General features: G+C 37.9%; 4 protein-coding genes and 2 pseudogenes across 4 annotated transcripts; 2 read left to right on the top strand and 4 right to left on the bottom strand.

Annotated features, from left to right (window-relative positions):
* Positions 1-14,153: 14,153 nt before the first annotated feature.
* On the bottom strand, positions 14,154-15,101 carry LOC146401435 (olfactory receptor 12D1-like). Its single transcript, XM_084966874.1, has one exon. It carries the CDS (start codon positions 15,078-15,080, stop codon positions 14,154-14,156), a length of 927 nt encoding a protein of 308 aa, XP_084823000.1. The 5' UTR covers positions 15,081-15,101.
* Positions 15,102-22,700: 7,599 nt separating this feature from the next.
* Positions 22,701-23,863, bottom strand: LOC146401434 (olfactory receptor 1G1-like; annotated as a pseudogene).
* Positions 23,864-35,215: 11,352 nt separating this feature from the next.
* Positions 35,216-36,154, bottom strand: LOC146401433 (olfactory receptor 14J1-like). The gene has a single exon (XM_084970517.1). The coding sequence runs from the start codon at positions 36,152-36,154 to the stop codon at positions 35,216-35,218; it is 939 nt and encodes a 312-aa protein (XP_084826643.1).
* Positions 36,155-47,662: 11,508 nt separating this feature from the next.
* On the bottom strand, positions 47,663-48,589 carry LOC146401432 (olfactory receptor 12D1-like). The gene has a single exon (XM_084970386.1). It carries the CDS (start codon positions 48,587-48,589, stop codon positions 47,663-47,665), a length of 927 nt encoding a protein of 308 aa, XP_084826512.1.
* Positions 48,590-59,477: 10,888 nt separating this feature from the next.
* Positions 59,478-60,425, top strand: LOC146401431 (olfactory receptor 5V1-like). The gene has a single exon (XM_084970516.1). The coding sequence runs from the start codon at positions 59,478-59,480 to the stop codon at positions 60,423-60,425; it is 948 nt and encodes a 315-aa protein (XP_084826642.1).
* A 7,933-nt stretch (positions 60,426-68,358) lies between these two features.
* Positions 68,359-69,309, top strand: LOC110258930 (olfactory receptor 12D3-like; annotated as a pseudogene).
* Positions 69,310-72,089: the final 2,780 nt, after the last annotated feature.

The raw sequence follows: 72,089 nt of genomic DNA, 5'->3' as shown, positions 1-72,089 counted from the left end.
AGCAAGGGCAGGGACCAAACCCGCAACCTCATGGTTCTAGTCGGATTTGTTAACCACTGTGCCAGGACAGGAACTCCATCTTTCCATTTCTTTACATCTTCTTTGATTTCTTTGATTAAAGTTTTATACTTCTCGGCATATAGGTCCTTTACCTCCTTGGTCAGGTGTATTCCGAGGTATTTGATTTTGTGAGGTGCAATTTTAAAAAGAATTCTTTAAAACACAGATCTTCAGGTTTGAGAAGCACAAAAAACTGGTCAGTGTGTGTAAAATGAATGCAAATGTATTTATATCATCCTGAAACTATAGAATAATTAAAATGGAAATTAAAAAAAAATCAAAACAGAAAAAGTGATTTTAAAATCATACCGATGTTACTTCCCATGAGCTTTATTGTTTTACCTTTCATGTTTAGTTCTATAATTCATTGGAAAGTAATTATTGTGATGGTATAAGGTAAGTGTTATTGGTCATTATACTCACTGTTATCCAATTAACTACAATACTTAATGGGAAACAAACTTTTCCCTAAAGAATTGCAATTGCTGCATTTGGAATAAATTTAGGAATTGTATGTGTGTGAGAGTCTTTCATCTGTTCAGTTGATCTATGTATTCATGCTTATATCACGCTCCATTAATTACTTCAGCTACACAGTCATTGTCATATGGATGGTGTAAGTTTTCTAATTCTGTTCTTCCAGATTTTTTATCTACTCCAGATCTTTTGCTTATCCATGTCTTAAAATCAGGTTTTTGATTTTAAAAAGATACTTACGAAGATGTTGACTGAAATACATTGAATCCATAAATCAAACTGAACTGTCTTCTTACCCCCACTGGACTCACCAGAGGGTTTTTTTTTTTATCATTTATTTATACACATATTTTTTAATCTACTGTACAGCATTGTGACCCAGTTACACTTACATGTATATATTCTTTTTTCTCACATTACATGTTCCATCATAAGTGGATAGACAGAGTTCCCAGTGCTACACAGTGGGATCTCATTGCTAATCCATCCCGAAGGCAAAGTAAATGCATCTATTTACCCAAAGCTCCCAGTCCCTCCCACTCCCTCCCCCCGACCTCCTTGGCAACCACAAGTCTGCTCTCCAGGTCCATGATTTTCTTTGCTGTGGAAAGGTTCATTTGTGCCGTATATTAGATGCCATATAAGTGATATCATATGGTATTTGTCTTTCTCTTTCTGACTTACTTCACTCAGGATGAGAGGCTCTAGTTCCATCCACGTTGCTGCAAATGGCATTATGTCGTTCTTTTTTATGGATGAGTAGTATTCCATTGTGTATATGTACCACATCTTCCTAATCCAATCATCTATCAATGGACTTTTGGGTTGTTTCCATGTCTCGGCTATCGTGAATAGTGCTGAAATGAACCTGCGGGTGCATGTGTCTTTTTCAAGGAAAGTTTTGTCCAGGTCTATGCCCAAGAATGGCATTGCGGGGTCATATGATAGTTGCATCTATAGTTTTCCAAGGTACCTCCATACTGTTTTCCATAGTGTACCAGCTTACACTGCTACCAACAGTGCAGGAGGGATCTTTTCTCCACACCCCCTCCAGCATTTGGTATCTGTGGACTTATTAATGATGGCCATTCTGACTGGTGCCAGGTGGTATCCCAGGGCAGTTTTTTTTTTTTTTTTTTTTTTCCCACTGTACAGCAAGGGGGTCAGGTTATCCTTAGATGTATACATTGCAGTTACAGTTTTTTCCCCCACCCTTTCTTCTGTTGCGACATGAGTATCTAAGTTTTGATTTGCATTTCTCTAATAGTCAGGGATGTTGAGCATCTTTTCATGTGCTTGTTGGCCATCTGTCTATCTTCCTTGGAAAAATGTCTCTTCAGGTCCTTTGCCCATTTTTCTATTGGGTTGTTGGCTTTTTTGCTGTCAAGGTGTGTAAGTTGTTTGTATATTTTAGAGATTAGGCCCTTGTCAGTTGCATCATTTGACACTGTTTTCTCTCATTCTGTAAGCTGTCTTTTTGTTTTCTTTTTGGTTTTCTTTGCTGTGCAAAAGCTTGTCAGATGGCTTAGGTCCCACTGGTTTATTTTTGCTCTTATTTCTGTTGCTTTGGGAGACTGACCTGGGAAAATACTCATAAGGTTGAGGTCAGAGAATGTCTTGCCCATGTTCTCTTCCAGGAGTTTGAGGATGTCTTGTCGTATATTGAAGTCTTTCAGCCATTTTGAGTTTATCTTTGTGCATGGTGTGAGGGTGTGCTCTAGTTTCATTGCTTTGCATGCAGCTGTCCAGGTTTCCCAGCAATACTTGCTGAAAAGACTGTCTTTTCCCCATTTTATGTTCTTGCCTCCTTTGTCAAGATTAATTGACCAGAGGTGTCTGAGTTTATTTCTGGGTTCTCTGTTCCGTTCCATTGGTCTGTCTGTCTGTTTTGGTACCAGTACTACACTGTCTTGATGACCGTGGCTTTGCAATATTGCCTGAAGTCTGGGAGAGTTATGCCTCCTGCTTGGTTTTTGTTCCTCAGGATTGCTTTGGCAGTTCTCGGTGTTTTGTGGTTCCATATAAATGTTTGGATTGTTTTGTCTAGTTCTGTGAAAAATGTCCTGGGTAATTTGATAGCGATTGCATTGAATCTGTAGATTGCTCTGGGTAGTATGGCCATTTTTACAATATTAATTTTTCCAACCCAGGAGCATGGACTATCTTTCCATTTCTTTACATCCTCTTTAATTTCCTTGATTAATGTTTTATAGTTCTCAACATATAAGTCTTTTTACCTCCTGGTCAGGTGTGTTCCCAGGTATTTGATTTTTTGGTTTGCAATTTTAAAAGGCATTGTATTTCTGTATTCCTTTTCTAATATTTCATTGTTAGTATCCAGAAATGTGACTGATTTCTGAATGTTAATCTCATATCCTGCTACTTTGCTGAATTTTTGATCACTTCAAGTAGGTTTTGGGTTGAGTCCTCAGGTTTTTCTATATATAGTATCATGTCATCTGCATACAGTGACAGTATTTACTTATTGTCTTCCTATTTGGATATCTTTTATTTCTTCTTTTTTTTGTCTGATTTCTGTGGCTAGGACTTCCAGTACTATGTTGAATGAAAGCGGTGAGTGGCCATCCTTGTCTTGTTCCAGATTTTAGTGGGAAGGCTTTCAGCTATTCTCCACTGGGTATTATGTTTGCTGTGAATTTGTCATAAGTGGCTTTAATTATGTTAAGGCATGTTACCTCTATACCCACTTTGGGAAGAGTTTTTGTCATAAATAGATGTTCGACTTTGTCAAATGCTTTCTCTGCATCTGTTGAGATAAGCATGTGGTTTTTCACTTTCTTTTGTTAGTGTGGTGTATGATGTTGACTGATTTGCATATTTTGAACCTCCTTGTGAATCCCACCTGGTGATGTATGATCTTTTTGTATGTTGGATTTGGTTGGCTAAAATTTTTTGTTGAGCATTTTTGTGTCTATATTCATCAAAGATATTGGCCTGTGGTTTTCTTTTTTGGTGGTATCCTTGTCTGGTTTTGGAATTAGGGTGATGCTGGTGTCATAGGATGTCTTTGGGAGTGTTCCTTCTTCTTAAACCTTTTGAAAAAGTTTAAGGAGGATGGGTACCAGTTTTTCTATGTATGTTTGGGAGAATTCGCTTGTGAAGCCATCTGGTGCTGGACTTTTATTTGTAGGGAGTGTTTTTATGACATATTCAATTTCATTTCTAGTGATTGGTCTGTTCATTTTATCTATTTATTCTTGATTCAGTTTTGGCAGGCTGTAAGTCTCTAGAAAGTTGTCCATTTCTTCTAGGTTACCAAATTCGTTAGCATATAATTGTTCATAGTATTCTCTCATGGTTTTTTGTATTTCTGTAGTATCATTTGTGACTTCTCCTTTTTCATTTCCTATTTTGTTTATTTGGGTTTTTCTCTCCTCTTCTTGGTGAGTCTAGCCAGAGCTTTGACAATTTTATTTACTTTTTCAAAGAACCAGTTCTTGGTTTTATTGATTTTTTTTCTATTGTTTTTCAAATATCTATTTTATTGATTTCTTCTTTGATTTTTATGATTTCCTTCTTTTGCTGACATTAGGTTTTGTTTGTTCTTCTTTTTCTAATTCATTTAGGTGTTGGATTAATTTGTCAATTTGAGATATTTCTTCCTTTTTGAGGAAGGTCTGTTTCACTATGAATTTCCCTCTGAGGCCTGCTTTTGTGGCATCCCGTAGATTCTGAGTGGTTGTGTCTTATCATTTGTCTCAAGGTAATTTTTAATTTCCTTCCTGATTTCTTCATTAACCCATTGGTTTTTTAGCAGCATGTTGTTTAGTTTCCATGTAGTAAGTTTTTTCTCATTTCTTTTCCTGTGGTTGATTTCTAATTTCATGCCATTGTTGTCAAAGAAGTTCCTTGAAATAATGGCTATACTTTTAAATTTGTTGAGGTTAGATTTGTGCCCCAGTATGTGATCACTTCTTGAGAATGTTCCATGTGCACTTGAGAAGAATATATATTCTGATTTTTTTGGATGTAATGTCCTGAAAACGTCGATTAAGTCTAACATTTTTTATTGTGTCCTTTAGGATCTCTGTTGCTTTATTGATTTTCTGTCTAGAGGATCTGTCCATTGATGTGAGTGGGGTGTTAAAGTTTCCTACTATGATTGTATTCCCATCAATTTCTCCTTTTATGTCTGCTATTATTTGTTGTAGGTGTCTGAGTGCTCCTATATTAGGGGCATATGTATTGACAATTGTAATATCCTCTTCTTGAATGGATCCTTTAACCATTAAATAGTGTCCTTCCTTGTTTTTCTTTATGGCCTTCATTTTTTTAAAGTCTATTTTGTCTGATATGAGGATTGCAACTCCTGCTTTCCTGTCTTGTCCATTGTCATGAAATATCTTTTCCCATCCCCTCACTTTCAATCTATATGTGTCCTTTGCCCTAAGGTGAGTTTCTTGTAGGCAGCAGATTGAAGGTTTTTGCTTTTTTATCCAATCTGCCAGTCTGTGTCTTTGCTTGGAGCATTCAGTCCACTACCATTTAACGTGATTATTTTTTTCAATTGTTATTTCCCCAATGCAGTTTTTTCTTTCTACTGTACAGCATGGTGACCCAGTTACACATACATGTACACATTCTGTTTCTTACATACAAGGTGATTATTGATAGATATGTATTTATTGCCATTTTAAACCTTGTTTTTGCAGTTGATTCTGTGTTTCTCTTTGCTTCTTTTCTTTTTTGGGTTGGATGGTTTCCATTTATTTTATGCTCGAGTACTTTTCTTTCCAGTTTTGGTGAATGTAATGTTCAGTTTTCATTTGTTTTTTAACCATGTTAAACCCTTCCTATATCTGCTTTCTTTTGCCTGATAGTAATATAGGTACAAACACATCAATAAATAGAAAAAGAATCTATATTTTCTTACTTTCCTTCCCCACATTGTATGATTTTGATGTCTTTTTTTTTTTCACATCTTCATGTTTAGATCTGTATGCTGGCTTATTTAAGTGACTCCTTTCCAGTTGTGGTTTCCTCCATCTTAATTCTTCTTTTTCTCTTTTTTCTTCTCTCTCTTTTTTAATTTAGAGAAGCCCTTTCAGTATTTCTTTTAGAATGGGTTTAGTATTGCTGTACTCTTTTAGCTTTTGTTTGTTGAAGAAATTCTTTATTACCCTTCTATTTTAAATGATATTCTTGCTGGATAGAGTATTCTAGGTTGCAAATTTTTTCTTTTCAGCACTTTAAATATATCTTGCCATTCCCTCTGGCCTGTAGTGATTCTGCAGAGAAATCAGCTGATAGCTTATGGGAGTTCCTTTATAATTAACATTTTGTTTTTCTCTTGCTGCCTCTAGAATCCTCTCTTCATCTTTAACTTTTGCCATTTTTATTTTACTATGTCTTTATGTGGGCCTGTTTGGGTTCAACTTGTTTGGGGCCGTCTGTGCTTCCTTTATCTTGATATCAGTATCCTTTAGATTTGGAAAGTTTTCAGCCATAATTTCTTCAAATATATTTTCAATCCCCTTTCCTTTTTATTTTCCTTCTGGAATTCCTATTATGCATAGATTGGCCCACTTTATGTTATCCCATAGGTCTTCTATATTGCTTTCATGTTTTTTTCATTCGTTTTTCTGTCTGCTGTCCTGATTGGGTGATTTCCATTATTTAATCTTCCACATCACTAAGTCGTTCCTTTGCATTATTCATTCTGCTGTTTATTGCCTTTAGCTCCGTTTGTATCTCTGCAAATGAATTTTCTAGTTTTTCTTGCTTCCTCCATATGTTTTATAGTTCCTTTCTAAAGGAATCTGCATTACAGTTCATGTCCTCTCAGTTCCTTCAGTATTTTCACTATCTCCCTTTTGAATTCAATGTCTCTCAGACTGCAGAGGTCTGTTTCATTGTTGACTGCTTTAGGTGAATTCTCCTGTTCATTTAACTGGGAATGGTTTTTGTGCTTCTTCATTTTGCTTGTGTTTTTCTTTCACTGTGAGTTTGGGGAAGCCAAACTGAAGTCTTGTAAGGCTACTTCTATGCAAGAATTCCTCTTTGTATTTTGGGGGGATTAATATTTATTTTTGGTGTGGGAGTTTGAATATTTGCTCTCTCTTTCTTTGGTGTGAGCAGGCTGTTATTCCCAGGATGCTCAGTGTGTTTTCAGGGAGAATAAGGCAATGGTAGGGCCAGGAGTCAGTGTCTGGTCATTGGGCTCTCAACAGCAGCAAGGACCTGCAGGAAGGTGGCACAGGCTACTTCTAGTTACAGGACCCTGGGAAATGGTAATAATCTGTAGGCAGACCTTCAGGGTGACCAGAGCATTTGGCAGTAGCAACAGCAGGGGGTGTGAGTTCCCAGGGAAGTGAGAGCAAGAACTGCTTGTGTTTGATTGCGTGCAATCCTCTGAGATTATTGGAACCGTAGGTGGTGCCTGTTCAGGGACCCCTATTGGAAGCAGGCCATGACCATCTCTAGAGTCAGTGATAACTGTGGTGGTTTGCCCCTGCCACCAGTAGACCATGCATGAAGCAACCCATCTCACTTAGCCCACGTATGAGATGTTGTAAAGGGTGCTCCTAGTTGCAGGATCCTGGAAAGTGACAGAGATCAGGCATGTGGGTACTGCCCAGAATGTTTGGCAGTGGCAGCAGCAGGGCAGGTATGTTCCTGGGTTGCAAGAGCACCGACAGGTGGTGTTCGGTCACAATGCCCACCTCTGTGGTGCCCTTCAGGTGAATGGGGCTGCAAGTGGTTTTTGTTCAGGTAACTCCAATGGCAGTGTGCCACACCCACCTCTGCAATCAGGGATAATTGAGGTGGTTTGCCCCTGCCAGCAGCAGACCACGCAGGAAGCACCCTGTCCCACATAGCCCACGCAGCAGGTGCTGCAACAGCTCCTCCTAGTTGTAGGATCTTGGGAAGGGACAGTGACCAAGTGTCTGGCCGCCACCCAGAGCATTTGGCAATGGCAGCTGCAAGGTGGGTGTGTTCCCAGAGGAGTGAGGCAACAGTGTATGGTGCTTGATTGCAGTGCCCTCTTTTTTTCTTTTTTGACAACCCCTGAGGTGACTGAGGTCGCAGGTGGAGCCCACTTGCAGGCCCCCAGTGGTGGCAAGTCTCGCCTCCCTCTGGCCTCTGACACGACTGCCATGGTCTGTGCCTGCCACCTGTAGATCGTGTAAGAGGCACCACATCGCACTGAGTTCCCTTATGCCCTTAACCCACACAATAGATGCCTGACCACCAGTAGCCTGCACAAGAAGTGCCTAATCTCTCCTAAAGGAGCAAGAGGCTTCTCATCTCACCATAGCCTCTGCAGAGCTGCCCCACCCTCTAAGCTTAAGGGCATGCACATGCTGCAGAGAAGGGAGTCTCCTATGATACCCATACTTCTTAAACTTTTCCAAAAGGTTGAAGAAGAAGGCACACTCCCAAATATAGTCTATGAAACTGCCATCACCTAGTCCCAAAACTTGAAGATACTACCACAAAAGAAAACTATAGGCCAATATCTTTGACGAATAAACATGTGAAAATTCTCAACAAAATTTTGAAAACTGAATCCATTAATATATAAGTAGATCATAAACTACAACCAAGTGGGATTCATCCCAGGGTCACAAGGATGATTCAACATACCCAAATCAATCAGTGTCATACACTACATTACCAAAAGAAAAACTGAAATCCACATGATTGGAGTTCCTGTCATGGCTCAGTAGTTAATGAACCCAACTAGAATCCATGAGTATAAGGGTTCAATCCCTGGCCTTGCTCAGTGATTTAAGGAGCTGGCATTGCTGTTCATGGTGGTGTAGGTTGCAGGTGAGGCTTGGATCCCATGTTGCTGTGGCTGTGGTGTAGGCCCACAACTGTAGCTTAAATTTGACCCCTAGCCTGGGAATCTGCGTATGCCATGGGTGCAGCCCTAAAAAGACAAAACAAAAACAATAAAACATAGGATCATCTCAATAGATGCAGAAAAAGCATTTGACAAAGTCCAAAATCCATTCATGATAAGAACTCTTACCAAAGTGGGTGTGGAGGGAACATACCTTAACATAGTAAAAGCGATTTATGACAAACCCACAGCCAGTATAATACTCAATGGAGAAAAGCTGAAAACCTTCCCACTAAAATCTGGAACAAGACAAGGATGCCCACTCTCACCACTTTTATATAACATAGTATTGGAAGTCCTAACCACAACTATCAAACAGGAGAAATAAAAGGTATCCAAACTGGAAGAGAAGAAGTAAAATTGTCACTCTATGCAGATGAGATGATACTATATATAGAAAACCCTAAGGACTCCACACAAAAACTACTTGAACTGAGCAATAAATTCAGCAAAGTAGCAGCATACAAGATTAGCATTCAGAAATCGGATGCATTTCTGTATACTAACAATGAAATATTAGAAAAGGAATACAGAAATACAATGCCTTTTAAAATCTCACCCCAGAAAATTAAATACCTAGGAATCAACCTGACCAAGAAGGTGACAGACTTATATGCTGAGAACTATAAAAGCTTAATCAAGGAAATTAAAGAGCATCCAAAGAAATGGAAAGATATCCCATGTTCCTGGATTGGAAAAATTAATATTGTAAAAATGGCCATACTACCCAAAGCAATCTACAGATTTCAATGCAATCCCTATCAAATTACCCATGACATTTTTCACAGAACTAGACAAAACAATCCAAAAATTTATATGGAACCACAAAACACCCAGAATTGCCAATGCAATCCTGAGGAACAGAAGCCAAGCAAGGGGCATGACTCTCCCAGTCTTCAGGCAATATTACAAAGCCACAGTCATCAAAACAGTGTGGTACTGGTATCAAAACAGACAGACCAATGGGATGGAATAGAGAACCCCGAAATAAACCCTGACACCAATGGTCAATTAATCTTTGACAAGAGAGGCAAGAATATAAAATGGGAAAAAGAAAGTCTATTCAACAAGCACTTCTGGGAAACCTGGACAGCTGCATGCAAAGCAATGAAATTAGAACACACCCTCACACCATGCACAAAAATAAACTCAAAATGGCTGAAAGACTTAAATATAAGAAAAGACACCATCAAACTCCTAGAAGAGAACATAGGCAAAACACTTTCTGACATCAACTTCGTGAATATTTTCTGAGGTCAGTCTCTCAAAGCAACAGAAATAAGAACAAAAATAAACCAATGGGACCTCATCAAACTGAAAAGTTTTTGCACAGCAAAGAAAACCAAAACCAAAAACAAAAAGATATCTTACAGAATGAGAGAAAATAATTGCAAATGATGCAACTGACAAGGGCTTAATCTCTAAAATATACAAACAGCTTATACAACTCAACAGCAAAAAGCCAACAACCCAATTAACAAATGGGTAAAAGACCTGAATAGACATTTCTCCAAAGAAGATATACAGATGGCCGACAAGCACATGAAAAAATGCTCAACATCACTAATTATTACAGAATGAAAATCAAAAGTGCTATGAAATACCACCTCACATCAGTCAGAATGGCCATCATTAATTAGTCCATAAATAGCAAATGCTGGAGGGGGTATGGAGAAAAGGGAACCCTCCTACACTGTTGGTAGCAATGTAAGCTGGTACAACTACTATGGAAAACAGTATGGTGGTACCTCAGAAACATAAATATAGAACTACCATATGACCAAGAAATCCCACTCTTGGGTATTTATCTGGACAAAACTGTCCTTGAGAGACACTTGTACCCATATATCCACTGCAGCACTATCACAATAGCCAGGACATGGAAACAACCTAAATGTCCATCAACAGATGAATGGATTAAGATGTGGTATATATACACAATGGAACACTATTCAGCCATAAAAAGAACAAAATAATGCCATTTGCAGCAACATAGATGGAACTAGAAACTCTCATCCTGAGTGAAGTAAGTCAGAAAGAGAAAGATAAATACCATATGATTTCATTTACATCTGGAATCTGATGAACGTTTCCACAGAAAAGAAACTCATGGATTGGAGAACAGACTTGTAGTTGCCAAGGAAGTGGAGGAGGGTGTGAGATGGACTGGGAATCCAGGGTTAATAGATGCAAACTGTTGCCTCTGGAATTGATAAGCAGTGAGATCTGGTTGTATAGCACTGGGAACTATATCTAGTCACTTACGATGGAGCATGATGGAGGATAATGTGAGAAAAAGAATATATATATATATATATATATATATATATATATATATATATATATATATTACGTGACTGGGTCACTTTGTTTTACAGTAGAAAATTGACAAAACACAGGTTAACCAAATATGGAAAAATAAAATTCAGTAAAAAAGAAAAAAAAAAGATTTGGCAATTATAAATAAAGCTGCTATAAACATCCATATGCAGGTTTTTGTATGAATGGAAGTTTTCAACTCTTGGGTAAATCTACAGGGTTTTAAACATATTGATAATAATGTACTCATCATTATTAGAATTTTTGCCTCTTGCTTTCCTCTTCTTTTATTTACTATTATTTTCTTATTTAATTATATTGGCTGACAACTTCAATTATAATAGTAGAAATGTGATAGTGGAAAACATTTGTTTTTCTTTCAAATCTTGAAGATATATTTCTGAAGTTCTTCACAGCACATGATGTTGGCTTTAGTTTTGATAGACAACATTTTACTAAGTTTTTCAGTTGTCATTTATTAAATTTAGTTGTGTTCCTTATATTTCTAGTGTTCTGAGAGTTATTATAAAAATAATTGAAATTTGTCAAACATTTTCATCCATCTGTTGTTACAGTCATATAGATTTTGTAGTCTCCAAATCTGTGGAATAGTCAAGCAAGAAATAAATAACTTTGACAGGAAGTTTTGATTACTCAAGCTAAACAGAATTGCCTGAAAACAAAGATGAAAGCACAATAGATATAAGAAAATATCAGAAAAAATGTATCATGAATATATATTATGAGATAAATCAGTAGTTATATTAGTCATTATCCAAGATTCTTCTGATCTACTCAAATGATCTTTGTCGTTAGACATTTAAAGGGGACATTCATCTTGGCTGTCCCACTCATAATGTGATACTGTTTTTGGTTTAATATTCCAGCCAGAAGACCTATTCAAAGGCCTCCAATGGGTCTTCTCTAGTATTAAAGCTTATTTCCTACTGACTGAGGACATGCTGAAGAAGTTTCCAGGTAGTTCATTCCCAATTTTACACCTAATTGCTGGGGAATGACTATTGCATGTGTCTGCAGTACCAGGTGATACACTGTAAATAAGGATTTACTCTGACTCCATTTATTACCCATTCTCTTATGCCCCCTCTCACATAGGGCCAGGATGATGCTTTGGTTCTTGGCATGCTGATGCCAACTCAGACCAAGTGTCTGATAGTCCTTGAAATATTTTGGTATTTTCCTTTTCTCAGTGTACAGTTAAATGGAGCATAAATGGAGATAGTTCTCTTTGGGGAAGAATAGGGGTATCTTTTCAGGTAATGTTTGTTTGCCATGGTGTTGCAGTCCACTTCTTCTCTGGGGCCATGACTGAGTTTTCAGGCACTGAGGTCAAGAAACAGCACAGGTAATTGTGACCTTTTGCTGGGGAAGTTCGCTCAGTGTTCTGCTTCTCCACTCTTGCCTTTTAACTGTAGAGTTTAAGCAGCACCCTTGCTGACTGCCCTTTAATTTTGCCCCTAGAGATAGTATATTGTCTTAACCATCTCCACAACTCTCTGTGGGTCCGGGCTTCTTGGCTGCCCCTCTGACCTCACTGTTCATAGTGGAAATTTTAAGTATTCTGGGGGTTCAGTTCTACCATCTGTGTTCTATTGCTTAAGATCCCCCCTTTTCTCCATCACTTTTATTGATCCAGCTCTGTAGTTATCTCTCCAATCATCAGCCCCAGTCTACAGAGGAGAGTCACCACTGAACTTGGTAATTCTGATACTCCTCTATCAGAACATTCCTGATTATCTTGGTGAATGTTATATCTCCTCTATGCTCTCTCATGGAACATGAGATTCTGGTGTATTTTCTCACCTCACAGGATATGTCCACTCCACTTTCCTGAATCTCTTTTATCCTTCTCCTATCATCTGCCAGGGCAACTCAGGCATTTCCACACTCATCATCATGGACCACTGCCTTGTCTAAGCTTCTAAGAGCCACATCCCTTGGGTATTTCCTAAGAGTACAATGTCCCCATGGTAAGGGATTCTAACATAAAATCCAATTTTATGTTCCAGTCTCCTACACATTCTCAAAATCAAGGTCCAGTGTTACTCTGCTGGTATGTGCTAGCTGATACATGTAACTTTGCTTTTATTCTGTTTCTTCTCTAAACAACCTAGGACATCGCCTGTGTTTATTCTGTTTTTTCTCTAAACAACCTAGGACATCGCAAGTTGGTCTATGTAGAAATTTAACTCTAGGAATTAGCATGGAATCCAAAACAGCATCCACAGCTGTCCAATATGGAAGACAGAAAGGGCATCTATTGTACCCAAAATACCTTCATTATTGAAGTTTTAAAAATATTCTTTTATTTAGTTATCAGAGAAGATAGAGGTAATTTATTTGACATTACTTGTGTGATTTTTTTCTTCATTTGCTCTCTTACTTCATTCCATTTTTCTTACCTGGTTTATCAGGTTTTTTGTATACAATTCATATCACATGGGAATATTCATAAATTAGAATTCAAGACTCCAAACATCTTGGTTCTTTTTTCTTCCCTCTATGAATAATAACCTTTAGCAAGTCATTTACCTATTTTTTTTTCCTTTCCACAGAACTGAAAAATAAAACTAATAATTTAGATTGTTGAAGTAAATTTAGAAGAGGAAAACCAAACAAAAAAGTAGAAAAAATTCTGTAAGTCAACTCTTTCCATGACCAGAAGTTGAGGGGAAAAAACCCCCCACAAATAGTATAGAAGATATTCTTGAGATATTAGTTAATCCTGCCTTCACTTTTAATAACATTTCACAATAATCCTTGACAGTTGAACCATTTGACTTCTAAAACATCTCTGAAAATGATGGTTCCAGAACTCTTTAGATGAACCACTGGTTATATTATTTCTGTTAATTTATGATTACAGGGTCATTTTCCTTAATTACTTTTTTTCCTCCCCACTTGGATCACATGAAATCATGAGGTATGTCTTAAAATTCCCATTAAAGATATAGGTCAATGTTAATTTTTTTAATTGAGTAATTATGGTCCTAAAATAAAATTCTTAAAAATATTACTAAAATTACCAACTTGGAAGGATCATACAAATAAACAGATTTAAAAACTATCCATCATACACTTCATGGGAAACATAGGCATATATATATATGTAAATTTAGAGATGAACAAATCAGAATATATAACAAATCAGTTTATTCACCTGATACCTCACAAACAAATTCAGTATTAGAGTTCCATGGCTGGTGTTTCATTTGTTCAACTTCCCTTTCTACTACCTAAGAACGCATTATTTAATACAACTTGACTAGACTTACCCATTTATTTTTTTATCCAGTACCCTCTGTTATATACATGGCAAATGATTTGAGAAGCAGTATAATTTCACATATCAACTTTCTCATTGCCTTTTTTTATGCCTCAGAAGACTTCTCTAGACTCCTTCAAGTCAGAGCCTCCTTCTGATCACCCTCCTTAAGGCTCCTTTTACTTGCTTGTTCCTCAAAGTATAGATGAGTGGATTTAGTACAGGAGTGACCACACTGTACATAATGGCAATGATCCTGTCCTGGTCCATGGAGCTACCTGAGGTAGGACGAATATACGTGAAAACAACGGGAGCAAAGAAAAGAACAACTACCATGAAGTGGGAGGCACAAGTGGACAGTGCTTTATGAAGCATGCTGCAGGAATGGGTCTTGAAGGAAAGATGGGTGATAATGTAGCCATAGGAGAGAAGTGTTAGAAAGAATGGACCCATGGCAATGGTCCCTGTGACAGTGTTGAGCAGCCACTGGTTAAGCTCAATGTTCCCACAGGCCAGCTTCAGTAATGGCTTAATATCACAGAAGAAGTGATGGATATGGTTGGAACCACAGAAGTTTAAGTGAGAGGTCATTACGGAGTGCAGAAGGGCATAGAGAAAACCAGTGATCCAGACAGTGACAGCCATTTGAGCACAGACCCGAGGATTCATGATAAGAGTGTAACGAAGTGGTTTGCAGATAGCCACGAAGCGGTCAAAAGCCATCACGGCCAACAACAGGGCCGCTGTGCTGCCGAGGAAGTGGAAGAAGTGAAGCTGGCTTATGCATCCCCAGAAAGAAATTTCTTTGTGTGAGGAGAGGAAGTTCCCCAGCATCTTTGGCAGCGTCACTGTGGAGTAGCAGATATCTAGACAGGACAGGTTTCCCAGGAAGAAATACATAGGAGAATGGAGTCTTGGCTCAGAGATGACAACCATCAGGATGGCTTCATTCCCAGCCACGATGACCAGGTAAATTGTGAGGAAAAGCACGAAGAGCAAAGGCTGCAGTTCTTGGATGTCTGTCACTCCGAGGAGAAGAAATTCAGTGACTGATGTTTGATTGGGCATCACTTAAAAGCAAAGACAGAAGAGTATATGGAATACCATCTCTACTGGACATTAGAGTCCTCCAGCTGAGGATTTTCCCTCCTGGACAACAATATTTTGAGGGCAAGCCTATTGTTTTAATAGTCCCAGCACGGCGGTTTTACAATATGTGGGCCTTTAGTTTACACAATGGTAAGGTTATGTGTTGGTTATGAACTGTTACTCACCTACCTGTTTTTCTTCATTAGATTTATCATAGTATTTTTCTTTCTCCCAGGGATTCAGTGCATATTTTCATCCTACCATTTTATTTATGAATTTCTACATTCTGATACCACTTGTCCTTTAAGGTTCTAAGTCAGCTGTTAACAGAGGGTAAATTTTAAACTACTCCAGTACACCACTATCTCCTGACCTAATAAGAAACTATCTGAAAATGTTTTTACCTAAGAACATACACAGAGAGAGAAATTAGGGCTATTTGGAGATCTGAAAGTATATGCAAACATTGGTGTGCTTCATATGAAAAGGGAATCATTCAAAATTTGGGAAATCCATGAAAGGAGAAGAAAAAGATTTGATGTGAATAAAAAAGAAAAAAAGAAGTCCCCATCATGGTGCAGTGGAAACAAATCTGACTAGGAAACATGAGGTTGTGGGTTCGATCCCTGGCCTCACTCAGTGTGTTAAGGATCAGGTGTTGTGGTGAACTGTGGTATAGGTCACAGACATGTCTCGGATCTGTCGTTTCTGTTGCTCTGGCACAGGCTGGCAGCAACAGCTCTGATTTGACCCCTAGCTTGGGAACCTCCATATCCCGCCACAGGTGCGTCCCTAAAAAGACAAAATACAAAAAAATAAAAATAAATAAAAAATAAAAATGTGAACTAGGGAACATTTCTAGGGCTCTCTAGACTATATACATAGAGAAATATTTGAGAAACTATTTAAATTTTTTCCACCTGTATAAAATGCTGTCTTCAAGGAACTCAGAGTAGCTTTGTTTGATAGCCACGTATATTTTTTTATATTGTTAAAATTATTACTCCTGTTTAAGATATAAATACTTAAGATACATTTTGTTTTGTTTTGTTTTCTGACCCACAAATCAATATTATATGAAAAATTCACTTGGGGAAAATTCTTTCTTAGAATTTAAAGAAAATTGTAGTCAAATTTCCTATACTAAATGATTTATTTACCACAGTATGGATATTTAAAGATTACATATTTACTTTGCAGACTATCTAGAGAAATGGCAATAAAAATGTAGGCAGTACAGAGATTTCATAATCCACAACACAATGAGGATTCTATCCTAAGATGGAGAACCAGCTCTACATTCTGGGCATTTAACTTTAATACTAGCAAGATGACAGAGAATATGAGTAACTTACAAGCTTGTTTCCTGATTCATTTTCCTACCTGATTCAGTACTCAACTTCACAGCTATGGAATCGTTTCAGGTTTATACTCATGAAAATTAAATAGTAAAAATATATTTTAAAAGTAAATAGTATAAAACCATTTGAAGTGATAGCTTGTATTGGGGTTGCAGCATAAGCTCATCATCTTCCCCAGCCATTTCTTTCTGAAATTCTGCCTGTCTTTTATGAGCCACAGATCTCTAGACATACAAACCCTGAGAGATCGTGTCTCCTGCATTTGAGAGGATTATTGTAAGAACAAAGAGGATCCATTCCTACATCTACAATATAAGAGAATTTTCCTTAGGGAACTTTCATCTTGAGCTCCTTTATTTTCCCCACACTTTCACATTTTTTTCCCTAATATGCTTCTTTCTTTGTTTCAGAACCATGGACAGTACAAGTCTCAGTAGCCTCATGTTCTCTTAAATTACCTTTCATTTTCTGTGACAAGGGTTGAAGGATACACTTTCTCCTCTTGGGGACTTCCCCATAAAAACTCTGTGTGTAAAGTGGAAAAAATTGTGCAATGACAGTTAAGGAATGAGGGCCAATCATATACCATTGATCCATAGAGAAAGATGTTTACTATTTTTACTCATTTATTAATGTGGTCCTATGGAAAACAAAAGAAGAGGAATAGGGAGAAGTAGTATTGCTTTTGTTTCTTGCAAATCTGACTCTTCATTGTTGGTAATAACACTAAATTATTTTCTAAGTTTGGGATCCTAAAGTTCACATTTCTCTCCATGAGAATGAGGCTGGTCTCTCCAATGTGTCTCTTCACTTCTTGCTATATCTTTTATATAAAATATTTTATATGCTTGATTCCAAGGACTGTATATATGCTATCTGACATTTCTTCAAGCCTTCTAATTAGTTATAAATGCCATGTACTTCTTTCATCTTTCTACAGAGGTTCATTTTTTGGGCTTTGCAAAAGTTCATTATCTATTCATCCCATCAATAATTTCTAGCTATGGAATGTGCTATGAATATAATATAAATAATTATTGTGTGCTGACTTTGTAAATTATTGTTCTGGGTTCTTTACATGTGTTAGTTTATTGTTTCTTTCAAACACCCAGTGTAGGAAGTATTAAAATCATTCCTTCTTTACTTCAAGAAAGAAAAGTGAGGCTCAGAAAATTTAAGTATATTTTGCTCTTCCCTCCTAATTCTGTTGAGGAAGAATTGAAGAAAATAGTTGTGTATATTCAAAGTGTACAATACAATAAATTGGGTATACAATATCCTATTATTAACTCTAGTCATCATTAAATTTCCCTGTTTTTCAACAAAGTGTGAAAATAGGGTTCAAATTGGGATTTCTGGTTCTAGAGGTAATAGCAGTATTCTTGCAATACCAATCATCTCATCTACAGATTCCTCAACTATCTAGAGATCCTTCATTTTGATGACATCAGGATCAGAGATTTTCCTGTTTCCTGTTTGTTTCTTTGAGGTCTTACTCACAAATTATTTTCTTCCTCAAGTAAAAATGACATTGTCTTTAAAATGTTCTTTTATTACAAAGCATGCTTCATGGGCATGTGTTCTATGCAGTCACTCAGGGATCTGTGTTAACAGGTCCCCATGATTGATTTAATGCTTTGTTTTCAACATCTTGAAACTTTTAATAATTTTCAAAAAAGGATGCTGCATTTTCATTTTTCACTGTCCCCAATAAATTGTGTTAACTCTTCTTGTTTATTAGAGATAAGTTTTATACTTGCTATTTAGAACTACAGTTTTTTAGAGTTCATATTTAAATGCTGCTAGGGAATCAGCCAGAGGCATTAGACGGATCCCAATGAGGAGAAAGGAGGGAGTCATTTCAACTGCCTCCTTTCTTTGCAGGGGGCAAAAGAGGACATGGGTGAAGCAGGGGAGCCTTTGAGGGCTAAAGATGGAGTGCCCTCTTAACACCTCCTGCCCAACCAAGTAGCTGGCAACAGCTCAAATGACTCAACAATAGGACTGAGGTTACAGCATCTTGGAGTCCTTCACGTTCTGATGCTCTGCTACTTTATCTTTATGTAGACAGATAACCAGCAATTTTGTCTTCACAGAGGTTTGCATGGAATACCTGTTCCACCCCTTCACTTTTCATCTATGTGTTTCTTAAAGTGAGTCTCTTATATGGAGCATATACTTGGATCTCAGTTTTTAAAAATCCATTTAGATGTTCTATATCTTTTGATTAAATAATTTAATCCATTTATATTTACAGGAATTATGAATAGGTAAAGACTTACTGTTGCCATTTTGTTAATTATTTTCTGACTGTTTTGAAGTTCCTTTATCAATTTGACAACTAGAAATAACACTGTTAAGAGTTGAAGTATATATTTATGTACTTACCTAAATCTACATGTACATACCTAAATACATGTACATATATTTTTCCGATAGCATTCCTGTTTGCTCCTCAAAACTGATGTCTTCTCATGGTCTTCAATATAAAACCCACATCTCTCTAGACAGCATCCTGTCTACAGGTACACAGATTCATTTTCAAATCTTCAAAAGTACTATGCTGAATTGCATGGCACATATGCCTCTCCTGCCTGGAATCCCCTCTTTAGTCCCCTGTCCTTTGCCTGACAAATTGTTTCCTCTCCTTTAAAACCTAGCCTACCTGCTACCTTCTTTGGGAGGCTTTCTGTGACCTTGCTCTCCAAAACTTCCTCCCATCCCATCACAAGGCCAGTTAGTATTTGGTCTCTCACTTGTCTTACAGCACCTACACTCCCTTTGACTTTATTTATCATTTGTCATATTTCTACCATAAACACTTGAAAGACCTAGTCATGAAAATAGTTAAGAGAGGTTGTTTTGATAAGGTTGAGGAAACACTGGAAACTAGGAGGCTGCATACCTGGATATTGTGCTAAGATAGGCATGGTTTAGTGAGGAAGAAATATATAAAAAAATTTTCTAGGAACTCTTGATAAACTTTTACTTGATTGGGGGATTGGGAATGAAAGATGTTGTCAAAATATAGATGACTGTGATATAATAAGCTTGTATATCAGGCATAGTTTTAAAACCACTCTAGTGGAGCACAGTGTGGTTGGGGAGAGAGAAAAGATTTTGTGGTTGAACATGCTGATTTTGAGCTGATAATGGAACTGTGTTTAGCAGGCATTTGGAGATACTACCTTGGTGCTCACAAGGGAAGCTATGGCTGGTTTTATAAATTAGGCTGATGGGTGGTTCTCATGGGCCAGGGAGGAATTGCTCAGGCTTATCCCCCAAGTGTTTGGGGGCTCAGCAGCTAAATCTCCCAACCCTGAGAATCTTTCAAGGTCTTGCTGACCCTCCAGAACCCACTCTCATTTCGAGTTTCAACAGAATTAGAGGAGAAGGGAAGTCTCAGCCGCATACCTCTAGAAAGATCTGCAGACCCCAAGGCCTTCTCTTGCCTCTGCCCTCTTCTAGGCTCCATCAAACCTTACTCTCCATAACAGAGGTATTAGACGGATCCCAGTGAGGAGAAAGGAGGGTTATTTCAACTGCCTCCTTTCTTTTGCAGGAGGCAAAAGAGGACATGGGTGAAGCAGGGGAGCCTTTGAGGGCTAAAGATGGAGTGCCCTCTTAATACCTCCTGCCCAACCAAGTAGCTGGCAACAGCTCAAATGACTCGGCAATAGGAATGAGGTTCACAGAATCTTGCAACCCTTCACTTTGGTGCTCTGTTCTGCTGTGAGCCTGGGAATCTACAGGAAACTTTCCCTGCTGTTTTTCCCCCTCCCCCTTCAGTATTTTTCTTTCATGTAAAATTTATGCCTCTTATTTTTAAAAAAGCAAATACTGGAGTTCTTGTGGTGGCTCAGCAATAAGGAACCCAAGTAGTATCCAAGAGGATGCGAGTTTGATGCCAGCCCTTACCCACTGGGTTAAGGGTCTGGCATTGCTGTGAGCTGTGGTGTGGGTTGCAGATGCAGCTCAGATCCCTCATTGCTGTGGCTCAGATGCAGATGCAGCTCAGATCCCTCAACAGCTTCAGCTCTGATTTGACCCCTAGCCTGGGAACTTCCATATGCCATAGGTTGGGCCCTAAAACAACCCCCCCCCAAAAAAGTAAATCTTAAAAAAATATGGATTTGAAAATTGAAAAACACTCATCTTTACTGCTGAGATAGCTCTTTTTCCCCCTTATTTATTTGTAACATACTTAACATTAAAATATATATATATCAAATGGTCACACCACATATATTTTTGTACTGTGGACATTTTTTCATGTCATTATTTTAGAGACCCCACTTTTTTATGGAGTTCATAATATTCCACAGAGTGCGTTCTGTTTAAAATGCAGTAAATCCTTTCTCTGCATCACTTTTTGATAGTCTTTATCAGAAAGAAGAGTTAATTTTTTTGAGTGATACATGGATAATTTATTTTTTCAGAACGAAGGTCATGAATAAAACTTATTTGGGAAATATTTTTAATTCTATTAAAAAACCTAGGAATATAACTTAAAATATTCCAATTGTTGGCAGTCTTTCAATCTCAACAATGATGCATAGAATCTTTATAGACACCTTCAGATATGGGTATCCTATAATTCATTTGGTTCTCTACTGATAAAAATTTATTCTTAATGTTTATGTTAATAATGATCTTTATTTTGTTTTTATTTTAAACTACAAATACCTGCCTATTGTAAAAAAAAAAAAAAAAAAGACATTGTTAGAATTTGGTTTTGGGCTTTCTTAGCAGAATCTAGAATATGTATTACTCCAGAGTGTGATTTTACTGTAAAAGCTTGGCCATTTATTGCCTCACCTGAATGGCAGTGTTATTAATGAGGTATTAATGAGATTTCCCCCATTCAGCTGGGTCAGAAAATCATATTCTCCTGGTACTCCTCTTCCTCAAGTGCTGCTCTATTACTAGCATCCTTCTTATTTCAATTCTGTAGCAGTTTGTTCGTTGTTACATCTCAAATAGTTTTTCCCTTCACATGAACAGCCTTTCCTTCAATCACAGCTTACAGGCTCCCTATTCAAGTGTATCTTCAGAGTCCCAGAGGCACAGCTTCCTCCTTCTAATGCTTTCTACACAGCCTCCAGCTCCTTCATCCAAGTTACGCTTACTAAATTAGGGTTCTACCTAATCTATCCAGCTAGAGTTGGTTTTCTAGATAGAATTAATCATCTGTTTTCTAGTCAGACCCTACAATGCACAATGTACCATAAGATGAACTATAGGGAGTATCATAAGGCGACACAATACATATTCTCTGCTTTGATACAGTGCTTACTATATATAGAGAGAAGGTGGAGCAGTGGTAGTGACTTAGAGTTCATCCTGTTTAAAATGCAGTAAATCCTTTTTCTGAATCACTCTTTAATAGTGTTTATCAGAAAGAATAATTAATTTTTTTAGTGATACATGGATAATTTATTGTTATAGAACAAAGTTCATGAATAACAATTATATGGGAAATATTTTTAATTCTATTAAAACCCCAGGAATAAAAACTTAAAATAGGCCAATTGTTGCCAATCTTTCAATCTCAGCAAGGATATGGAGAGTCTTTACAGACAACTTAAATTTATATCAAACACACAATTAGGCAAAAGATTCTGAAAAAGTGATGCATTAAGAGGGGAAAAGTGCACGGCAGCAGTTTCCACTCTTACTCCTGATGAGACGACTGGTGATATTGATGGGAATACAATCAAAGATGGTACTCTGGTGATTCTGATGACAAAAAAAATGATATTGACTACAATAAAGCTGATGGTGAAGATATTCATTATTGAACCGGTGACAGAAATGGCAGTGATGTTCAAAATGTTGGTAATGAGGGAAATAGATGATGAAGTTTCAATAATATTAGTGTTCCAAGGCACTTCAGAGAACAGGTCATCCAATCCACCCTTCAGGATGTTATATTTACATAATACACCTATTTCTATATTATCATGCAAAATATATTCCCTTTGACATATAACTGATATAATATTTTGCAATAATGATAATATAATATATAACACATATACCTAACTCTGGAATATATACAATAAGCCTGTAGCTTGTGTGGGACTTAGAACCTAGTTTTCCTAATTTCTATTTAGTGTTATTTCCAATATACCATATACGCTCTGGGACAGCCTTGGTATTAACTGACTCTGTAAATTCAGTGAAAAGTGGAGATTTTCCCCCAAATGCTTGTTTATGGGCACTTTGTTTATTATTCCTAATCCAAAGAACTCTCTATGCCCCAAACCCTTTTTAGTGAACTCTTCACATCCTTGTTTCTCAGACTGTAAATAAAAGGATTGAGAGTGGGAGTTACCAGGGTATACATGACAGCAGCAACCAGCTCCCCAGAGGAATGAGAGGTGGATGGGGGCTTCAGGTAGGTGGCAAAGACCGTGCTGTAGAAGAGGATGACCACGGAGAGGTGGGAGCTGCATGTGGCCAAGGCTTTCTTTTTCCCCTTGTGCTGATGGAGCCTTAGCTACAGCATGTAAAATATGGACATAAGAACTTATGGTGCAGAGGAGAGGGCTGATTCCTAAAAGTCCTGCCAGAACCAGTCATTAGGTTCTCATTGAGGTGGGCATCAGAGCAAGAAAGTTGAAAGAGTGGACCAAAATCACAGGATAAGTAGGGAATTTTAAATTGTTTGTTTGTTTTTTTGTTTTTTGCTTTTTAGGGCCATACCTGGGACCTGGGGATGTTCCCAGTCTAGGGGGCGAATTAGAGCTACAGCCTACACCACAGCCACAGCAATGAAGGATTCAAGCTGAGTCTGTGATATATACCGCTACTCAGGGCAAGACTGGATCCTTAACCCACTGAGCAAGGCCATGGGTCAAACCTGCATCCTCATGGATACTAGTCAGTTTTGTTTCCAATGATCCACAAAGGGAACCCTGGGAATTTCTTATTGAGTATAGAATGATAGGGTAGCAAGAGGGCATGGACCCACCCACCAGCAGTCCACATCCGCCAGGAGTCATTAGGAGTGGATAGTGCAGAGGATGGCAGATGGCAGCATAGCAGTCAATAGCCATGGCAGTCAAAAGCAGGTTGTCTGTATCCACAAGAACCACAAAGAAATATATTTTTGCCAGACATTCAGAGAAAGTGATCGATCCACTCTTTGTCCAAAAAGCCTCCAGCATTTTGGGGGCTGTGGTGGTTGTAAAGCAGGGATCAACCAGAGAGCCAAATGAGGAAGAAGTACATGGGGGTGTGGGGGCGGATGTCAGCACCAATAGTCAGCAGAAGTAGCAAGTTTCCCAAGAGACCCAGCAAGTAGAGCACTAGGAAGAGACCAAAGAGGGACTGTCATTTGTCTGGGTCACTCAACAGCCCTGACAGGACAAAGTCAGTGTTCTTGCTGCAGTTCATTCAGGTCCTGACGTCTAGAAGAAAGGAATCAGCATGAAGAGTATTCACTACTGTGAGCTCCTGAGATGGACAGCACTTGGATCTTGTCTCCACAAGTGGGTTCCTTTATTCCGCTAATGTGAAGAATGAAGAACAGAAACTAAAATAGCAATATGAGGGACAAGATTTCTATTTTTTGGAAGATGACCTAAAATGACCTCACAAAGATGAGGGAATGAATGGAACAACAGAAGCTTCCTGGAGTTCTTTATGTGTAAAAGAGTTTTCTTCAACTTTTTATTATTGGATGATGGAACTGCTTATGAATCTGTTTTCATTACAATAGTCTTTCTAGGCTGAGATTGCATCTCAGTATTTAGCTTAGTGGTTGGCACATCATAGGAACTCAGTAAATGCTCCTACCCATCCACACAGTCGTGAGTATAGTCTCAGCTTTTGTTAACGACTAGAGTACTGTTAGCCTCCTAACTGGTTCAATATGCCGACTCTCACCCCAGTCAGTATGTTCTCCACATTGCCACCAGAGTGATCTTTTCAAAAAAGAAAATCTGATCATATATTTTACTTGTTTCAAATCAGGTATCTGAAGCACCATTTTTCTTAGGAGCGTATACAAATCCCCATCCTCTCTAACAAAGCTCAACATATTTTGATCTTGAGATGTCTCTGCAGCCTCATCTTACACTATAGTCCACTCATTCTCTGTTCCCCAGACACTCTGGCTACATTGAAACCTGCCCTGCGTCCCATATTCCTTTTCTTCATCCTGAGCCAACTCCTGCTCACCCTTTCAGTCTCAGGTCAATTGGTGACTTTCTTAGGAAAGTTTTCACTTGCCATGTTGCTTAAGTCAAACTTACCTTTTATATGTTGTCATTATACCTTTGTAGAATTACTACGCTTGTAATGTGGACCATGTAATTTATATTCATTTTGTTAAAATGTTCATTTAAGATATTTAGTTAATGTTGGACTTCTCCTCAAGGCCATGAAGTGCATTATGGGAAATATTTCAGTTAGTTTTCTCTCCCTTGCATCTCTGGTGTTTGGCATCCACTAAACAATATTTGCCACAAAATAAACAAATTAATTAATTGAGACTGAAGACAAGAGAGGGCAATATGTTGTCCTCCACATGTGAAATGTCTTCCATTCCATTTCAAAGGTTTTTTAATAAAAGTTTTTCCTCCAAATATTCTCCTAATATATGGGTTGGAAACATAGATTCATCTTTTTATCTTTTTAAAATCCAGATGGTACTGTAACACTTTTTAAAAAAACTATAAAATCATCCTCATTTTTGTCTTTTTTCACCATTTTCACAGTCATTTTCTTCGGATTTTCTTTCATCAACTCTCTCCCAGCTTATTTCATCAAGAGCTTAACTGGCTTCATTGGTTGCATTCTAATTATTAACATTCATGCTACAAGCATGTTCCAGAAAATGTACAACTTTCTCCTTTTGGCTTGATTATCCCTTGTTCAGATAACTCTAATGTCTTTATCCCTTGTTCAAGTATATCTAATATTTTCTAATGTGGCACTTATACCTATCTGTGCCTGGTTATCAAGAATTTCTACCTTCTTTCCACCTATCAATAAACATGATTTTCCACTTCTCATTGCTGTTTAGTCTGCTTTCTCCTTTGGCCAATCTCTTCATAGCTCCATGAATATGATTATTTATGCTTTCATACACTGATATACATATATATATATATATATGATAATATAGCCCTTGACTGAATATTTTCTTGAGGTGTTTTCTAATTTTTATGACATATACATTTTCTCTTGTTAATTATATTATAAATACCTTTCAGAGTAAGAATCAGATTTTCCTTTTAAAAGTCTGTTAAACTAACAGTCAAAATTTGAGCATAAGGTCTGGCCCAATCTTCTTGTCTAATGACTGCTCTCTAATTATATGGCAGTTTCCTTTCATTTTTTCATAACATCATATATATAGTACTCTTTAAATGTGGCAATGAATAATTGACTTAGAATAAAGGTAAATAATCTTTTCCACCTTCATGCAGAGCATTTGTTAATACTTGGGAAAGAACTCAAACTTTCACCTGGAGAGCTAGTTAAGTCACAGATTTCTACACTCTTTACCTGATAAAATATGTTTTAGTAGGACTTTTAAAATTGGAAGCTGGGGGCGTTTCCCTTTTCCTATAAGATTAAGGCTTCTCTTTCTTCTTTGTCTCTCATAAACTACACTTCTTTCAGCTCAGGTGTAACTGCTTCTCTCCCCTTTTTACATCTTTTGGATGTAAAATTTGATTTTTTTTCAGGTTATTATTTTATTTTATTTTTTAAATTTTATGTCCCCAATACGTTATTTTTTTTTCCCTACTGTACATCATGGTGACCCATTTACATATACATGTATACATTCTTTCTTCTCACATCTTCTTTTTTAAATTTTTTTTTACTTTTTTTCCTTTATTTTTTTATTGTTATTTCCCCACTACAATTTTTTTCTACCTTACAGCATGGTGACCCAGTTACATATACATGTATACATTCTTTTTTCTCCAATTATCATGCTCCATCGTAAGTGACTGGACATAGTTCTCAGTGCTACACAGCAGGATCCCATTGCTAATCCATCCCAAAGGCAATAGTTTGCATCCATTAATCCCAAGCTCCCAATCCACCTCACTTTCTCCTCCTCCCCCTTGGCAACCACAAGTCTATTCTCCAAGTCCTTGATTTTCTTTTCTTTGGGGAGGTTCCTTTGTGCCATATATTAGATTCCAGATATAAATGATAGCATGTGGTATTTGTCTTTCTCTTTCTGACTTACTACCCTCAGTATGAGAGTCTGTAGTTCCATCCATGTTGCTGCAAATGGCATTATTTTGTTCTTTTTAATGGCTGAGTAGTATTCCATTGTGTATGTATACCACAACTTCTTAATCCATTCATCTGTTGGTGGACATTTAGGTTGATTCCAAGTCTTGGCTATTGTGAATAGTGTTGCAATGAACACATGGGTGCATGTGTCTTTTTTAAGGAAAGTTTTGTCTGGATATATGCCCAAGAGTGGGATTACTGGGTTATATGGTAGTTCTGTGTATAGATTTCTAATGTACTTCCAGCATTGCCACAAGCTGTGGCATAGGTCACAGATGTGGCTCAGATCTGGTGTTGCTGTGGTTGTAGCATAGACCTGCAACTGCAGCTATGATTAGATCTCTAGCCTGGGGACTTCCATATGCTGCAGGCGAGGGCCCTAAAAAATAAAAAAGAAATACTTGGAAGCCATTTATGACAAACCCACAGCCAGTATAATACTCAATGGAGAAAAGCTGAAAGCCTTCCCACTAAAATCTGGAACAAGACAAGGATGCTCACTCTCATCACTTTCATTCAACATAGTATTAGAAGTCCTAGCCACAGCAATCAGACAAACAAAAGAGATAAAAGTCATAGAAATAGGAAGAGAAGAGGTAAAACAGTCACTGTGTGCAGATGACATGATACTATATATAGAAAACCCTGAGGACTCAACCTGAAAGCTACTTGAACTAATCAACAAATGAAGCAAGGTAGCAGGATATAAGATTATATTCAGAAATCAATCACATTTCTGGATACTAAAAATGAAATATTAGAAAAGGAATACGGAAATACAATACCTTTTAAAATTGCAAACCAAAAAATCAAATACCTGGGAATACACCTGACCAAGGAGGTAAAAAGACTTATATGTTGAGAACTATAAAACATTAATCAAGGAAATTAAAGAAGATGTAAAGAAATGGAAAGATAGTTCATGCTCCTGGGTTGGAAAAATTAATATTGTAAAAATGGCCATACTACCCAGAGCAATCTACAGATTCAATGCAATTGCTATCAAATTACCCATGACATTTTTCACAGAACTAGAACAAACAATCCAAAAATTTATATGGAACCACAAAACACCGAGAACTGCCAAAGCAATCCTGAGGAACAAAAACCAAGCAGGAGGCATAACTCTCCCAGACTTCAGGCAATATTACAAAGCTGCCACAGTCATCAAGAGAGTGTGATACTGGTACCAAATCAGACATACAGACCAATGCAACAGAACAGAGGACCCAGAAATAAACCCACACAGCTTTGGCCAATTAATCTTTGACAAAGGAGGCAAGAATATAAAATGGGAAAAAGACAGTGTTTTCAGCAACTGGTGCTGGGAAACCTGGACAGCTGCATGCAAATCAATGAAACTAGAACACACCCTCACACCATGCACAAAAATAAACTCCAAATGACAGAAAGACTTAAATATAAGACAAGACACCATCAGACTCCTAGAAGAGAACATAGGCAAAACGTTATCTGACCTCAACATCATGAATATTTTCTCAGGTCAGTCTCCCAAAGCAACAGAAGTAAAAGCAAAAATAAACCAATGAGACCTAATCAAACGGACAAGCTTTTGCACAGCAAAGGAAACCAAAAAGAAAACAAAAAGACAGCTTACAGAATGGGAGAAAATAGTTTCAAATGATGCAACTGACAAGGCCTTAATCTCTAGAATATACAAACAACTTATACAACTCGACAGCAAAAAAGCCAACAACCCAATTGAAAAATGGGCAAAGGACCTGAAGAGAAATTTCTCCAGGGAAGATGTATAGATGGCCAACAAACACTTGAAACAATGCTTGACATCCCTGATTATTAGAGAAATGCAAATTAAAACTACTGTGAGGTACCACCTCACACCAGTCAGAATGGCCATCATTAGTAAGTCCACAAATAACAAATGCTGAAGGGAGTGTGGAGAAAAGGGAACCCTCCTGCACTGTTGGTGGGAATGCAAGCTAGTACAACCACTATGGAGAACAGTATGGAGGTATCTTAGAAAACTATACATAGAACTATCATATGACCCAGCAATCCTACTCTTGGGCATATATCTGGACAAAACTGTCCTTGAAAAAGACACACACACCCGCATGTTCACTGCAGCTCTGTTCACAATAGCCAAGACATCGGAGTTTCCATCGTGGCTCAGTGGTTAACGAATCTAAGAACCATGAGGTTGTGGGTTCGATCCCTGACCTTGCTCACTGGGTTAAGGATCCAACCTTGCCATGAGCTGTGGTATAGGTTGCAGACGTGGCTTGGATCTTGAGTTGCTGTGGCTGTGGTGTAGGTCGGCAGCTACAGCTCCAATTAGACCCCTGGCCTAGGAATCTCCACATGCCGTGGGAGTGGCCCTAGAAAGGGCAAAAAGACAAAAAGACCAAAAAAAAAAAAAAAAAGCCAAGGCATGGAATCACCCCAAATGTCCACTGATAGATGATTGGATTAGGAAGATGTGGTATATATACACAACGGAATACTACTCAGCCATTAAAAAGAAGAAAATAAGGCCATTTGCAGCAACATGGATGGAACTACAGACTCTCATCCTGAGGGAAGTAAGTCAAAAAGAGGAAGACAAATACCATATGCTATCATTTATATCTGGAATCTAATATACGGCACAAAGGAACCTCCCCAAAGAAAAGAAAATCATGGACTTGGAGAATAGACTTGTGGTTGCCAAGGGGGAGGGGGAGGGAGTGGGAGGGACTGGGAGTTTGGGGTAAATAGATGCAGAATGTAGCCTTTGGGATGGATTAGCAATGGGATCCTGCTGTGTAGCACTGGGAACTCTGTCTAGTCACTTATGATGGAACACTTAATGTGAGAAAAAATTATGTATGCATGTGTGTGTAGCTGGGTCACCATGATTTGCAGTAGAAAAAATATATACAGAAATAAATGATAAAAAAGAAAAAAAGAAATATTGTTAAAATTCTGTCGCTCTCTAGTTTTGCTCTGCTTCAGATAATCTTGGAGAGGTGCACCTGTAGCCATAACATTTCATTACCCTTAAAGAACATGTATCTTTTTGAATTAGTGTTTTAATTTTCTTTGGGGGGATGCCTAGTAGCGAATTGCTGGATTATATGGTGGATTTATTTTTACTTTTGGGGCAAATTTTTATGCTGTTTTCATATTGGTCATACCAATTTGCATTCTACCATATGTGATGAGGGTTCCCTTTTCTTCACATTCTTACCACCATTTGTTATTTTTTTTAATTTATTTGTTGTTGTTGTTGTTGTTGTTGTTGCTATTTCTTGGGCTGCTCCCGCCACATATGGAGGTTCCCAGGCTAGGGGTTGAATCGGAGCTGCAGCCACCGGCCTACGCCAGAGCCACAGCAACGCGGGATCCGAGCCGCGTCTGCAACCTACACCACAGCTCACGGCAACGCTGGATCGTTAACCCACTGAGCAAGGGCAGGGACCGAACCCGCAACCTCATGGTTCCTAGTCGGATTCGTTAACCACTGCGCCACGACGGGAACTCCACCATTTGTTATTTGCTGTCTTTTTGATAATGCCCATTCTGACAGGGGTGAGGTGATATCTCATTGTGGTTTGAGTATGCCATTAATATTAATGTGTTTCTTGGCCATCTTGTGTCATTTTTTTAAAAAATGTATATTCAGATCTTCTGTCCCCTTTTTTGGGAACTTGCTTTTTTTTGCCCTAATTAATAGCTTTTTATTAATGATTTTTACTTTTTCCATTAGAGTTGGTTTACAATGTTCTGCCAATTTTCTACTGTACAGCAAAAGTGACCCAGTCACACACACATATTCTTTTTCTTACGCTTATCCTATATCTTGCTCCAACACAAGTGATTAGATACAGTTCCCAGTGCTATACAGCAGGATCTCACTTTTTATCTATTCTAAATCAGATAGTTTGCATCTATTAACCCCAAAATCCCAGTCCATCCCATTCCCTGCCCTTCCCCCTTCCCAACCATGACATGTTTTTAAATCAGTTTGGTATTTTAAATGTTAAGGTATGTGATTCTTTTTCTATTTTGGATATTAACCTCTTATGAAATATCTTCTCCTATTCAGTAGGCTGTCTTTCTTTTTGTTGATTATTTCCTTCCCTGTATGAAGGTTTTTTCAGTGTGATGTAGTCCCACTTATTTATTTTTCTTTTGTTGCCCTTGCCTGAGGTGACATGTTAAGAAATAATGTTAAGACCAATTCAAGGATTGTACTACCTAAGTTTTCTTCTAAGAGTGTTATGGTTTCAGGTCTTACGTTAAGTCTTTAATCCTTTTTGAGTTTACATTTATTTATAGTGTGAGAAAGTAGTCCGGTTTGATTCTTTAGCTTGTAGCTGTTCAGTTTTCCCAGCGCCATTTCTAAAAGATGCTGCGTATTCCCCATTGTATATTCTTGTCTCCTTTGTTGTAGATGAATTGACTATATGGGCAAGGGTTTATTTCTAGGCTCTCTGTTCAATTTCATTGAATCTGTACATCTGTTTTTAATGCCACTATCCCATTGCTTTGACTATGATAGTTTTGTAGTATTGTTTGAAATCAGGTAGAGTTAACATGTTTTCAGCTTAGTTATTATTTCTCAAGATTGCTTTGGCTATTTGGGGTCTTTCGTGGTTCTACACAAATTTCAGGATTATTGGTTGTAGTTCTGTGAAAAATGCCATTGGTATTTTGACAGAAACAACATTGAATCTGTAGATTGCTGGTAATTTCCTTGGGCAGTTGGGCTTGCTGTCAGGGTCTAGTTTTGCAAGAGGCTACCTCCTGACCTGTGAGGTGGCAGAGGGGAGGAGAGTGTACCCCTAGCTGAGAAATAGTAGGATAAGACTGCTGGCTTGGTTCTCTTTCCAGTGTGATGCTGTGTAGGATGGTCTCTGCTGTTGCCTGGGTTCTCTGATCAGGCTTCCTAGACAGTTGGGACTGGCTATTATACTGATCCATAGGTGAGGGTATGAATTAGCTTCTCTTCCCTGGCAGGTCAGCCAAATTGGCCCCAGGATCTTCACATCTTGTTGTTTGTGTCCTGAATGAGGCAATACCGTGCACTGAATTCCCTGCCCAAATAGGGCCACTGGTTTCGCTCTGTAGATGGGGAATGCCATGGGTTGTGTTCTTTGCTGAAGTCCACTTGAAGCACGGCTACGATATGGGCTGTGCAGCTTGTCCATAGTCTCGCTAGGTTCCCTGGTTGGGCAAGCTGAAAGCTGTATTAAATAATGGGTGGGGCTACCAATCTGTCTCCCTGCCTACATGGAGAGGGAGAACCAGCTCCAAGGCTAGCAAGGTTCTTCATGGACTTGACTGAAGCTGACCCATGTCCCGAGTTCCCATACTGATCAGAGTCCCTGGATTTCCTCTATAAACAATCAGCTCTGTCTTCCAGGCTTCCATTTGAGCATCAGTGGCACATGCAGTTGTGTAGGTGTTCTGATAAGCCTTTCTGTTCAGATAACGCTGGGAGCTCCACTCAGCAGTGGGCTGGGTTAAGAGTTGGCTCAGTGCAGAGGCAGCATCCCAGGCTGCAGGCCTGGAAAGGGTCTTCATTTGAGGGCCCCAAATAGGCAGACCTGTGCCCTGACCACGTTCCTGGTCAGACTGTGCCATGTTTTTGTCTCTGAAAAAGAGCAAAACTGCTAGCTGGGACTACTGCTGGGTGGTACGGGCAGCGACTCCACTGCTAAGATGCAAATACTAGTTATTGGAAGCCCCTTCCTCTTCTCCATCACATTCCCATTCCCAGCAGTCAAGCTCTGTAGAGCCCTCTTGCCGTCCCTGTGGGGTAAGCCTGAAGTGGGGGTCCCCAGGCAGTGACCCACAATGCTGGGGGCATGGGATGTCCACCTTGATCTTTTTTTCCCCACTGGAGGAATCATGGACTCAAGGGAGATGTCTCAGTGTGGTGCTGCACTGACCTGGAGGAAAGGCAGTGCAGGCAGCAAGGAGCTCCTCCTCCTCCCCTTCTAGTGCCATTTGTCCTGGTCTCTGTGGTGCAGGGGGCTGCTTTGGCCTCACCTCTGTGTTCTGCCAATTTCTCAGTGATGCCTTATCTATGAATAGTTGCTAGTTATTCTCCTCCTGAGGGGGATAGAAGCTGGTAATGATTTATATTGTCTTCTTGGTGATATCACTCTTCTAGAATAATTTTGAATGATTTTATCTTTTAGCTTTTATGTTAGAGTTAAGGTGATTTAATTACCACCATTACAGCATTAGAGTATTCTAAATTTTTATAGTATCTTATTTATTTGAGAAATTGCGAAGATCTGTACAACACATCTTACACATTATCTCAATTGTTTTTCAGGATAGGTGTTGTATCCATGTGTTAACATAGAAAAGTTTCAGAAAAAAATAAGCCACTTGCCCCTGATTACACTTCTGTGGAGAAGGTGAACCAAAATTTGATCTTAATCTGTACCTGACCAGGTCAAAAGCAAGGAAAGTAAATAAAAGTTTTAAGTTTTGGAAAGTAAGAGATAAAACTCTTTATTTACAGATAACGATGTGTAATAGAAATTTTAATAATATGTATAAAGATCTTTTAGAAGTTATTATTAAATATGGAAGATGAATGAATATAAAGTCAATATACAAAGTAAATTGAATTTCTATATACTGACCACAAACATTAGACAATTAAATTTTAAAAATCACTTTACAGTAACATCAGATACGTAGAAATGAATTAAAGTTGTATAAAACTACTGCATCCATAATATGTATCATTTCTGATAGAGTTCTTAAGAACCTAAAAAAAATACCAAGTATTGTATTCTTAAATTGGAAGATGCAATCTTTTAAAGCAGGAAGTTTTTTCTTTTTCTTATGCTTTTAACTGGTTTCTATTATGTAATTAAAGAAGAATGTATGTACCATACTGAAATGAGTAATAGCAATGAGCCAGCAGACTTATAAGGAAAGGTTTTAAAATCCTCTGCTAAGTCCATTGGAGGTAAGAAGACAGTTCATTTTGATCTATGGATTCAATAATGTACCTCAGTCAACATCTTAGTAGGTATCTTTTAAAAATCAAAACCTTAATTGTAAAACATGTGGATAAGCAAAAGACCCAGAGCAGATAACAAAATCTGGAAGCAGAGTTGGAAAACTTACACTATCCAGTATAAAAATGACTGTATAGCTCTAGGAATTGATAGAGGTTGGTAGAATAAGCATAAATATATAGATCAATTGAACAGATGAGAGACCCTCACAGACATACAATTCCTAAATTTATTTCAATTGCACCAACTGCAATTCTTTAGGGGGAAAATTTGTTTCTAGTTAATTATTGCAGTTAATTGGATATTGGTGAGTAAAATGACCAGTAACACTTACCTTATACCATCACGATGATTCATTTCCAATGGATTATAGAACTAAACATGAAAAGTAAAACAATAAAGCTCATGGGAAGTAACACTGGTATGGTTTTAAAATCAGTTTTTCTGTTTTAAATTTTTTTAATTTCAGCTTTTATTATTCTATAGTTTCAGAATAATTTAAATGCATTTGCATTCATTTTACACACGCTGACCAATTCTTTTGTGCTTCTCAAACCTGAAGATCTGTGTTTTTAAGAATTCTGAGGAAAAAGGCTTAAACATTATTTCTCTAGATATTACTTATCATACATTCTCTCTATACATGGACACTAGATCTTTCTGAAACTATTGTTAGACAAATATTAAACGTTTGTCCCCCATCTTTGTGACTCCTAAGTCTTTCTAATTAACAAAAAAATTTCCTTTTTTCCCCATTTTGTGGGAAATTCCTGGATCTGTCAGTGCAAAATTCTGTCTTTTTTTGCATTTTATCTACTGCTTATACTATCCATTAAATTTTAATTTTTTGGTCTATATATATAACATTCATATTAAACTTTTGTTATTTTTCAAACGTACCTTCTTAAAACATTTTAATTGTGTTTTGTTATTTCTTTTTATATTCATTCTGTGAGTCCCTGATTGTTGTACCATTCAAACTTCTCACTTACATACCATAACTGACATAGTGAGACTTCCCATGGTGACCATTGTGTATTATTAATTAAAACCCTGCAAGATGAATAGGACAGTAGTTGGATCCTTAAAAAGCCAGAGAGTATTGAACCAGGTGGTTCTTCTGTATGCTTCAATACTATATGATATTACAAATTTAATTGTAACTCAGAAAAAAAAATGAGTTATCTTTACCTTGATAGAAAGGGTCAGGAAGGAAAATTAATTTGAAGTCTTTAGAATTAAAGAAATTCACATTTTCATCAGACTTGACATTGTGGAGTGAGGTTCAAATCTATGGTATTTACTAGAGTAATTTTTGTCTAACTCCATGTCAGTGTTTTTGTTACTCAAAGATAGTCCATTCCTATGACTTTCCTCATAACGAGTTCTGTTTGAGCTTTAATTTCTTGATTGACTCTGTTATGTTTTTCCAGTAGATTGTGATTTGTCTCTTTAATGAGCAAGGGATAGACGTGACTCAGCAAAAGAGGTAGGCTTTTCTTCTTTTAACAACCCTTTGTAGAGCTGCCTTCATGGCTTTGTTTCTCAGGCTGTAGATCATCGGATTAAGTGTGGGAGGCAGAACAGTATAAAAAAGAGTAAGCAAAAAGTCTAATGCAGTTGGAGAGTCAGAATGTGGCTTCAGAAACTCAAAGGCACCAGTAGAGAGAAACAGTGTGACCACAGCTAGATGGGGGAGGCAAGTGGCAAAGACCTTGGCTTTCCCCTCGGCAGATGGGATCCTCAGCACAGTAGAGAATATGCGTGTGTAGGAGAAGCCAATGGAGAGGAAGCAAAGAAATGCCACCAAGGACAGAAAGCCTGTGACCCCAAGCTCACGGACATACTCATCAGAACAGGCGAGTTTTAGGAGCTGGGGAACCTCACAGAAGAACTGGTGGATGACATTGGCACCACAGAAGTGGATGGAGAAAGTAGCAGATGTATGCATAACTCCAGAGACGACCCCAATGATCCAGACGGCTAGGATTCCGTGAATACAGGTGTTGACATTCATGATGATTTCATAGCGCAGGGGAAGGCAGATGGCCACGTAGCGATCGTAGGACATCACTGTGAGCATGGCCAGCTCAGCAGAACCACAGAGAGTGAAAGCCAGACATTGCAGTATGCATTCCCAGAGGGAAATACTGCTAGTATGCCTGAAAGAGTTACAAATGGACCTTGGTACCGTCACAGAGATATAGCATATATCTAAGAAGGAAAGATATTTGAGGAAGAAATACATAGGGGAGTAGAGACTGTCATCCATGGAAGTTGCAGCGATAATGAGTGTGTTGCCAGTTAAAGCCACTAAGTATAAGACTAAGAACAGAGAGGCCCATAAGACTTCTAGCTCAGGCTTGGCAGAAAATCCCATGAGGAGAAACCCACTCACTGTAGTGAAATTGGCCATATTCCTTCTCAGTTTCCAAGGAGGCTGCTGGCTGCAAGACAGAATGGAGACCTATGGAAATAATGCCAGAATCAACAGTTCATCATTGTAAATGTTATGTAACTTTGTATACTAATAATCATATTGAGTAATTTTAAATAACTTTGACTGAAGCATAAGAGTTAGGTAAATTGGATTATGAATTTTAATGTCATCCTTTTCAGGCCAAGGAGAGGAAAATATATTATTTAATTATTGGGAAGTATGGTGCATCAAAATTTTATGGACTTTAAAACTTTCACTCAGTTCAAACACATACTCATATTGATATATAAGTTTTTGAGGTGACTATTCTTTCTCATTAGTTACTATATCTATTTGTAGCCCTACCACACTGCTTCTTTCATTGCAGTGTTATACTTTTATTTCATGTATGAAAGAACAAAGCCCCAATCCTTTTTCCTAAGAATTTCCTGAAAATTGCATAATAATAGAAAGTGAAAAGCACATTTTTATTGACATTACCTTATTTGCATTATGATATACAAATGATCATTACCTTTAACACAAAATGTCACATAAATTAATCCAAAAAATACCAAGATCCTAAGAAATGGCAAAAGGCCAGAAACTTTCTGGTATAATTTTTTTTTTGTCTTTTTAGGGCCACACCCACAGCATATGGAGGTTCCCAGGCTAGGATTCAAATTGGAGCAACACACCAGATCCAAGCTGCGTCTGCAACCTACACCACAGCTCAGGGCAATGCCAGATCCTTATCCCCCTGACTGAGTCCAGTGATCGAACCCACATCCTCATGGATATTAGTCGGGTTAGCTAACCGCTAAGCCACGATGGGAACTCCCCTGGTATAATATTTTAAAAGGAAATAAAATGTTCATAAACGCCTAAAAATTATTTATCTTTTATTTAATTTAATTTAATTTTACTTTTTAGGGCCACACCTGTGGCATATGGAAGTCCCCAGGCTAGGGGTCGAATCGAAACTACATCTGCTGGCCTACATCACAGCCATAGCAACTCCAGATCCATGCCACGCCTTCAATCTACAGCACAGCTCATGGCAGTGCCAGATCCTTTAGCCAATGAGCATGGCTAGGGGTTGAACCCACATCCTCATGGATAGTATTTGGGTTCATTACCACTGAGCCACAATGCAACTCCTCATCCTTTATCTTTTTTTTTATTAACTCAATGAATTTTTTATATTTATAATTGTACAACTGTCATCACAATTAATTTTACAAGATTTCTATCTCAAACCTATCCTTCATTTTTAATTAACTAAAAATTAAAGCAAGAATAAGATATAATCATCAGTGATTCAGAAATTATTACTGATAGAACAGAGTCACTTTACTGAAATGGCAAAGGTCTTGTAGCATTCTACTTTGAATGTTGATCCAGAATTTTAATTACTTTTGCTTCTTTGATCTCACTGAGTACTTTTTATCTGCAACGTAACTCTCTTAACAAATGAGGCATTCAAATCTTCATTCCTTTGCTTATTTTAAAGCAGATATTAGTGCTTTTAATACATAACAAAAGTGTATATGAATAATTTAATAATTTGTATCATTTATTTCTTGTTGTGAAATATTTTCTGCATTTCTCTCAAAATATGAACCATGGTCTTATCATTACCAAATTTTCTTATATTTCATTGACATCAGAATTTCTCCCTAAAACACAGAAGAGACTTGAAACCAGGATGACTGGTTGTGACAGGAGGCATATGCTCCCATGCTTCTCATAATCTTTGTGTCCTTATAGTCTTTCTCTTTGGGATCTTTATTGGTCCTTATTTTGTGAATATGGAAAATGTGATTGTTTTGCTGACATTATAATATTTTGATACATCCTTAGTTTTCTCATTTTTCTCTACTGTTAGACCAATATCTCTGATATAGGTAGGATCTCACATCTCTTCTAAGTCACCATTAAGGTCAATAAATAATAAGAATAGAAGAATATCTCATTGCTAATCTACTCCAAAAAAAGTATACATGTGTGTATAACTGGGTCACCATGCTGTACAGTGGAAAACTGACAGACCACTGTAAACCAGCTATAATGGGAAAAGATGAAAATCATTATATATATATATGTATATATACATATATATTTAAAAGAATAGAAGGATATCAGGTTATTTCCTCCTGTGGTTCATTTATCCCAGATTTCATTGCTAGATGAAAAAGGGAGGAATCGCTGAGAAAATGGGAATTACACTGCACAATATGTTTCTGAAACAAACAATTTAAATCTCTCCCTGGATTTGCAATTTTTATTTAAAAAATTCACAGTTGATAACTTTGTAACTTTCGCTTTTATGAAATAAATAACAAAGACTGGTTTTATCCCACCCACTCAAATCCTATTATCCATTGACTTTCTATTTTTCAGTATAAACATCCCTTTTAGACACCATGAAAACTCACCAGAGCAAATCCAGGAACTTCCTTTCTAAACTTAGGGAAAATTTCTCAGTTACTGCTTAGCAGAAGGTAATTCAGCCACTTTCAGTAAAGCATTGTCTGTGGAGAGGAAAAATAAGGATTTCCATTCTCATTATTAGAGTTTATGCTCCTCTGCATGGCTCCTGTGTCATGAGTGGAGAGATCCTCGAATGCTCTGGGTATTTGGGGCTCCTTGAAAATACCCTGGGGCCAAAACTTGCAATTACATAGAGTTTTCATGTGGAGTATTTTTCTGTTGATTTAATTTAATGATCACACCTAGTTATCTGGAATTTCTGTTTATTTGTGTCCATGGGATTAAACTGTTGAAACACATTGCAACTTGTGACTTATATTCTGGAAAACCCAACATTAAGGGTTAAACCTATTTTTCAGTTTGTTCATTGCCAAGTAAATGCTTATTCAAGGGAATCATGTTCGCTTTGTGTATCACTGTAAAGTCAAAGTAATTGGCAATAACCTATTGATATTTATGCTTTTCTCAGCTATTTTAATGATTTTTATTAGAATGTTATTTCTTTGAAACAATGACTTATTTAGTTCATCTTTTGGTACAACTACCATCTGGCACTGCACCTTATCTATAATAGATCTTCTTAATTATCTGTAAAATTGAATTTAATTAAGCTCTACCATATTTTTTTCCTCTCGTGACAGACGTACAGGATTTTTTTCTCTCCTAAGAATTTAAGTAATATAAGAACTTTAGTGATCAAATAATCTCAGCAGGAATTTTGAACTCTTACACAGTACGTCCAGGATGGAACACTTAGTGAACATCTTCTGTTTGTACATCACTGCAGAGCAAACTAACTAAGTGACTTAAAACAACAATTTATTATTTTCTCTCTAGTATGTGTGGATGAACAGTTTTTGCTTGAGGTCGCTTATTCAGTTACAGGCAGATTTCAGCAGTGTTTATCATTGCCTGATGAGCAATTGATGTTGGCTCTTGTGTGAAAACTCAATGGGGCAACTGCCCTACCTGCATGTACTCTCTCCTCGTGTGTTGACTTCTCAAACCAGTTAGGGTATATGGATTTATTTACCTCTTCTTACGCTAGTAATTGATAACTTTTTATTAATGTGGGTTCATGTGGTTGTACTGTTTTCTATTTTTACTAATCTTTTGGCTGCACCCTTGGCATGTGTAAGTTCTCAGGCTGGGGATAGACACAACGCTGCAGTTGTGACCTGTGCCAGTGCTGTAGCAATGCCAGACGCTTAAGCTGCTACACCACATTAGAACTTCCTGTTGTATTATTTTGTAGATCAAGTCCAATCAATAAAATTCTTCTAAAAAGTTATCTATTTATGAACATTTATTCTTCAGTATAAACTTTAGAATCAGGTTGTTGAATTCGTCACAAATTCTCTTGGAATTTCTTTAAAGTATATTAAATTCATTTTGGTGTATATTTCGATTACAATTTTATAATGCTTAATTATATCATCTATACGTGTGATGTATTCATATTTCAATTCAGTTTTAATTTAAATCTGGATATAATTTAAAAATTTTTTGCACATTTTCATTTTTAAAAGTGTATTTGTTTTTATTCTCATTGTATCTTATATCCGATTAAATTTTCTATGTAATTCTTGCAGCTATAGATGAATGATTGATTTGTATATGTTGGTCTTGTATGAGGCAGCATTACTTAAGATTCTAATTATGTTTCACTCTTTATGCTGTGCATTCTATGCATTTTGACAAATGTATAATGTCATGTATCCACCATTACTGTATTGTACAGAATACTTGTTACTGCCCTAAAAATCCCCTGTGCATGACCTCTTTATCTCTCCCTCTCTTCAAACCTTTGGCAACCTCTGATCTTTTTACTGGCTTCAGTTATTCCTTTCCCAGAATGCCATATTCTTGGAGTCATATAGCATGCAGCCCTTCCAACACTGGCTTCTTTCATTTGACAATATTCTTTTAAGCTGCATTTTTGTCTTTTTTTACCTTGATAGCTGTATTTTTTGAAACTGCTAAATAATTGTCCATTGTATTGATATATGAATTTACCCATTCATCTCTTGAAGAATATCTTATTTGCTTCCAAGATTTGGCAGTTATATGCAGAAATACAAAAAACCATCAGAGAATACTATGATACATTATGTGCAACAAATATGACAACCTAGAAGAAATGGACAACTTTCTAGAGACTTACAGCCTGCCAAAACTTGGTCAAGAAGAAAAAGATCAACTGAAAAGACTGATCACTTGAACTGAAATTGAATATGTAATAAAAACACTACCTACAAACAGAAGTTCAGGACCAGATGGCTTCTCAGGCAAATTCTACTAAACATACAAAGAGGAAATTATATCCATCCTTCTTAAACTTTTCCAAAAGGCTGAAGAAGAAGGAAGATTCCCAAAGACATTCTATGAAGACACCATCACCTAATTCCAAAACCAGATGAAGATACCACCAAAAAATAAAATTATAGGCCAATGTCTTTGATGAATAAACATGTGAAAATTCTCAACAAAATTTTTAGCCAACCGAATCCATCAACATATGAAAAAGATCATACGCTACAACTAAGTGGGATTCATCTCATGTTCATAAGGAAGGTTCAACATACCCAAATCAATTAATGTTATATACCACATTAACAAAAGTTGAAAACCACATTATCATCTCAATAGATGCAGAAAAAGCATTTGACAAAGTCCAACATCTATTCACGATAAATGCTCTTACCAAAGTGGGTGTAGAGGGAACATACCTTAACATAACAAAAGCCACTTTTGAAAAACTCACAGCCAATATAATATTCAACAGAAAAAAGCTGAAAGCCTTCCCACTAAAATCTGGAACAAGACAAGGATGCCCCCTCTCACCACTTTCATTAAACATATTATTGGAAGGCTTAGCCACAATAATCAGACAAAGAAGAGAAATAAAATGTATCCAGATTGGAAGAGAAGAGGTGAAATTGTGACTCTATGCAGATGACATGATGCTATATATAGAAGACCCTAAGGATGCCACCAAAAAACTACTCAAACTGATCAACAAATTCAGCAAGCAGGATACAAGATCAAAATTCAGAAATTGCTTGCATTTCTGTGTACTAACAATGAAATATTAGAAAAGGAATACAAAAATATAATACCTTTTAAAATTTCACACAAAAAAATTAAATACCTAGGAATCAACCTGACCAAGAAGATGAAAGACTTATATGCTAAGAACTATAGAGTAATCAAGGAAATGAAAGAGTATTCAAAGAAATGGAAAGTTATTCCATGCTTCTGGGTTGGACAACTTAATATCTTAAAAATGGCCATACCACCCAGAGCAATCTACAGATTCAATGCAATTGCTATCAAATTACCCATGACATTTTTCACAGAACTAGACAAAACAATCCAAAAATTTATATGGAACCACAAAACACCCAGAATTGCCAAAGCAATCCTGAGGAACAAAAACCAAGCAGGAGGCATAACTCTCCCAGACTTCAGGCAATATTACAAAGCTGCCACAGTCATCAAGAGAGTGTGATACTGGTACCAAATCAGACATACAGACCAATGCAACAGAGTAGAGGACCCAGAGATAAACCCACACAGCTTTGGCCAATTAATCTTTGACAAAGGAGGCAAGAATATAAAATGGGAAAAAGACAGTGTTTTCAGCAACTGGTGCTGGGAAACCTGGACAGCTGCATGCAAAGCAATGAAACTAGAACACACCCTCACACCATGCACAAAAATAAACTCCAAATGACAGAAAGACTTAAATATAAGAGAAGACACCATCAAACTCATAGAAGAGAACATAGGCAAAACATTATCTGACCTCAACATCATGAATATTTTCTCAGGTCAGTCTCCCAAAGCAACAGAAGTAAAAGCAAAAATAAACCAATGGGACCTAATCAAACGGACAAGCTTTTGCACAGCAAAGGAAACCAAAAAGAAAACAAAAAGACAGCTTACAGAATGGGAGAAAATAGTTTCAAATGATGCACCTGACAAGGCCTTAATCTCTAGAATATACAAACAACTTATATAACTCAAGAGCAAAAACTCAACAACCCAATTTAAAAATGGGCATAAAACCTGAATATACATTTTTCCAAAGAAGATATACAGATGGCCAACAAGCACATGAAAAAATATTCAGGAGTTCCCGTCGTGGCGCAGTGGTTAATGAATCCGACTAGGAACCATGAGGTTGCGGGTTCAGTCCCTGCCCTTGCTCAGTGGGTTAACGATCCGGCGTTGCCTTGAGCTGTGGTGTAGGTTGCAGACGCAGCTCGGATCCCACGTTGTTGTGGCTCTGGCATAGGCCGGTGGCTACAGCTCCGATTCGACCCCTAGCCTGGGAACTTCCATATGCCGTGGGAGCGGCCCAAGAAGTAGCAACAACAACAACAAAAAGACAAAAGACAAAAAAAAAAAAAAAAAAAAAAAAGAGAAAAAATGTTCAACATCACTGATTATTAGAGAGATGCAAATCACTGGTACTGTGCAGTACCATCTCACACCTGTCAAAATGACCATCATTACCATCTCACATCTGTCAAAATGACCATCGTTAATAAGTCCATAAACAACAAATGCTGGGGGGGGGGGTGTGGAGAAAAGGGAACCCTCCTGCACTGTTGGCGGGAATATAAATTGGTTTAACCAAAATGGAAAGCAGCATGGAGGTACTTCAGAAAACTAAGTACAGAACTACCTTATGTCCCAACCATCCGACTTTTGTTCAACTTTCCTTGAACAAAACCTTTCATGAAAAAGACACATGCACCCATATGTTCATTGCAGCACTATTCACAGTAGCCAAGACACGGAAGCAACCTAAATGTCCACCCACAGATACTTGGATTAAGAAAATGTGGTATACTTGCTGTACAGTGGGAAAATTAAAAAAAAAAAAAAGAAAAAGAAAACGTGGTATATATACACAATGGAATACATTTCAGCCATAAAGAAGATCAAAACAATGCCATTTGTAGCAACATGGATGGAACAGGAGACTCTCATACTAGGTGAAGTAAGTCAGAAAGAGAAAGACAAATACCATATGACATCACATATCTGGAATCTAATATGTAGCACAAACGAACCTTTCCACAGAAAATAAACTAATGGATTTGGAGAAAAAACTTGTGGTTGCCAAGGGGGAGGGGGAGGGAATGGGATGGACTGGGAATCTGGGGTTAATAGATGCAAACTATTGCCTTTGGAATGAAAAGCAATGAGATCCTGTTGTATAGCACTGAGAACAATATCTAGTCACTTATGATGGAGCATGATGGAGGATAATGTGAGAAAGGGAGTGTGTAAATATACATATTTGTGTGACTGAGTCACTTTGCTGTACAGTATAAAATTGACAGAACACTGTAAACTATAATGGAAAAATAAAAATCATTAAAATAAAAAAATTTGGCCTTTATCAGTAAAGCTGCTATAAACATCCATGTGCAGGTTTTTGTATGAATGGAAGTTTTCAACTCATTCGGGTAAATCTACAAGGTTTTAAAAATATAGATAAAAATGTACTCTTCGTTTTTAGAATTTTTGCCTCTTGCTTTCCTCTTCTTTTATCTCCTGTTTAGTTTCTATTTAATTATATTGGCTGAGAATTTCAATTATAGTAGCAGAAATGTGATAGTGGAAAACATTTATTTTTCTTTCAAATCTTGAAGGGATATTTCTAAAGTTCCTCACAGCACATGACATTGGCTGTAGTTTTGATAGACAACATTTTAGTAAGTTTTACAGATGTCTTTTATTAAATTTATTTGTGTTCCTCATATTACTAGTGTCCTGAGAGTTATTATCATAAAAATAATTGAAATTTATCAAACATTTTCATTCATCTGTTGTTACAGTCATATAGATTTTGTAGTCTACAAATCTGTGGAATAGTCAAGTGGAAATAAATAACATTGCCAGGACATTTTGATTACTCAAGCTACAACAGAATTGCACAGAAACAGGAGTTCCCATCGTGGCGCAGTGGTTAATGAATCCAACTAGGAACCATGAGGTTGCAGGTTCGGTCCCTGCCCTTGCTCAGTGGGTTAACGATCTGGCGTTGCCGTGAGCTGTGATGTAGGTTGCAGACGTGGCTCGGATCCCGCGTTGCTGTGGCTCTGGCGTAGGCCGGTGGCTACAGCTCCGATTGGACCCCTAGCCTGGGAACCTCCATATGCCGCAGGAGTGGCCCTAGAAATGGCAAAAAGACCAAAAAAAAAAAAAAAAAAAAAAAAGAATTGCATAGAAACAAAAGTGAAAGCACAGTAGATATTAGAAAATATCAGAAAAAATGCAGCATGGATAAATATTATGAGATAAATCAGTAGTTAGATTAGTCATTATCCAAGATTCTTCTGATCTACTCAAGTGATCTTTGTCATTAGACATTTAAAGGGGGCATTCATCTTGGCTGTCCCACTCATAATGTGATACTGTTTTGCGTTTAATATCCCAGCCAGAAGACCTATTCAAAGGCCTCCAATGGGCCCTCTCTAGTATTATAACTCATTTTCTACTGACCAAGGACATGATGAAGGAGCTTTTTTTTTTCCCATGATGAAGGAAAAAGGAATTCAATCCCAATTTTACACCTAATTGCTGGGGAATGACTATTGCATATGTCTGCAGTTCTAGGTGATACACTGTAAATAAGGATTTAACCTGACTCCATTTATTACTCCATCTCCTTATGCCCACTCTAACAGGTGGGCCATGAGGATGCTTTGGTTCTTGGCATGTTGATACCAACTCAGATCAAGTGTCGAATAGTCCTTGAAATATTGTGGTATTTTTCTTTTCTCAGTGTACACTTAAAGGGAGCATAAATGGAGTAGTTCCTTTTGCAGAAGAACAGGGGTATCTTTTCAGTAAATATTTGCCATGGTGTTGCAGGCCACTTCTTCTCCAAGGCCATGACTATGTTTTCAGGCACTGAGGTCAAGAAACAGCACAGGTAATTGTGACCTCTTGCTGGGGAAGATCACTCAGTGTCCTGCTTCTCCACTCTTGCCTTTTAACTGTAGAGTTTAAGCAGTATCCTTGTTGACTGTCCTTTAATTTTGCCCCTAGAGATAGTATATTGTCTTAACCATCTCCAAAACTCTCTGTGGGTCCGGGCTTCTTGGCTGTCCCTCTGACCTCACTGTTGGTTATGGAAATTTTAACTGTCTCATTTCTGGTGGTTCAGTTCTTCTATTTGTCTTCTATTGCTTAAGATCCCTTTTCCCCATCACTCTTAATGATCCAAGTCTGTAATTATCTTTCCAATCATCATCTCCAGTCTACAGTGGAGAGTCACCACTGAACTTCTTGGTAATTCTGGTACTCTTAAACCAGAACATTCCTGTTGACCTTGGCAAATGTCATATCTCTTCTATGCTCTCGTGGTACTTAAGATTCCAGTGTATTTTTTCACCTCACAGGATATGTTCACTCCATTTTCCTGAATCTCTTTTATCCTTCTCCTACTGTCTGCAAAGGCAATTCAGGCATTTCCATGCTCATCATCATGGACTCGTCTAAGTTTCTAAGGGCCACATCCCTTGGGTCCTTGCCTAAGAATCCAATGTCCTCGAGGTAAGGGATTCTAACATAACATCCAATTTTATGTTCCAGTCTCCTAAGCACTCTCAAAATCAAGTTCCAATGTTACTCCTGCTGGTATGTGCTAGCTGATACATATAAGTTTGCATTTATTCTGTTTCTTCCCTTAACAGACTCAGGACATTGCAAGTTAGTCTATGTGGAAATTAACTCTAGGAATTAGCCTGGAATCTGGGAGTGGCATCCACAGTTATCTAATATGGAAGACAGAAAGGATATTTATTATATACAAATTACCCTTTTTCTTGAAGTTTTAAAATTTATTCTTTTATTTAGGTACTAGAGAAGGTAAAGATATCTTATTTGACATTACTTGTGTGATTTTTTTCATTATTTTCTTTCTTGTTTCATTCCATTTTTCTTACATGGTTTATCAGGTTCTTTGTGTACAGTTAATATCACATGGGAATATGCATAAATTAGAATGCAGGAGTCCAAACATCCTGGTTCTTTTTTCTTCCTCTATGAACAATAACCTTTAACAAGTCAATTTTTACCTAGTTTTTTTTTCTACAGAACTGTAAAATAAAAGTACTAATTTAGAGTCTTGAAATAAGGTTAGAATAGGAAAACCAAACAAAAAAATAGAAAAAATTCTGTAAGTCAACTCTTTCCATGACCAGAAGCTGAGAAAAAAAATAAACCACAAATAGTATAGAAGATATTCTTGAAATGTTATTTAATCCTGCCTTCGCTTTTAATAACATTTTACAATAATCCTTGACAGCTGGACCACTGGATTTCTAAAACGTCTCTGAAAACGATGGTTCCAGAACTCTTTAGATGAACCACTGGTTATATTATTTCTGTAAATTAATTAATTAATTACTTTAAAATAATGATTCTGTTAATTTATGATTACAATGTCATTTTCCTTAATTACTTTTTTTTCCTCCCCACTTGGATCACATGAAGTCATGAGGTATGTCTTAAAAATTCCCATTAAAGATATAGGTCAATGTTAATTTTTTTAATTGAGTAATTATGATCCTAAATTAAAATCCTTAAAAATATTACTAAAATTACCAACTTGGAAGGATCATACAAATAAACAGATTTAAAAACTATCCATCATACACTTCATGGGAAACATAGGCATATATTTCTATGTGTAAATTTAGAAATGAACACTTTAGAATATATAACAAATCAGTTTATTCACCTGATAACTCACAAACAAATTCAGCATTAGAGTTCCATGGCTGGTGTTTCATTTGTTCAACTTCCCTTTCTACTACCTAAGAACGCATTATTTAATACACTTGACTAGACTTACCCATTTATTTTTTTATCCAGTACCCTCTGTTATATACATGGCAAATGATTTGAGAAGCAGTATAATTTCACATATCAACTTTCTCATTGCCTTTTTTTATGCCTCAGAAGACTTCTCTAGACTCCTTCAAGTCAGAGCCTCCTTCTGATCACCCTCCTTAAGGCTCCTTTTACTTGCTTGTTCCTCAAAGTATAGATGAGTGGATTTAGTACAGGAGTGACCACACTGTACATAATGGCAATGATCCTGTCCTGGTCCATGGAGCTACCTGAGGTAGGACGAATATACGTGAAAACAACGGGAGCAAAGAAAAGAACAACTACCATGAAGTGGGAGGCACAAGTGGACAGTGCTTTATGAAGCATGTTGCAAGAATGGGTCTTGAAGGAAAGATGGGTGATAATGTAGCCATAGGAGAGAAGTGTTAGAAAGAATGGACCCATGGCAATGGTCCCTGTGACAGTGTTGAGCAGCCACTGGTTAAGCTCAATGTTCCCACAGGCTAACTCCAGCAAAGGCTTAATATCACAGAAGAAGTGATGGATATGGTTGGAACCACAGAAGTTTAAGTGAGAGGTCATTACGGAGTGCAGAAGGGCATAGAGAAAACCGATGATCCAGACAGTGACAGCCATTTGAGCACAGACCCGAGGATTCATGATAAGAGTGTAACGAAGTGGTTTGCAGATAGCCACGAAGTGGTCAAAAGCCATCACGGCCAACAACAGGGCCTCTGTGCTGCCCAGGAAGTGGAAGAAGTGAAGCTGGCTTATGCATCCCCAGAAAGAAATTTCTTTGTGTGAGGAGAGGAAGTTCCCCAGCATCTTTGGCAGTGTCACTGTGGAGTAGCAGATATCTAGACAGGACAGGTTTCCCAGGAAGAAATACATAGGAGAATGGAGTCTTGGCTCAGAGATGACAACCATCAGGATGGCTCCATTCCCAGCCACGATGACCAAGTAAATTGCGAGGAAAAGCACGAAGAGCAAAGGCTGCAGTTCTTGGATGTCTGTCACTCCGAGGAGAAGAAATTCAGTGACTGATGTTTGATTGGGCATCACTTAAAAGACAAAATAATATGTGGAATACTGTCCATATTGAGAACCAGTCCTTCCATCCCAGGATTTCTTTCCAAGACAAAATGTTTTCAATAATAGTAGTACTGTTCTGGATAATCCCAACCTCAGAAGTGGTATAGCATTTGGGCCATTAGACTGTTGAATATTGAAGATATATATCACTAATGGAGTGTAACAACTCTAACAGGAGGTAGCTTTTTAGGTATTCCACTGAATTGCTATCTCTAGACCTAATAAGCCATCTTAAGGATTTTAACTGTAGAAAATTAGACAGGGATGAACTCATTACAACTATAAAGTCCTTAAAAAAGAAAAGCATATACTCTTTAAAACAGTAGTAATAACGTTTCCTCCTCTTATCTTAGAATGTAACTGGAGCTAGTGGTGTTCTCATTCTGCTTCTCTTACTGACCCACACTCCTTACTAGGGTAAGAAATAAAATCACTTTATCATACATTAGCCTGGGTATATTTGATGAAGAGCTATATGTGATGATGAGCTTAGTTTTTGCCCATGCTCTGAGCCTTATGTTTTTTCAAAATAGGAACTTTAAATGACTACTTTGATGTCAAATATTATTGTGCTTCTATTCTATACTTGCCATGCGACTCCTTTCTTTTCCTAGATTGCCGAATCCCTGGGTAAGAAAAAATTTCTTCCTCAGATGGGCTCAACATTTCCTTATTTTGCCTTATAATGGCTTCTGTTTGAGAGATGTATGGCTTCTTCAGTACCCTTAAAATGATGTTACTTATGATTTGTTTCCTTAAGTTCTGTTTTTATTTTGCCTTCAGTAAACTGGCACTTTAAATATTAAGGAATATTCTACCTCAGGGGAAATTCACCTTGACTTTTAGCTCCATGAATGTGTCGCTGGCAGTTAGGCTGTCTTTTATGATCCCATAAGTCTATCTGCTTATATCAGCTCTCTCCGAAGTTGTCCCAAATGTCTGTCTTCTTTTATTTGAAAATTGTGTTCTCTCTTTTGACCTTTCTATCAAATAAAATTCTTGCTTTCTACTAAAGGAATGCATTAATTTTCATCTCATTTGCAAAACTGAAATGAGTCTTTTCTTCAGTGAATGCTAAGACTCTTTAGTAATTAATTGCAAGTTAGTCAAGTTTGATATTTGACTAAATTTTCATTATTTATTAATATGTAAGAAAGGGAGTTCCCATCATGGAACAGAGGAAACAAATCTGACTAGGAACTCTGAGGTTGCAGGTTTGATCCCAAGCCTCACTCAGTGGGTTAAGGATCCCCAGTGTTGCCTTGAGCTGTGGTAAGTCGCGGACATGGTTCAGATCTGGTGTTGCTGTGGCTCTGGTGTAGGCCAGTGACTACAGCTCCCATTAGACCCCTAGCCTGGGAACCTTCATATACTGTGGCTGCAGCCCTCAAAAAGACAAAATACCAAAAAAAAAAAAAAAAAAAAGTAAGAAAGCTTTTGAATCTTTTTTCATTATTTGCAAGATACCTGGCTTTTTTTTTTTTTTTCCTTCAGGTACTTTGACAAAAGCAGACATAAGTACATGCAATAGCATCCTATTTGTTCCTTTTATTTGCCTACGCAATGAATTAGCTCTTTTGTATTGGAAGGGAAGTAGCAAGAGTATGTGGGAAACTTACAGATGTGATAGGGACTGAGGAAAGAATAAGAACTATAAGCAAATTTGAACAGAGATGCTGATGTTATAGAGCTTCCTATAAAGAAGGAATAATTCAATTTTGAGAAATCACTGAGGGCAGAGGAAAATAATTTGATGTGACTTGAGTAAAAAAAGTGAATGAACTGGGAACGCTTTGAAAGAAACCGTGGGATTTGAGGCTTTATAGATGAAAGAAATTTTGAGAAAATTATCTAACCTCTACTACACCCCCATAAAGGGCTATTTCAAATAATTCAGGGTAGCTTTTTTGGATAGTCATGTATATTTTGTGTATTTAAATAAATTTACCACTATCATTTAAAACAAAAATGATATGCCAAATATCGTTTTGGTTTTCTGACCCACAAAACAATATCAAAAACTTATTTGGAGTAAAACAAAACAAAACACACATACACGCAAACCTTTCTTAACTTTTAAAGAAAGTCAGCAATCAGATTCCTCTATCCCAAATGTTTCTTTTGATGAAATATCAATATTTAGACATTAAAGACTCACTCTGAAGAACATCTAGAGAAGGAGGCATGTTGAATGAGGAGTGTGATGTAGCAATAAAAATGTGGGAGGTAAAGTGCTTTCATAATCCACAAATGAAATGAGCAGTCTATTGTAAGATAGGAAATCAACTCGAACTTGGCATTTAATTTTAATCCTCGCAAACAGACAGATCAGTCACTAACAGAAAGAAAAATATGGGCGATCTCCCAGCCTGTATTCTATTTTATTTTCTTACCTGATTGAGTGTTCAGACATAGGTAGTAAGAACGCTTTTCAGGTTGACACTCCTAGTGATTATAAACAGTAGAAAAAAATTTGAAAATTTGAAAGTGGAATTCATGTTGTGATTGCAGTATAAGGTCTTTATTTACAAAAGTCTTTTCCTCCCTTTCTGAAAATTTGCCTGCCTTTTTATACTTCACCTACCCCTGGACAAAAAAACCAAAAAAATCTTGAGGGAGAGTGTCTCTGGGGTGCTGAGAATTGTTGTAAGAAGAAGCAATGTTTTGTTTTCACACATACAACATGATGAGGTAGACTTGGGGAATTCCTATGGAGTTTGATTTTATTTTTTCATTTTTTTCTGTTTTCTGTCTTTACTGTCTTTGGCCCTGCTTTCAGAACCATGCATAGCAACAGTGTTTTGCTTGCCTAATTTTACTGTCTATTCAAATGTCTTTTCATTTCCTAGGATAGAGGTATAAGTTCACTTTCTCATTTTGGAAATTACATTGGAAAATACCCTTTTATGCAATGTATATGGTGGAAAGAAAATTGCTAATAACTAATGAATGGGAGTTATATCGGCATCACCACAGAATGAGACATTCTTTTTGTCCCTCCCTTTCAATCTATAACCAGCAAAACATCCACCACTCAACAAAGGTGCCTCTGCCAAACACACCAGGAGGTCAGAGAATTCCACACATCTGTACATATAAAAGAGGGTGAACTGGAACAGACAGAGGAGACAGAACTGAGCAGAGGTGGTGCCCACAATCTCCCTCTTCCCCACTGGCTCAATTTTGTCTCCACTGTATGTTCCAGTCCACTCTGCTTTAGCTCTGCACTCTAGTAAGCCTGCAGATGTTAAGCTGGCCTTGCAGTCAGTGAGGCCAGGTCATGGTCTCACACATTAGCACATTCATAGTAGGTGTGGCCTAACCTCTCAGCCAGTGGGGCCAGGGCCATCCTCACCCACTAGAGTGTTTACAGAAGTCCTGACTGGGTCTCTCAGCCAGCCAGCTTGAGGCCCAGTGCCATCCACTAGAGCATCCACAGCAATCATGGCCTGACCAGAACATGAGGGTGCATGCAGCCTACACAGGAATAAACCTGGAGGCTTTTCTCCTAGGACCGAAAACAAGACAGGGGAGCCCATTCTCACCACTTCTGTTTAACATAGTGCTGGAAGTCATAGCCAGAAGAATTAGGCAAGTAAAGAAATAAAAGTTATCCAAATCAGAAAAAAGAAGTTAAGTTTCTTTATTTACAGATGACATGACCTTATATATAGAAAACTCTAAAGACTCGATTAAAACCTGTTGAAACCAATAAACAAATTCAGGAAAGTTTCAGGATATAGTAGCAACCTATAAAAATCAGTTGCATTTATATATACTAATAACAAACTACCTGAAAAATAAATTAAGAAAACAATTCCCAGAGTTCCCATCATGGCTCAGTGGAAACGAATTTGATTAGCGTCCATGAGGATGTGCATTTGATCCCTGGCCTTGATTAGTGGGTTAAGGATCTGTTGTTGCCACGAGCTATGGTGAAGGTTGCAGCTGTGCCTCGGATCTGGCATGTTGCTGTGGCTCTGGCATAGGCTGTTAGCTACAGCTCTGATTCAGCCTCTGGCCTAGGAATCTCCATATGCCATGGGTGAGGCCCTCAAAAGACAAAAAAAAAAAAAAAAAGAAAAAAAAAAAAAGAAAAGAAAGAAGGAAAACAATTCCCTTTTGCATAGCAAAATAAAGAATCAGTAAAATGAAAAGGGAACCTGAGGAATGGGAGGAAATATCTGCCAGCTGTAGGGTATAGACCCTGTCCTGAGTTGTTTCGTACCTAGTCCAAACAAGTGGTTGGGGTATGAGCTAATGGTCTCTGGAGTGTGAGACCCCATAAAAAAGCAGTTGCAGTATGTGCAGTGTGAATAGTGGGGTTCCATAGGCCAAGTGGCTGAGGTGAGAGTTTTTAGCCATGACTTGAAAATTGGGTCAAGACAGCACATATTCATTATAGCATTTGCTCTTTTCCTCTTTGTTTTTCTTGACCTCCTTTTCCACTCCACTGGAGCCCTAGTGCCGTCTTGGACCATGAAGATAAAGAACGTGCTGTGTGAATTTGTAGTTAATTACTGGAAAGAGCACCGATGCCCTACAACCTTGTGAAACAGAGAAGGTTGCTGAACTCAGCATAGACTGCTATCTCCAGAATCTCTTAAAAGAAAAATACACTTCTGTCTTACCTAAAATTACTTTTAATTCAGGTCTGTTACACTTGAAACAACCTGATATAGCCACCATTTTAACAGCAAATTGAATTAAGGGTAAGACACAAATATTGTACATTGAAAATTATGTTTTTCTTAGATAAATTTAAAGTTTCTAGCCTCTTCTTTAAATTAAATTTGTTGGTTTTGGTTCATTATTATTTGACAGTTAAAGATCAGAGAGTAAAAGCAGAGTAAATTCATTTCCAAGATAAGTGTGTCACTTAGAAGTCAGTTTTGTTGTCTATATGGCTTTTGTCTTAGCCTGCAAGTTTTAGTTATCTTTATTTCTCTTTTTCATATCCTGAATTTTGGCATTAAAAAAAATTTGGTTTTTGGCTCTTTGCTTTTATATTTCATGCTATGTAGTCTTCTTTAGTTCTGTCAATCAAACATTACTTTCATTCCAAATAATATGCATGTGTGGAGGATAATGTGAGAAAATGTGTGTGTGTGTGTATGTGTGTGTCTGGGTCACTTTGCTGCACAGCAGAAATTTACGACATTGTGATTCAACTTTTATAACAGAAAAAATAAAAATCTTTTTTTCTTTTTTTAAATTTTAAGTGATTTTTATTTTTTTTCCATCATAGCTGGTTTACAGTGTTCTGTCAGTTTTCTACTGTACAGCATGGTGACCCAGTCACACATACATATACCATTCTTTTTTCTCACATTATCATGCTCCATCATAATTCACTAGATATAGTTCCCAGTGCTATACAGCAAAAAATAAAAATCTTAAAAAAAAACAAATAACATGTATTTGTAAAAAGATTACTTAACTCTTGAGTACCAGTTTAATATTAAAATATTCTTTGGCAGTTCTGCTTGAAAAATAATTATTAATAGTAATAGCTTGCATTTGTTCAGCACTCTTTCTATGATAATCACTGTACTCATGTCTTGCATACTTTTTTTTTTTGCATTTTTGGACTGCAGGTGTGACATATGGAAGAATCTCTTAAAATAAAAATGCACTTCTGTCTTACCTAAAGTTATTAGGGGTTGAATCGGAGCTACAGCTGCTGGCCTATGTCTTAGCCACAGCAACAGCAGATCCAAGCCACATCTGCAAACTATACCACAACTCAGGACAACTCCGGATCTTTACTCCACTGAGCAGGGCCAGGGATCGAACCCGCATCCTTCTGGATACTAGTCAATTTCATTACCACTGACCCACAGCAGGAACTGGCATATGCTTTTTTATTTTTTTGTTTGTTTTTTTCTTTTTTGTTATTATTATTTTTTAAGTAGTTATTTCCCCAATACAATTTTTTTTCTTACTGTACAGCATGGTAACCCAGTTACACATACATGTACACATTCTATTTTTGCACATTATCATGCTCCATCATAAGTGACTAGACATAGTTCCCAGTGCTACACAGCAGGATCTCATTGCTAATCCATTCCAAAAGCAATAGGTTGCATCTATTAACCCCAAGCTCCCCCACCACCCCACTCCCTCCCCCCTGGCAACCACAAGTCTGTTCTCCAAGTCCATGATTTTCTTTTCTGAATGAAAGGTTCATTTTTTGCCATATATGAGATTCCAGATATAAGTGATAGCATATGGTATTTGTCTTTCTCTTTCTGACTTACTTCACTCAGGGTGAGAGTCTCTAGTTCCATCCATGTTGTTGCAAATGGCATTATGTCGTTCTTCTTTTATGGCTGAGTAGTATTCCATTGTATGTATATACCACGTCTTCCTAATCTAATCGTCTGTCAATGGATATTTGGATTGTTTCCATGTCTTGGCTATTGTGAATAGTGCTGCAATGAACATGCAGGTGCATATGTCTCTTTTAAGGAAAATTTTGTCCGGGTATATGCCCAAGAGTGGGATTGCTGGGTCATATGGTAGTTCTATGTATAGTTTTCTAAGGTACCTCCATAGTGGTTGTCCATAGTGGTTTTACCAGCTTACATTCCCACCAACAGTGCAGGAGGGTTCCCTTTTCTCCACACTCCCTTCAGCATTTGTTATTTGTGGACTTATTAATGATGGCCATTCTGACAGGTGTGAGGTGGTATCTCATGGTAGTTGTGATTTGCATTTCTTTAATTTAATCTCAGTCCTCTGATAAAACCTCAAAGCTTGACTCATTTAAAATTCTTTTCGTAGCCAAAATAAACTTTTTCTTTGGGCGTCTTTTTTAGTCAATGTCTTTACTGTTCTTCGAACTTCTTCACCCAAGATTTAACCTTCAGTTCTTTTAAATTTTTCTTTTGCCTATGGCTAAAAAATAAATATGACCCCAAAACTTATCTATTTTTTTTCTTCACAATGATTTTGATTTTTATCCTTTCCTTTTCAATATCATCCCTTCTCTCCCATTAAGTTTCCTAGCTTCATGACAATATCTTTATTTATTTTTAATTATAGTTGATTTTCAATGCTGTGCCAGTTTCTGCTGTACAGCAAAGTGACCAGTCATGCATATATATATATTCTTTTGCTCATATTATCTTCCATCATGGTCTATTCCAAGAGATTGGATATAGTTCCTTGTGCAATATAGTAGCTCATTGCTTATACATTCTAAATGTAATAGTTTGCATCTACTAACCTCTGATGCCCATTGCTTAGAAAATAAACCATAACCTAACCTTAAATCTTATCATCCATGATCTGTATTCATGCAAAGATTAATGAGTATTTACCAGCTAAAGTGAGGATGATATTTCTAATTTGGAGATGAGATACCTGAGTGAGAGTGAAGAGTCCTGGACTTTCATTCCTTGTGACCCTGGAAATGTTCAAAACTTAGGGGGACCTCAGTTTGTTTTCATTGGCAGTTGGATGGTGGTACCAAATTAACATGAATGGAACTGGAATGTCTGAAGACTTAAAGGTCTCTCAAGTCAGTCTCCTTTTGCGGAGAGATTTTATGAAGACTTTTCTATTTTAACAGAAAAGTTTTCCAGAGACTTTTCTGTTTTAACTCCTGAAAGGAGCACGTTCTGCTTCTCTAACTCTCAGAACATTGGCACTCCATTAGGGATGCCTGGGCTCTCATTAAGTATTCCTAATGGTGTAGAAACTCCAGGGGAAATGACTCTGCCATTCGGAGTCCATAAAAGCAGCTCACCACAGGCTCTGGGAATTTGAATTTCAGCATGTTCTCTTTGCTACCACAGGCAAGTATTTCCTTCTTTCCTTCCTTCCTTCCTTCCTTCCTTCTTTCTTTTTCTTTCTTTCTTTCTTTCTTTCTTTCTTTCTTTCTTTCTTTCTTTCTTTCTTTCTTTCTTTCTTTCTTTCTTTCTTTCTTTCCTTCCTTCTTTCCTTTTTTTTGTTTTCTTCTTCCCATTCTTTCCTTCTTCTGAAGTTCCCCTACTTATTTTAGCTGGTCTCTTAAATTTATGGTTTTCTTAACCGTACTCTTTGGAAAATAGTAGGGAAGTAGTTGGGAAGAAAGGAAGTCAAAGATCTCATGGAGCTCTATTTAAGGGAGGCAATCAACATGTCCATCCTGCCTCTGGGTGTGTGTGGGGAGGCAGCCTAAATATATGTCAACTGTGTAGCTTCCTACCTCATGTAATTTTTTAGCTATAAGAAAGGTGTTTGGCTTTCCCAAGTGTTTGATTCACTTGTTCTCCCAATAATTTGAATTCTTTTAATGAGACAATCCTTTAGTCCATGACAGTGAAAAGATAAAAATCCTACTAGATGATAAAACATATCAGCATGATTTGGTATAAATGCCTGTTGTCAAATCCATATTATGTGAGAAATAGAAATGAGATGGATTTGTTTAGTCCAGAGTCAAAGTTTCATGTAGTAAAATCTTTCATGTAGAAGAGAGAGCAAACTTTACCTGTTATTTTTGGAGGCTAAATATGTCAAATAACAATGATTATGTCTACCATTTCCTGTTATTTTATGACTACAAGCTATATTAAATACCAAAGGCTTTACTTCATTTAGTGCTCACAATTTTCAAATGAGAAAGATATTTTTATTTTCACTTAGGGAGGAAGAGTTTTATATCTTGTTGGTGGTCACACAGCTAGTAAGTGGGTGGAAAAGCTGAATTTTTTAGTATTCATGCAGCTAGTAGGTGAACTTAACCATCCTCCCAGTTATAAAAATTACAGCACATTATGACCAAGCATTTTTCTAATGCTTGGATTTGTTTAAAGATGGAACAGTCTCTCTTTACAGCTTTTGATATCTCCCATCAACACAGTGTTTGATCTTTAGCTGGATTATCACCTAGCAAACAACTGTACAGGGTATTTCAGTGGCTAGACTGGATGACTTTTAAAGGATTCTTCCAACTTGGAGCTACAGATGCCCCATTCTGTACATTCCATAACAGATGGTTGAAGATATATTGTTGAATTTTATGCACCAAGCACCATGCCCTAGACTCAGTAATGCTTACTGATTATATTAACAGCTATGGTTAGCATGGATTTAGTTAGACTTCCGTGTGGGAGAGAGAGCTGGATGATGGTAGTACAGCAGATGAAAGCTTAGAGAACAGGATTTCTCAAGATTTCGCCTTCTTTATGATTTTTCAGTTGACATGTATGATGTTTTCAGTTCTAGAGAATTCTTTGATTAATGGAAGCACTCTATTGTAGAGTTTTTCCTTTGCTTATTCACTTAAACACTATGAAAATACCCATTCAGGGTCAAATAACACTGAACAAACCGCTCTTCAAAATGGAAATTTTCCAAAGTGAGAATTTCTTATTTGTATATGGGACAAAGCAGTCAGATGATGCACAAGAAAGTTTTTTGTGTAAATGCATTCAGATTAAATCCCTCATTTTAATATTGATAGAAATTCTTAAAGCCAGTTTATATTTTTCCTTAGCTCTAGGCCTGAAATTTCGGGCTTACTATTTTCTTGTCTTCCATTCAATTCTCCACTGAGATGGAATTCAGCCAAGTGCTGCCCCCAGTAGACTAACTCATGAGGGATTTTCTTCATGGAAAGCATATTTTTTTCATGACACTCAAATGATTCATGGCTTCCAGGAAGTTAAGTAGAAATAAAATGATTTATATTGATTAAATGGATTTTTAACTATCCCACAATTTAAAAAAATAAGACTCTCAGTCTTAATTTCTATTCTTTACCTGGCCCATAGTATAAATTTCTATTTATCTAGTACTTTGTGGTGGAAGGGGGGTTGCTTTGTTTTGCTTTGAGTCAAAGATAGCATCACATAGTTTTATAAATACTGTTCTGGGTAGCCACTACGCTTTGATCAGAAGTGACATTCACGATGAAACTTACTTTCCATTCTAGATATTGGGAAGAATACAGGCTGCAGAAGGCTGTTTGAGGCTAAAATGAGACAAAGTATTTGACATGTTTTACTCACCAAACCTGGGACATAAACAATGTCCCTTTTTCTATTCTTAGGTTTTCTCTTCACTGGGGAGTGGTTTCAACAACCAGTACAAGTGATAGCATTCTCATCTTCAAGTCTTAAAGCCATGGTTTATAAGAGTCTGTTCCAGGACTTGCTAGCTAGTCTCAGCTATTATTTATTTTATGGATTTTATCAAAGTACATGGTATCATATTCTGGTACCATATCGTTTTGTGAATTTTCTGTTCCACTTTCATTATCTTAAAATTAACATATTAAAACTATAAAAAGCAGTCCCCAAGAGTGCAAGGAAGACTAGGAGACGTCACAAGGAGAGATTCAAATAGCCCCACAAGTCTTAAACAAGTTGTCTGATGAATTTGTCACCAACCATCTCCAAGACACAACAAGGTGTGAGAGAAGGGCTTGCCACTATCCATCTACATAAATAGCCCTTAGACTGGAGTTCCCTGGTGGCCTAGCTGGTTAAGAATTCAATTGAACTGTGGCACGAGTTCAATCCCTGGCTCAGGAAGTTCTGTATGCCATGGGCGTGACAAAAGAAAAAATAGCCCTTAGACTGCATATAAACTTAAAATATTTCATGTAAAGGTGCTGCCAATGTTCTGTAAGAGATGTAGCCTATAGGAAATATTTAAATGTGTGGGTTTTCAAAATGTGATGATGGTAACACACCACTGTGATGTCATGGATTCTAAATGCCCTAGTGTTTTTCCTCATGTGGATAATGGCTCTTTTCTCTATAAACCTATATTTTCTTGTTTTATAGATGATTGCTATTGTCACACGTGAATACTGCCATTTGTACTGCTTTTTTCTCAGTTCCCAAGAAAAAACATCATGGAAAGAGAAAACAAAACTCTGTCTGAATTTATCATTTTAGGATTCTCTGACTTAAATGATTTGCAGTTTTTACTCTTTACCATATTTCTTATGATCTATCTCTGTACCTTGGGAGGAAATACCTTTATTATTTTGGTAACATTGGCTGATATACGACTAAATACCCCCATGTATTTTTTTCTGAGGAATTTGGCCTTTCTTGACATCTGTTATACCACCACCAACGTCCCGCAGATGATGGCGCATCTCCTATCAGAGAAGAAAAGCATTTCCTATGGGGGCTGTGTGACTCAACTTTTTGCATTCCTTTTCTTTGTGGGAGTAGAGTGTCTTTTGCTGGCAGCAATGGCATATGATCGTTACATTGCGATCTGTAAGCCCTTAAGGTATTCAGTTATTATGAACAAGGCTCTGTATAGCCAGTTAGCAGCCTCATGCTGGGTTAGTGGTTTCCTCAATTCAGCAGTGCACACAGTACTGACCTTCCACCTGCCCTTCTGTGGCAACAACCAGATTAATTATTTCTTCTGTGACATCCCCCCGTTGTTGATTTTGTCTTGTGGGGACACTTCTGTCAATGAGTTGGTGTTACTCTTCATCGGGGTCTTCATTGGATGGGCTCCTTTTCTGGGTATCATCCTTTCCTACCTCTATATTATCTCTACCATCTTGAGGATCCGCTCCTCAGAGGGGAGACAAAAGGCCTTTTCCACCTGTGCCTCCCACCTGGTCATTGTCCTTCTCTATTATGGCAGTTCCATCTTCACATACGTACGGCCCATCTCATCTTACTCACTGACGAAAGACCGGCTGATCTCAGTACTGTACAGTGTTGTCACCCCCATGCTAAACCCCATAATTTACACTTTGAGGAATAAGGACATCAGAAAGGCTCTGAGAGCTGTGGTAGTAAAAGTTGTGGTCTTCAAATGCCATTTTCCTTGAAGTATAGTGTTCATTTTTCTATGATAAATATTAGAAAATTACCTGTCTTGCTGATGCAATCTGGTTTTGTTTCATCATTGTTGTTTTGCCAGCATTAACAGTTTCAATGATAAATGGGCAAAATGTTAACAGTAGATTAATCTGGGAAAACGGTTATTGGATTTTTGGGGAACTCGTTTTATTCCTGAAACACTTCTCTGTGTTCTGTATCTTTGAAATTATTTCTAAATAAAAAGTTAAAAAGTTAATTTGAAGCTTATGAGCATACATGAAAATACGATGTGCTTGTCTCTACATGGTGCATGTTTTTTTGGTTTGTTTTTTAACATCCATGTCAAATATATTCTTCAGTTACTCTGCTGTTCTTTAATTTTGCTTTGTCATATGATAAACTATCTATTAACTTATGTTTCTGTTACTTTCAACGTTTGCCTAAAGGTTTTCCTCCCTTGTCACTTTCCTTCATACATTTACTGTCCTTTCAAAATCGTGAGACTGTTTCCCCCCACAGAATTCAGAAATCCTTCTCCTTGTTTTCAAACACTGACAGTATATATATTTTTTCTATTGAGACTGCCAGAATAATGTTTAGGTTAGTCTACCTTAATTTAGATTCCCTAAAATGATCAGTTCTTTTCCATTTTGGACAGAATTGTAACAAATATTTGAAAGTCCACATTATGCCTGAGGAATATGGACTTCCACAGAAATGACCAAAGGTAAAATGAGTTATCTCAGTGTCAGCTCTGAAGACATTTCAGATTTTTCCAGTAAATAAATGCATAGAACAAATTCAGATACGTTTTTGTCTGGAAAAGGCCATGTCATAATCTCTGCACTCTCTGTTGTGTTCCTCACTTCTTTACATATGTGGCAAAGATCCATCTTTGAGGAGTCTTCTGCTTAACTTTACTTCACAAGTCATGAAGCTTCCGTGCTTCTTAATTCACGCTTTTACAAAAACAGCCTTGAATACACAGTGAAATTCAGAGGGAGGAAAACATCTCAATTTTTCAAGAGATATAAAATATTCAGTTTGCATTCTATTCAAATTTAGAACAAGGAACACAAAGTGCATTTATAAAGAAAGATAAGTACATGGTATTTAATTCTATGCCCACTTTCAGGTTGAAAAAGTAGTGAAATTAATAAGACAAGGAGATTTTTTTGTGGCCCAGTGGTAACAAACCCAACTAGTATCCAGGAGGAAGCGGGTTCAATGCCTGGCCTTACTTAGCAGGTTAAGGATCTGATGTTGTGGTGAGCTGTGGTGCAGACTGAGGATGCGGCTCACATCCCATGTTGTTTGTAGCTGTGACTGTGGGCAGCAGCTCCAATTGGACCCCTAACCTGGGAACCTCTTATGCCAAGGGTGCTACCCTAAAAAGCAAATAAAAAGAAGACAAACAGGAATGGTAAAAGGTAAGAGGGAAAGAGTGTGAGGAGAGGAGAGAAAAAAGAAAGGAGAGGACAAGAGGGCAAGATAAATTCAAGACAGGAAAAAGGACCTGGCGGGAATAGTCCTATAGTTATCCAAAAAGAGAGATAAAGACAGAGGGGGAAAGGCTGACTGTATTGACACAGAAAACAGGAAATATATCATTTCTCTATGTTCAAAAAGGATATTTATTGTAGCAGCACAAATAATAACTTTAGATTCTTTGCAGTATTTCAACAGACCTCCTACATAAAAGGGTGTTTTACTTACTTCTGCCACAGGTCTCCATAAAACACTCAGTACTTCAATGTAAATTAAACAAATTTATTCCCACTGTTCATTCTCTCCTTCCCCCCCTCAAATCCTTCCCTTTTCTTTATCTGTAAAACCCAGTTTATAATTCATCATTTTTAGTTTTCACTATATTGCTTTAAGTGATATCACCCCCTTTTTTTTTCCTGTATTTACTAGGTGTTAGGCTTTTCAAAGATAAGAGCTATAGGCCTTATCTTTCTTTCATATTCTCATCATTCCCTTTTTCTCATGACCAACAAAGGCTCTACTTCAAATTTATTATTAAAATAATTAATCTAGGAGTCCCTGCTGTGGCACGGTGGCTTAATGATCTGGCTTGTCTCTGTGGAGGCACCAGTTTGATCCCTGGCCTGGTACAGTGGGTTAAGGATCAGGTGGTGCTGCAGCTGGTGGCATAGGTCACAGCTCTGACTCAGATTCCATCTCTGGCTCAGGAACTTCCATATGCTTCGGGCGAGGCCAAAAAAGACAGAAAAAAAAAAAGTAATCTAGTGGCTTCACTAGCACCCCAAAGAAAGGATAAAGTGACACTTACAGAAGAGAAATATGGGGAGAATAAGTCTTTGGAGAGAAAATCCCAAGACATTAATGCCCAAGATGCCACTGGGGAGGTTTATACAGCATTCAGTCTGTTCTCTGGCCTTAAGAGATGAATTCGCTGAGATTCAGTCTTACACCCAGGTATAAGCTGTTTGCAATAAAATGGGTGTAAGAAGTTTGAACAGCTAGAATTATCTCTCCATTCAAGGAGACAGTAAACACATCTGATCTCTGATTTTTGGATATCCTTTTTAAACCAAAAGTTTATTACAAACTATATAAAGACATGAGGGCAGGGCAAATTGGCTCAGAGTAAGAAAAAAGTGGGCTTAGATTAGAGGAAGAATTTTCTAAAGAAAAGGGGATAAGACATCCCAGGCGGGGAACTTCTTTGAATCCAGGCTGTGAAAATGACCAAGTGCAACAGCGGGCAGGCGTGTTAACTAGTAAAGCTTTGAATTTCTTAATCTATTTGTGTGCACATTTTTGCTTTTTTTTTTTTCTGGTTTTTGTTTGTTTGAATAGACTCTCATTGCAGTCAAGTATAGGTGTCTGTTTTAATTAATGTCTGAGTGCCTACGTCTGTTTTGTGGTGTGTGTGTGTGTAACAAAGAGATAGAGAAAATACAAAGAGAAGAAGAAAGTGAAGGAGAGAGAAAAAACTAGGTGAGTAATCGTTTAATGTATATCAAAATTGGTCATCATAAAAAGGCAAGCTCTAGTTCTAGTGTTTAACAGTATGTTAGTTTGCACCTAGCGTTGCATAATTACATAACTCTGCAGTAGTAGTATTTTTAGTGGAAGAGGGACGATGCTATTATCCAGGAAAAAATAATTTTCAAAACTGTACTGTGAAGTATTTACTTATGTAAATCCCCAAACCCTGATGTGTGCATTGGTCACAATGTCCTTCAACTAATGATTCTTGAGATTAATCCTCTTCCCTCCGTTATCAATAATTCCATTTAGAATATTTCTTCTATATCCGTATTCATGGAATGCAGCTCCTAGACTCTTTTTTTTTGTCTTCTTCCTAGACTTTTTTTTTTTTTTTTTTGTCTTTTTAGGACCATACCCTTGGCATATGGATGTTCCCAGGTTAGGGGTTGAATAGGAGCTATAGCTGCCGGCCTACATCACAGCCACAGCAGCTCAGGATCTGAGCCGTGTCTGTGACCTACACCACAGCTCACAGCAATGCTGGATCCTTAACCCACTGAGCAAAGCTAGGTATTGAACCCATGTACTCATGGATACTAGTTGGGTTCGTTAACTGTTGAGCCAAGATGGGAACTCCTAGACTTTTGTATTCTTTCACCGATTCTATAATTACTTAAATTTTAAGTACTCTTTATTGATGGTAATTGTAAGAATCACTGGTATCTCTGAAAGCAGTCTATGACAAAAATTAATTGCTAAAGCAACTGGCCCTTTATGGCTAAAAACTGTCTATTTAATCACAAATGTTCATTGCTTCCTTTTGCTGTTGCCATGTCCTCTGGTAAAGTGGAGGAGTGTTTTGTGAATTTAGCATCACATTCAGGGGAATGTTGTGGATAGTTTGTGGGTTAGAGTGCTTAAAAAAAAGATGAGTCTAACCTCTTGAGGGTAGTTTTTGTAGTTGACAAACATTGAACAGGTAATCATTATTCATTAGTTAATTCATTAAAAATAACATAAAAAATATTCCAGATGCCATTTTAGCGCTGGGTTGCAGTAGTGAACAAAATAGACAATGGGTTTTGGTTTTTGTTTGTTTGTTTATTTATTTATTTATTTTTGAGACTGCATTTAAGTAAAAAAAAAAAAAAGATGACATGTATAACAAGGAGTCCCTTCGTGGTTCAGTGGTTTAAGAACCCAACTAGGATACACCAGGATGCAGGTTCAATCCCTGGCCTCACTCAGTGGGTTAAGGATCCAGCGTTGCTGTGAAGTGTGGTGTAGGTCACAGAGGAGGCTTGGATCCCGCATTGCTGTGGCTGTGGTGTAGGCTGGCAGCTGCAGCTCCAATTCAACCCCTTGCCTGCGAACCTCCATATGCCGCTAGTATGGCCCTAAAAAAAAGGCAAAAAAAAAAAAAAATGTGTAACAAAATCCAATATACCAGATTGTGTCGTTGATAACAACATAGCAAGAAAGGATAGCACAGGATGCCTTTTTTGTTTTTTGGTTGTTTTTTTTTTTTTTTTTTTTTTTGTAATTTAACATAAGGCAATCAAATAAATCCACACTGTGGGAGTAGCTTTAGGGTAAAGATCTGGAAGAGATGCGGGAATCAGTCATGTAATTTATCAAGTGTAAGACTGCTTCATATAAGTGGCAAGATGGTGCACAGACCTTGAGATGAGAGTGTAATTAGTATATTCTAGGAATAGCAGAGATCAGTGTGGCTGAGTAATCAAGGCGTAGGGTGGAAGTGGAAGCCTAAAGCATTAGGCTTGTATTTAACAGAATAATCCTGGATGCTGTCTTGAGAATAGTGTGGAAATAAGATCATTCCAATAATCCAAATGAGGAATGATGGTGGTTTGCACAAACAGAATCACATAGGAATTAGTAAGAAAGGGATTTGGGGAGTTCCCATCGTGGTGCAGTGGTTAACGAATCTACTAGGAACCATGAGGTTGTGGGTTCGGTCCCCGCCCTTGCTCAGTGTGTTAAGGATCCGGCGTTGCCGTGAGCTGTGGTGTAGGTCGCAGACGCGGCTCAGATCTTGTGTTGCTGTGGCTCTGGTAGGCCGGCGGCTGCAGCTCCGATTAGACTCCTAGCCTGGGAACCTCCATATGCCACAGGAGCGGCCCAAGAAATAGCAAAAAGACAAAAAAAAAAAAAAAAAAAAAAAGAAGAAAGGGATTTTGCACCTATATGCCTGAAACAGATTAGTGTGCAACTTTCCTTTCTGTGAAGTCCTGTTGCAGGTGTTGATATCAAGATTGTGCTAACCTTATAAAGGAAGTTGAGAAATATTCTCTTTTTCTTTGTTTAGAAGAATTTGTGTAAGTTACTGTTAGTTCTTTCTTAACTAATTGATAGACTTCACCGGTGAAATCTGGATTTGGTGTTTCCTTTTGGGGATGATTTTAAATAGCAGCTCTAATTTCTTATATAGCTATCAAACTATTCAAATTTTCTTTCCTTTACTGTCAGTTTTAGAAATTTATTTTGGTTTGAAGTAACTGGTAAATTTCATCTAAATTGTTAAATTAATTGGCATAAAGTTGTTCATAATAACCTTCTATCATTTTTAACATTGGTAACATCTATAGTGATAAGACCTTTCAAATTGATAATTTGAGTTCTCTCTCTCCTTAACAGTCTTGCTGGAGTGTATCAGTTTCACCAATATTTTCAAATAACTGAGTTTTGATGTTATTGATTTTTATTTATTGCACTTTCATTTTCTGTTTTTCTTTCTTTTGGCCACACCCTCGCATGAAGAAATTCCTGGGCCAAGGATTGAACCCATGCCATGGCACTGAGGGGAGCTGCTGCAGTGACAAAGCTGAATGCTTAACCCACTGTGCCACCAGAGAACTTCCTGGATTTCTCCTTTTGTACATGAATTATTTAGATGTGTCTTGCTTCATTTCAAGCATTTAGTGTGTTTCTGGATGTCTTTTTCTTATTGTTTTCTAATTTTACCATAGTCAAATAATATTTTTTGAATAACTCAGGCTTTTGAAATGTTTGCATCTTTCTAAAATTTTTTTGAAGTTTTTTAAAAAAGACAACCTATGCTTGATTTTGTAAATGTTCAATGTGTACTTAAAAATAGGAATTCTTTTCTTTTTTCCCATTGACGCATTCTATTCTACATAGTCCTAACATCCACCAATCGTAATCATTATTGCCTCGTAGAGTCATTTTTCACCTTTTTAAAGTCATTTTTCCTTGCACATACACAGACACATCCATTCTGGTGGTCTTTGTTTCTTTCTGCAGTTCCATTCTTCTGCTCAGAATCTTTTCCTACTGACTAAAGAACTTCCTTTAGTGTATATTTTAATGTAGTGATAAATTATCTCAATTTGTATGTTCTCTTTTTGTGGGTGTGACTTCTTATTGGATTAAGTGTTTATATATGTAAATCAAATTTGTAAGTTCATATTTTAAAATTCTTAGTAACCTTTTTTGGCTTTTTCTTCTATTAGGCATAGAGAGATGTGTTAAAAATTGCTACTGCGATTGTGGATTTGAATATTTCTTCGTTATTGTTATCAACTCTTGAAGCCATTTTATTGGGAGCTTACATTGGACCATGATATTCTGGACCAATCATTAGCACAGGAATCTTAGCGTGTTCGGGGGCAGGGGGGGCGGTTATTAGGTAGTTTTTTCAGTTCCTCTGTTCAAGGGCTCCCTCTTCTGTTACTAAGGCGGTGATTATTTTCTTTTACAAATAGCTGGGCTTTGTTCTTCCTACATTTATTATACCTTTTTCTTTCTGTTTTCCTCAATGCTTATGCCTTGTTTTGTTCTAATTCCTCTCTTCCCTCCCCCATGTAGAAGTCTCCATAAAATGTGGGACACTGTTTTCTGGGACTGAAAATTGGGGGAGGTGTTTAAAAAATTCTTCTCCTGTTAGGACTTTTCACCATGTCAAGTTTTTCACAACTATACACACAGCTCCACCACTATGCTGCAATATTGTGACTACTGATCTTAATTACATTGTTTTTACTCCCTCTACTTACACAATATTTGGAGTTTCTGGGTTTTTATGTTTCTTAGTTTTACTGAAGGTTTAGGTTTTTAGGAGGGATATGTTAATTACCTAAGGTTTTAATACCTCTTAGGAGAAAAGAAGAAATCCTCACTAGGCTACATCTATGTTACTGCCAGAAGCTAGAATCATAAGCTGAACGATGAGTAATCTCTTCGTGTTTTATTTATTTATTTATTTTTGTCTTTTTGCCTTTTCTAGGGCCGCTCCCGTGGCATATGAAGGTTCCCAGGCTAGGGGTCTAATTAGAGCTGTAGCTGCCGGCCTACACCATAGCCACGCCAGATCTAAGCCGCGTCTGCAACCTACACCACAGCTCATGGCAACACCGGATCCTTAACCCACTGAGCAAGGCCAGGGACTGAACCCTCAACGTCATGGTTCCTAGTCAGATTCGTTAACCACTGAGCCACAATGGGAACTCCTCTTCATGTGTTTTAAATTTGTCTGACCTCTAATTCCTGTAAGTAAGTAATCATCTCCTAAGTAAGATTATAATCATGCTTTAAATGTATACTTTTAAAAAGTGTCCTTTATTGGAGTTCCCTTGTGGTGCAGTGGGTTAAAAAATCCAGCATTGTCACTGCAGTAGCTTGGGTTGGCCCAGGAACTTCTGAATGCTGTGGGTTCAGCCAAAAAACGTGTCCCTTATCTATATCTGATTTGTTCATAATATGCTGCTTTTATTAGTCTAATGTCTTTTGACTGCTTCAGAATTTATTTGATACTGTCTTAGTTTTCATTAATTTTCTGGCAAGTAAATTTAGCTTTACCACTCCTAAATATTCTTCACATTGTAGCTAACTTTTAGACTCTTCCAAATAGCAAACTTGCTTTACTTACCCCCCACAGTGTAAAATTAAAAATTCAAAAAAATTAACTCCTCGTTATTGTTGTATTTGCTCCCCAAAGCAATGGAGAATGTCACCACAGGGAATGAGTTTCTTCTACTTGGCCTGACTGGTGTTCAGATGCTGCGGCCTTTCTTCTTTGTGATTTTCTTGATGGTTTACTTGATAAACTTGGTTGGAAATGGAGCTATATTAGTGATTGCTATTTTGGAACCTAAACTTCATTCTCCTATGTATTTTTTCCTGGGAAACCTTTCCTGTCTGGATATATGCTACTCTTCAGTGACACTGCCCAAAGTCCTTGTAAACCTCCTCTCCACTCACAGGGCCATATCCTTCCTAGGCTGTATCACTCAGCTCCACTTTTTCCACTTTCTGGGCAGCACAGAGGCCATCTTACTGGCCATCATGGCTTTTGATCGTTTTGTGGCCATCTGCAACCCGCTTCGCTACACTGTCATCATGAACCCCCAAATGTGTATTCTCTTGGCAGTGGTGGCCTGGATCACCAGCTTCTTTTATGCACTGATGCATTCTCTCATGACTGCACGCCTGAACTTTTGCCACTCGCACAAACTCAATCACTTCTTCTGCGATGTCAAGCCGCTTTTGGAACTGGCCTGTAATAACACACTGCTCAATCAAAGGCTTCTTTCTGTTGTCACAGGCAGCATATCTATGGGAGCTTTCTTCCTGACTCTTCTCTCCTACTTCTATATTTTCTGCTCCCTTCTGTTCAAGAATAAGTCCTGCAGAATCCTCCACAAAGCTTTGTCCACTTGTGCCTCCCATTTCATGGTCGTTTGTCTTTTCTAAGGACCCGTAGGCTTCACATACACTCGTCCTGCCTCAGCCACCTCCATGAGTCAGGACCGCATGGTGGCCATCATATACAGTGCAGTCACTCCAGTGCTGAATCCACTGATTTACACTCTTAGGAATAAAGAAGTGATGTTGGCGCTGAAGAAAACCTTTGGGAGCAAGTTGTTTGAATACTGCCAGCAGCACCACTGAGATTAAGAGACTTAAATCTGATTTCCATCAAGATTTTTATCTCTTCACTGTAATAAAAGGTTTACTTAATTTCTACTTTTCCTTCAGGAATTTGCAGCACCTATAAATATAGTCTGCACTCAATTGTGCATAATGATTATGTGTTCAATTTTTATTCATCTAGTCATTTATCGAAGACATAGTCATTGAACATATGTCATGCAGCACAGTAGGTGCAAGAAACACAGGAGTGAGCAAAAAAAAATTCATGATCTCAAGTTCCCTGGTGGTAAGCAGATTAAGGAGCTGGCATTGTCACTGCTGTGGCTTGGGTCACTACTGTAGTATGGGTTTGATCCCTCATCTGGGAACTTCCGCACGCTGGCCTGGGAACTTCCACATGCTGCAGGCATGGCCAAAAAAAGAGAAGAAAAGAAATTTCACAATTTCCTAAAAGTTAAAGTTTAGTGTGATAGGGGACACACAATAAACAAGTTCATAAGTACATTTGTAAGGTTAATTAAGTGCTCTGACGAATAAAAGGAGATCAGAAGGATAGGTAGGGATGAGGGCAGGCACCCACTCTGTAATAAATACCTTATCTGTTCTTTGCCCTGGGTTTGGGGAGTCAAGATTCTAAAATTCTTGGCACTTCCAAAGCTATAGAAGTGTATTTGTTATTCATGAACCACTTGGATTACATCTGAGTTTATGCTCATAAGGTGACTCGTGGTGGGCTCCAGGGTAGCTTCAGGATGGGGCTGGTCATGTTAGAAAAGACCAACCGTACGATCAGAGGTTTGGGATTGCGTTTTGGAGATATCAGCCTGACTCCCAGAGAGAAGGAAGGCTGGGCATTGGATGATACCCCCCAACACTGGTGAAGATGATCTGTCTACTCAGTCTACAGATTCTAATGCTGTCTTTCAGAAACACCCTCACAGACACACCCAGAGAGAAAATTTTATCATCTATCTGAGCATTCCTTGTCCCAGGCAAGCTGATTTAAAATGAACCATCACAGAGTTGCTGTTGTGGCTCAGCAGGTTAAGAACCCAACTAGTATCCATGAGGATGCAGGTTTGATCCCTGTCCTTGCTCAGTGGGTTAAGGATCCAGCATTGCCGTGAGCTATGGTGTAGGTTGCAGACATGGCTCAGATCTCATGTTGCTGTGGCTGTGGCATAGGGCAGCAACTGTAGCTCCGATTCAACCCCTAGCCAGGGAACTTCCACCTGCCCCAGGCATGGCCCTAAAAAAGCAAAAAAAAAAAAAAAAAAAAAAAAAATTCTGACACTGATAGTACATGTCTCAGTTGCATCTAGATGCAGGACAATAGGAAGCCAGACTCTCAGGCAGCATCTTTTAATGTCTGCCTATAGACTTCCTCAGGGGAAGTGTGTGAGATAGATGTTTCAGTCTGCTCCTCTTTCACTAAGCCCTGGAGTGGTAGACAGTTAAGAACAGTTTCTTTGCTTGTAACTGTCTGGTAAGACCCTGGCACAAGGCCCTCGGGCCATTAGTGTGTCCTCCGGGGGTCAGCAACAAAAGCCAGGGCACCAGCAGGGTACATGCATTTCTTTCTTAGAAACCAGAGATTTAGGGGAGGGCAGACGTGTAGCATGAAGCTTACATCTGTTGGCCTCCCTGAGCTCTGCAGAGGATTGCAATTGGCCCCTAGGTGTGTGCTAAATTAGAAGCCTGCTTCTCAGGCTGTAGCCTTTAAGAAAAGCAACTAAGGCCCTTTTCTCAGAAAGACTGGTATTTCTGTTTGATGTGTCTGTGCTCTGCCATGGGGGCTAGCCAATTAAGACTGTTTCTTACAGTCTTATGGGACCTATAAATATGAGCCCTGCAGGTCACCAGAGCATGACAATGAAGGAATGTTCCCTGGATGGTGGGATATGCTGGCGAACTGAATGAAGTGGAGAGAGAACCCAAAGATAGTGTCTGCCAGGCCCCCCATCAATGGAGAGTGTGGCATTTGGTCCCTAGATGTGTATTAAATTAGAAGACTGCCATTTAGGAGTTCTCTTGAGGTGCAGGGGATTGAGGATCTGGTGTTCTCACTCTGGCGGCTCAGAGTCACTGCTGTGGCGAGGGTATGATCCCTTGCCCAGGAAATTCCACATGCTGCAGGCATGGCCAAAAAAAAAAAAAGAAAAGGACTTCCCGTCAGTCAAACTTTTAAAATAAGCAAATATGCCTCTTTTAGGTAAAGACTGGACATGTAGAGTTCCTGTTGTGTCTCAGTGGGTTAAGAACCTGACATAGCCTCTGCGAGGCTTTGGGTTCAATCCCTGGCCTTACTCAGGGGATTAAGAACTTCCATATGTTGCAGGTGCAGCCCTAAAAAACAAAAACAAAAAACAAAACAAAAAAACAACTGGAGACATTTCAGTCTGCTGTCTGTGCTGAGCCCTCTTTGGGGAGGGGTCAATAGCCACAGTGAGTTCATATGAGCCTTTTAAGAGAACTGACTCTTACTTCTTTATAGCCTTGTGGGTCTCATGGATGCAAGCCCTGTTGGTTTTCAAAGCTAAATGTTTGGGGGCCTGCTCCTCAAGGGGAACTCTTTAGAACTGGGTGCCAGATGTGGCATCCAAACTCTTCACTCCTCAGTGAGGGGCTGAGAGTGGTGAGTCCCCTCCTGCTTGTGAGTTGCCATCCTGAGGAGGTGGAGTGTCTGGCCAGACTGTGTCTCAGCCTCTCTACCTGATTCAATGTGGGATTGGCCTCATTCATCTGATGTGTAGGAGCTGTTCAGCTAGTTCCTGGGTTTCTTTTTCTTTTTCTTTTTC

This window comes from Sus scrofa, chromosome 7 (assembly GCF_054392235.1).
Source record: "Sus scrofa isolate SSC_HxYL_T2T_F1_AM1 chromosome 7, Sscrofa_HxYL_maternal_Yorkshire_Landrace_v2.0, whole genome shotgun sequence".
Lineage (NCBI taxonomy): Eukaryota > Metazoa > Chordata > Mammalia > Artiodactyla > Suidae > Sus > Sus scrofa.
Note: the sequence above shows the minus strand (reverse complement) of the source record. Positions and strands in the feature narration are given on the sequence as shown.

Coding starts and splice junctions, on each gene's coding strand:
- LOC146401432 (XM_084970386.1), bottom strand. CDS start 48,589: ATGCCCAATCAAACATCAGTCACTGAATTTCTTCTCCTCGGAGTGACA.
- LOC146401435 (XM_084966874.1), bottom strand. CDS start 15,080: ATGCCCAATCAAACATCAGTCACTGAATTTCTTCTCCTCGGAGTGACA.
- LOC146401433 (XM_084970517.1), bottom strand. CDS start 36,154: ATGGCCAATTTCACTACAGTGAGTGGGTTTCTCCTCATGGGATTTTCT.
- LOC146401431 (XM_084970516.1), top strand. CDS start 59,478: ATGGAAAGAGAAAACAAAACTCTGTCTGAATTTATCATTTTAGGATTC.